Here is a 72,089-nt window from a genome sequence, read left to right on the forward strand (position 1 = left end):
AAGGGTTGTTTAAGGATGTTGAACGAAACACCCAGGTTTCCAAAGTTGAATTATCCAAACCCCAAAGAATTCCTCTCAACACATGGCTATGATGCTCCCCCGCTACTTCTGCTCGTGATCAGAGATGCACATATCGTCAGCCACTAAGGGACATGTTCAACTGACAAAGTCAAACAGCTGGTTAAGGTCAAACAATTGATAAATCTGTGGTATTGAGCAGAATATTTGCTGTAGCACATCTTTTATACCAAGAAAAACGATGTACATGATAACACTTCCAATCAGTTAAGATAAAAGCCATGGGAGCCACTGCCTGGTACTACATCAGGTCATTTATTATCATTATTATTATTATTATTATTATTATTATTATTATTATTATTATTATTATTACCTTAACACAATTTATTGTGGTGTTATTAACAGGTTTGTAAGGGTAGCACAGATGGTAACACGCTGAGCAGTAATTAATTTCGTTGATTAATAACCGAGTCTAAAACCTGCCGGTCACCTTCCACGTTGCGTTCAGTCCCACCGTTGATCTACAGGAAATACTTACTATGCAGCTGCTCCAACACATCATCTGTGTATGTATGTGTATCTTCTTACAAATTATATTTGGCAATAGAAATTGATACAGAGTCAAGGAGTAAACTGAAACCAAAGTAACGGATACGGACTTTTTGCATAGTAATATATAGAACAGTAGTAAAACGAAACATTCACACACTCGTTAAGCAATGTTCGATCTCGTTGCCAAGAAAAATGTGGAAATTAGTGTAACCTGTTTACCATAAGCCCTAAAATTATTGACTAGTGGGCTTATTTTAAATCAACGTCCCGAGGACTATTAAGGACAGTATACGATTGCTGATGACGATTCCAATAAGAATTGAAACTTACAGCTGTTCCCCCTAGGCAAATGACTTAATCGGAATTGTCTTCTTTTTTTTTTTTTTTTTGCAGAGTTTAAAAACCTCCTAGAAAGCATATTTGTTGAGTAATTCCTTAAATAATCCCACTTAATCAATGTGCTTTGATTCAGTATATGTGGGACCCCCAACGAATGTAATTGTGTTTGTTTTGCGTCTTTGTATGTATCAGCAGAAAATTTGTACACATAGGCAAGGGAAACGAAAAAAAAAATCCTTTGCAATATTTTTATAATCTTTCTTCGTTTTCTTTTGTTTTTGTTTTTTTTAAGGTGAACTTGAATGCCCCGCTCACACCCATTCTGATACTCTGTCGCTCATAAATATTATTGACGAGGCTCGACGACAACTTAAAGAAAATCATCAGAAAAAATAAGGAGGGGCAGAAAGCCAATAGAGAGGACTGATTCATAGAAAATCACACATTGTATAACTAACAATAATAATCCGGGTTGTATGTCAACGCCTTATATGCAGTCGTTAATAATTTGTTAAAGAATTACAGTTTTTTCAATGTTTTGTTATACCATGAATATGTATTAGAAATCAAGTGTCTTTATACGTAGATAACAAAAAAAGCATCATTATATCATAAGATAACTACTTTTATGTAGAAACAGTAAGAGGAAGACTAATACCACAAGGGAACCGGTTAAGAAATAAAAGAAAATTTACATATAACTGCCTATGCTTATTTGAAAGAAAGCCAGCAAGAAAATTATGGATTATGATGAAAAACCTGAAAGTAATAGAATAAAAGGAAAATTTTGAAAACTATTGGTGTCTTACCCATCCTTTCATTCATTTTCAACAACCAGCATTTGGCTGGACAACTAACATATGACTAAATATATTTTCATATTTGGCTCTAAGGTTACATATGTGTTTCAAAGTCTGAGAGGTTCGAGCATTGCATTCATCAAACTAACATATGAATCATAAATCCACTCTTTATACCGGACTTGCATAGGCGGAAAATATCAATTGTCGCATACGAGAAGCTTTACGTTCTGAGGTCAACTTTGCCTTTCGTTCTTTTGGTATCGATATAATAAAAGTACCAGTATTGAGGGAAGTATAATCGACTAACCACAGCCTTCTAAAGCTGCTGGACTTGAAAAGAATAATATTTGGAAATCAGACTCCTAAGTAACATATTTGAAGAAGTCCTTTACAAATATTTGAGGTTTCACCATTAAAAATTAGTTGGTTGTGAATGTTTCAAAATTGCAGTGTTTTTGCAAATTTTGTGTACCCAATAATCTTGCGCGAAAGATTAGTCTTGTGTATCTCTTGGGTTATGTGTAATTCGGTTTGAATCGTATACAAAGCGAAATTAATCGAGTTGCTCAGAAAGTCCTCGCTACTTCAATTATCGTATTTACCGACATATAAAACATATTTTATTTTCGGTTTTAATATATCAAAACATTGTCCTGCGTGAATATGGCCATATTGCCGATAGGAGGTCGAATGTTAAGGTCCGGATGAGCGTAGTCCGCAAAGCACAAAATTGTTACTACCAATAAAATATCATAAACGAACCAAGTTATCACACAGTCTGTTACCACAAATTTACTCAAAATTGCTTACGGTAAGTTGGCAGTTAGGTGGGGAGCTTACATCATATCTAACCGTTCTTTCTCGGCATACATAACCCACGTCTAACATGTTTCACATTATTTAATGATGGTAAATACTGCCATGGTCAACTTTGCCCTTCATTCTTTTGGGGTCGATAAATTACGTACCAGTTGATCACTGAGGTCGATATAGTCGACTGACACTATCCCCGCAAAATTTCTGGTCTTCTGCCTGTTGTAGAAAGGATTATTTAATGATTGAGTTACTTCTAAGAAACATTTGTTTATTTTCTAAATGAAAAAATTATCCTAAAAAATATGAAAGGAATGTTAACAAACTTTCATCCTCTTTTCGGTTATTTGCATTAAGTGAATGACAAAACCATAGCAGTGCTGCCGATTACCTTAATTCAAAACATCACAACCAGAAATATTAGTTTACGTGATAACAAGCACTTTTTATTTTCATATATAACATATAAACATGTACATCTTTTAGAACTTTGTCATTTTATAAGGTTTTGCCTGCAATTTTTAAAATTAACATAAACATTTATTTACATGAAAGAAAATTACCGGAGAACTTTCTGTTAAAACTGTAATGAAACCATTTGTGGGGAATTTTTTTATTTTTTTTATCCTGTATGACAATTCTTTTGACGATGATATAAATAACTATTCTGTTGATCTCAAAGAAGTTAACGTTGAGATTTGGGACTCCCATAACATAGTTTGTTAACTGGCCCTATGCCGTCAAAAATGATGGCTAATTGTAGTATTTTATCATTCAACTACGGTAGTAGGTGAATAACATTCTTAACGGTGTAGGGCAGAATTCGTGGCAGACGAACTGTAGAAAGAAACTTCGCTGCGGGCTAGAGGGTTGAACTGTGGTTCGCGCAGGCGGGAGTTCAATTCGATATAAACAAGGTAACGGTCGACCAAACAAAGTACTCGCACGTTGTGGCGGCATTAGACGAAGATACGGCAATAAGGGTGCTGGACATTTTAACCAGCCCCAACCAACGAAAAAATACGCCATATTGAAAGATAGGCTAATGGATACATTCCGATGCAGTGGAACAGAATCGGCAGCCAAGATACTGGAGGAGGAATTAAGCGATTTCAAGCCTTCGGAACTGATGGACAGGATGTTGGCGTTAGACCCCCACCCAGTGAGTCACCTTCCTTTTTGTTTAAGGAAATATTCCTCTGCAAGCTGCTTCCCCAAGTCCAGGCCCTCATAACTCAGACCGAAATCAAGGACCTGCGGCAATTAGCAAAGGCAGCTGACAAACATTTTTTTATTATCTAGGGGCCCCGTGACAGAGTAGGGTTAAGCAAAATGACCTGTGCTTCTACCACGCGAAGTTCGGAAAAAAGGCGACAAAGTGCAAATAACCATGTAACTTCGGGACCCCTTCACCACTGACCCAGGGAAACTCCAGGGCCGGCCGCTATTTGAACTCCTTGGTGGCCGGCAGACATTACCAAATGCTCCTCTATGTCCGCGATCGCAGCTTCGGATGCAGATTCCTGATCCACACAGGGGCAGAAGTCAGCGTGATCCCGGCATCGGCAAGGGACCTCCGTCACAGAAAGCTGAGCCAATCTTTAACAGCCGCCAACGGGTCCACAATCGAGGCATACGGTCGTCGCACCCTTTCTTTCAACATCGGCTCACCAAAATACACATGGGCATTCACCATCACCGATGTCCATCAGCCCATAATCGGTGCAGACTTTCTTCGAGCACATTTGCTACTGGCTGATTGGCAGGGAAGACGACTCCTCGACAACAATACATACACTTCCGTGCCTCTTGCAACATCTGCACATGCCCCCCCCCCGCCCGCATAGCAACCATCTCGCAGACCCAGAACGAATACTTGGATCTTCTTCTAAGTTGCCCCAATCTCACCACTCCGGCATTCTCCAAACGTATAGCCCGCCACGGGGTGACACACCACATCTCCACCACCGCACCCCCCAGTGCACAGCTGCGCACGTCGTCTATCACTAGACCAACTTGCAATCGCAAAGATCGAGTTCAACAATATGGAGACATTGGGTATAGTTCGCCGATCAAGCAGTCCCTGGTCATCACCCCTGCACATGGCCCCCAAATCCAACGGAGGTTATGAACCCTGCGGAGATTACCGCCGTCTCAACGCGGATACGACGCCTGACTGATACCCCATTCCATTCATACAGGATTTTTCAGCCCAGCTAGCTGGGTGCTCGGTTTTCTCCAAGGTTGTCCTCATCCGGGGATACCACCAAATACCAGTACAAGACGACGATGTACCGAAAACCGCTGTGATCACTCCTTTCTGTGTGTACGAATTCCTACGTACACCCTTTGGGCTGAAAATGCAGCACAATCCTTCCAACGCCTGATGGACACTGTGTGCAGAGGCCTCGATTTTGTCTACGTATACTTAGATGATATCCTTATTGCAAGCCCAAACCCAGAGCTACATATGAAGCACCTAGTGACTCTTTTTGATAGGCTGGAACAGCAATCAACCCCACCAAGTGTGTTTTCGGTGCGTTTTCGGTGCACTACACCCTTGCCAGAAAAAGTAAAAGCTATCCTATCCTTTCCACACCCCACCACAAGCAAAGCTCTACATCAATTCGTGGGCATGGTAAACTTTTACCATCGCTTAATCCCTTCTGCAGCAAAAGTGATAAGACCCCTATACAACGCGCTGTCAAAAGAGGGTTCAAAAAGATAGGTGGAGTGGGATAGTACAATGACTTCAGCCTTTGAATCCACAAAACAAGCCTTAGCTCAAGCAACCATGTTGTCCCATCCTCATATGTCAGCTTGGACTGCACTCATCCAACACAGCCATTGGGGGTATTTTGGAACAACACATCAACAGTCAGTGGCGACCGCTCGCATTCTTCAGCCGACAACTACGACCCCCTGAACAGAAATGCAGTGCTTTTGACAGGGAACTACTTTCCGCCACTTTCGCTATTTCCTTGAAGGCCGCACGTTTACAGTATTCACGGATCACAAACCACTCTCCTCGTAATGAGCAAGCTCTCGGAGTTTTGGTCTGCACGCCAGCAACAACAGCTATCGGCAATTTCTGAGTACACCACAGACATCCAACACATAGCCGGCAAGGCCAACCCAGTTGTCGATGCACTCTCTTGTGCTCCTACCCGCTCTCACACCTACCTAGCACCAATAATGGAAGGCTTGGATTACGAAGCTATAGATGCAACCCAACAGACACACGACAAGATCAGGGCCTACCGCACCGCCATCACATCACTTTCTTTGCAGGATGTACACTTTGGCTCTAACGGCACAACCGTCGATCGTCCCATCAGCCTGGCACAAGAAAGTTTTGGACATCATTCACGGACTTTCCCACCCATGTACTAAAACCACACGGCAGCTGCTGTCAAGCAAATTTATCTGGTACGCTATGGCCAAGCAAATCGGAGACTATACCAGGTCCTGCATCCCTTGTCAACAAGCCAAGGTCCATCAACACACCAAAGCACCCCTCGGCAACTATGAACCACCTCAGGCCCGATTCAGCCATGTTAATATCGACCTTGTCGGCCCCCTACCGCCTTCACAGAGTTGTTCATATCTACTGACCTTGATAAACCGCTACACCCGTTGGCCTGAAGCTATCCCTCTCCGTAGCACAGAAACAAAAGAAGTCAGCCGTGCCTTTAACGCGAACTGGGTCACCCGTTTCGGTGTCCCAGATAGCATCTCATCCGATCGAGGGCCACAATTCACCTCAAAGCTGTGGAATGCCATGTGTGACCTTTTCGGAATCACAATGAACCGCACAACAGCCTACCACCTGCAGGCCAACGGATTAGTGGAGAGGTTTCACCGCCGCCTGAAGGAATCCCTGACAACCAGACTTAACGGGCCAAATTGGATTGACCAACTCTCATCCAGGATGCTGGGAATCCGCACCGCCCCAAAAGAAAATCTTAACACTTCCTCTGCGGAAATGGTGTACGGTGCTCCCCTTACAGTGCCAGGAGAGTTCCTTCCAAATACGAAGTCAGACCCGGATGTCAAAAGGTACCTCGCTCAACTGAGAGACAGCATGGGCCAGTTGCGCTCTGTTCCCATGTCGACACACGGAACATCCAGATCATCCGCACCAACTGACCTCCGCACTTTGTGTTCGTTCGACGTGACACACGACGAAAACCCCTCCAGTTACCCTACGATGGTCCATGTCAAGTCATACATCCGGGAGATAAAACATTCCGACTCCTAATTGGTGGACGACAAAAGACAGTCTTCATCGTTAAATTGAAACCGGCCCATCTCGATACTAACACCAAGGAGGAGCCGTCCTAGACAGATCACACCAACCCTTGACAAGGAACAGTCAGTAAAGAATCGAGTAACCACACGCATGAGCAGGACAATCAAAACGCCTTCTCGTTTCCAATGACAGTCAACAGTTCTGTCGGGGAGGGAGCTATGTAGAGCAGAATTCGTGACAAACGAACTGTAGACAGAAACTTCGCTGCGGGCTAGCTAGGAAGTTGACCAGCAGCAAAAAAGGGACTTCCAGGAGGAGAAGCTAAAACAGAAGAATGTCAACTGTGAGTGTGAAACGAATCTGAATGAACTAATCAGAAATAACTGGCGACTTAAGCCCTGATGTACGTAAAGTAATACACCTTTGATAAATGTATTCTCGTCTCCACTAGTCTGTTTGCGTATAGCTTAACAAAGCTATAACGGAGCTTTTTTGTCGCAGTCGGCGTCTTCCAAGCAGTCTCACTAATTCAGTTTTAATCGAAATCAAATTTAGTTTGTTGAATTATGTTTGACTAGTGATAAGCTACATTTAGACATAAATGTGCAGTAGAACAAAGGTTAAGAGAAAAAATGTATACACCAAACTGTTTGACTGACGGGTAGTAACGCCCGACACTTTGAATCCACACCATTCTTTTATTTTGATTAAGAATTATTATATTAATATTAATATGAAAGAAAAATGTTAAAGGAATATATTGGTAAAGGTTTCGTAAAATTTTATCCATTAGAAAAAAAGGTATTTAATTTTAATTCTCAAATTTTAATCAATTTTTTTTTTTTGCGTGATGTTAAAGGGACACTACTCAGGCATAACTACAGATTTCTCCCCCCTCTGAATTTGGATGATCATAAACTTTCAGGAAAAATGAAATTTTCTACGAATATTTATTATATCATGTAGATTCCGAACATACAAAATTTTGGTGGGAACGTGTTTTAGGAGGGGAATTTCGGAAAATTCACCAGAGTCCACTTCAATTCGTCTTAACTTTCAAAAAAATGGATATTTTTTTTTATGATATCCTCCACAAATATACCTCGGAGTTTGTAGATACCGAGGACAGGAATTTTGAGAGAAAACAATTGAGGGTTATTTTTTTTACGATTGTTTCTCACTGAGTGGTGTTTGGGAACAACTCGTCCATATTTGCTTCTTTTTCTCCGTTTTGTGCGTTTATGCATCTGTAGATTTCCACTGAAGCAACAAACGGGCAATGAAGGCAGATGAAGCCCTCACCAGAAAACTCGTTATGCTAAAATAAAAGCTAAAGGTCTGGTACATAGAAATATGTTATTAAGACGATTTATCTGTTGTATACGATATTTAAGTAAGTTCCCAGGTAAACGTTTCTAACAGAAAGGCAGAAGACACCAGAAGCAAAAATAAGGAATATACACGCACACTTAAATATAGAAGGTTAAGTATAATTTGTTACATAATATCTATAATAAACATGATATTGAATGGAATAATTCTCCGTTTGAACTTTTTTCATTACATACGTGTGTGTGTGTGGTAGAAATCTACGGATGCACAAACGACTTGTTCCGAAACACCCCCGAGTGGGGAAATAATTCTCAGAAATAACCCCCAATTGTTTTACCCCAAAATTCCTGTGTCTACGGAATCTATATAGTCCGGGATATATTTGTAGAGAATTTCGATAAAAAAATATCCATTTTCTTGAAAGTTAAAACGAATTGAAGTGGATGCCAGTGAATTTTCCAAAATTCCTCACCCACCCCATCCTAAAACACTTTCCCTCAAAAATTTTGTATATTCGGACGGGTTATACCGATCGATAGAATAAGTTCTAAACCCTCCAAAGACAGTGCCCCAGCATGGCCGCAGTCCAGTGACAGAAAACAAGTGAAGATAAAATATCCTTGTAAAATAGGGATACATCTTGCGCGAGAGTGCCCTAACCCTAATCCTATACGCCGACAGATACGGTAATTAATATACGTAAGACTTGAATTATTTCCCCCTCTTTTTGCTGTAGTTGTCATGATGTGTTTGGAGGCGCAATGGCCCAGTGGTTAGGGCAGCGGACTCGCGGTCATAGGATCGCGGTTTCGATTCCCAGACCGGGTGTTGTGAGTGTTTATTGAGTGAAAACACCTAAAGCTCCACGAGGCTCTGGCAGGGGATGGTGGCAAACCTTGCTGTACTCTTTCACCACAACTTTCTCTCACTCTTACTTCCCGTTTCTGTTGTACCTGTATTACAAAGGGCCAGCCTTGTCACACTGTATCACGCTGAATATCCCCGAGAACTACGTTAAGGGTACACGTGTCTGTGAAGTGCTCAGCCACTTGCACGTTAATTTCACAAGCAGGCTGTTCCGTTGATCGGATCAACTGGGGCCCTCGACGTCGTAAGCGACGGAGTGCCAACAACATGATGTGTTTATTATTAGCTCTTGTGTTTACATTTTAGACTGGAAGTTTACTTAAGACTCAACAAAAAAAATCCGAACGTAACCGAAAATTGTCGCGATAAGAGATAAAGGCACTGTCATGCTATTAGCTGTCAGAAGTGAAAGTGCTCACTGCTAGTGAAGTATCTGTCTGTCTGCCTGCCTGTTGCTGGCCTGTCGATTCTTTGGCTACTGACAGCTAATACCATGACTGGCCGGAGCGAGCTGTATCTCTCTCTATCTATTACTCGAAAGTTATTGGAACAAATTTGACACCTATATCCATGCGTTTGAAAACACACAGAGTATAAGGGTACTACTAAAGCAGAGTGGTCCCGAACGCGCAGTCGCGCGTCCGGGCTAGCTAGTCGTGAGTGGTTGATCCTATTATTTTTAAACTTCAAACTTCATTTGTTTTCTATTTTGATAAATTCTCTCTGTTGAAAATTCGGGACCACTCTGCTTTAGTAGTACCCTTATACTCTGTGTGTTTTCAAACGCATGGATATAGGTGTCAAATTTGTTCCAATAACTTTCGAGTGATAGATAGAAAGAGAGAGAGACAGACAGACATATAGCTCGCTCCGGCCAGTCATGGTATTAGCTGTCAGTAGCCAAAGAATCGACAGGCTAGCCACAGGCATGCAGGCAGACAGACAGATACTTCACTGGCAGTGAGCACTTTCACTTCTGACAGCTAATAGCATGACAGTGCCGAGATAAAATATAAACAAAAATCGGAACAGCAGTTAACGATACAAATTGGAAGAGAAGTAGTTATAGTCAGTTAATTTCAAAATATAATCAGCCTATATAAAAGAACAGTCTGTGCAGCAACTGACATATTTGCAACAGACACAGCAATTTTACTTCGTTAGCTTATTTCAAAGGAGAAACAATGCGTTGGGGAATCTGTTCGGCAGGTTTAATATCAAACGATTTCTGCAATGCTTTGCAATGTTTGAATCCTTCACAACACAAAGTAAGTAATAATTTTTGGCAATCTTTGATTTTTAGGTACATATAACTTCGATCACTGTTGTTTAACCGTAGGTTAGCTCTGAACCAGCAGTGATCGTCCGGCATTTTTTTTTTTCCATTGTGTCTAGAACATAATGCAATATCTACGCTTTTAAGACTCGGTGACAAATTTTTTTTTTTAAATAGTCTAATAGGTGTAAAACAACTTGCTGGGAACGAATATGTGTGTGTGTGAGTGTGATGTGTGACGATGTGAATGTTCCGAGCCCTCCCCCCCCCGTTCGCGAGCGCGCATTTTTCGGTGAGGCATCTCGGAACATTCAGGACGTGAATGTTCCTAGGCCTCTCCCCCCCCGTTCGCGAGCGCGCGTTCTTTTCTTCATATTCGTTCGCAGTAAGTTGTTTTACACCTATTAGAATATTTTATTTTTTTTATTTCCCACCGGGTCAAACCCTTTAGTTTGACCGCTATTTCTAACTGTTTCACTTGTCGACTTGTTAATTGAACATTAAGCGTAAGTTGACAAAAGTTTTATTTACCTTGAATGAAGTACAAAAGAATTCATAGATTGCTGTTTTCATTTAACCATCATTTAGTTAACTTATTAAACTAACATTGATAAACATAAGGCATTTATTTTAAAATGGTATTATTATTTTACTATTACACCCGTTTCATGAGGCGGGTGTAATTGTCAAACATTACAAAAAAATTACTTGTTTTGAAAAGTATAAAGAAGTATCTTTAGAGAAAATTATGAATGAAGTTTCGACAAGATTTAAAATATATATTACATGCGGTAAACTTATTCGTTTCGGCCGTTCAAGACAGCCTGTTTATAATTGTACATTCCTTATTATTTCTTTCGTTTTAATTGACACCGCTTTTCCTCGAAATTTAAATTATATTACATAGCAGGTGCTAAGGCTTTTAGTTGATTAAATCGAATTAATCGCGTGTAACTTGGTTCTTGTTTATTTTATCGAAACTAGGCGGTATAAAAAGCGGTACTACTAAAGCAGCGCGGACCCGAACGCGCAGTCGCGCGTCCGCGCTAGTTAGTCGTGAGTGGTCGATCCTAACCCTAACCCTAAACACGTATTCATTTGCACACGCGGGTTAGGGATAGGGATAGGGTTAGGATCGACCACTCAAGACTAGCTAGCGCGACTGCGCGTTCGGGTCCGCGCTGCTTTAGTAGTACCATAAAAGGCAAGATCGGCGATCTTCTAGGTTCTGTTACATATAAAAACAAAGATTAAAATGAAAACAATGCCCCACGTGGAATTTGAAAGTTAACACAACTAAATACGTTATTTTTCAGCCACTCTACCGATGCTACCAATCCTTCACTCTAATGCCAATAAATATTTTGTATTCCTCATCCATAGCTGTCTGTTTACTTTTAATTACTTATTCTAATGAGTTATATGGGGTGAAATATTCACAACTCTTACGTCGTTTTTTTATTATTCAGGCTTTGAAAAAAAACTTCCTTACTCTCATTACCCCCTACTTCAAGCAAGTCACTGGGTGGAAGAAACGACGGTGAAAAAAAAACAAACTGATACAAAGAAAGTTGTCAATGTAAAAGTTACCATGGGAGAGATGACAAAAATACCTCTCTATATAGAGAATTTCATGCACATTCATTTCGATTGCTGCAGAAATTTAATCGCTTCGTGAAATTTCGTACAATGATTTTTATCCTATTTCGTCTGCCTTTTCAACGTTAACACGTTGAAGAGAGACTGACGATTTGATAAGTGCTGCTGACATAATAGAGGAGAGATAATAGATAGATATATACAAGAAAGAGAGGAGTAGTAGTAAGTTATCTTCTTCGTCTGTGATACTGCTCTGCATTAGAGGAAAGAATGTGGGAAAAGAATACCTTTACACTCTTTCCTTGTCTTCCCCCCCCCCTTTCTCTTCCACCATCTCTTACAGACGCAGGTGTGAAGTTTATAATAACTTTCAAATGTTGGTACAAGACCAATCTATTTTTGGTGGAGATGGGAAGTCGATCAAAGGCAAAGTTGACATCAGTAGGATTTTAACTCAAAGCATAAAAACCCAGAAGTAATGCCACTAAGCATTTTTTCCAACATGCTAACAATTCTGTCACCTTCGCTGGTTTAACACTTCAGCATTTAGATTTTGTGTCAAATTTAATGCTTATATTATTTCCATATTGTTTTGAATTAATCATGCATTATCTTGAAGTTTCAAGATTTTGATGATGATTATTTATTTTTAGAATGACATTGTTGGGTAGGTGCGAGAGGCTGGACTGGCCCATTTGAACATAGCACAGGTAGAATATTTTGGCTGGATTTGGCCAGTTTAAATGCCAAATGGTTAACTCTATAATAATGACTTTAATGCCAGGCTAAGTAAAGTGTTGTAATGATTAGAATATTAAACTGCAAAACTATATTCTTCATATTCCATGAAAGAAAACCAATATCATTCCATAATTTTTTCACAACTAATGGAGTTGCTGTCGTCGACCCCAATCAGTACTTTATCTTATATATTCTGAAAGGATGAAAAGCAAAGTTGACCTCAGCAAGATTTGAATCAGAACTTAGAGCCAAAAGAACTGCTACATGACAAGGCATTTTTACTGATCTTAATGATTCTGCCAGTTTGTCTCCTTAATTTGTTTAATGCTAAAATGAAAATGTAATGGATTCTGTTGTATACTAATCAGTTATTATTTGATTGGTTTCTGGAATTAAACTATGATCACCATTTTCAAAATTTTAATTTAGAACTTCTCAAACTTTTTGGTCTCATTGACCACTTCCAAGTGAAAAAATTTTCCACCGCTCGCTTGCATAGTAAATATTCAAAAGGATACAAAACACAATTGTTAACAAATCAATAAAACTAAGCAGATTTTGTATTACAAAATTCTTTACTAAAAGTAATATGATGGACTCACAAGTCCATCCTTCACATTTCTTTCAAAAGGCCTCATCTTCCCTTGTTCTCTTTGGATATATGTACCATATACTTACCTAAAGAGAGTATAGTACATACATATGCACATATACAAAAATATTTCCTCGTTTCTCTATGTATTTATATTATATGTAATAATAGCATTCTGCTTGATATATTAATAATATAAAATGTTTCTGTGAATGGCAAAATCAGCAGATTTAGTTATTCATTGTTATGTTCTGGTTTAAAATCCTCACTAAGTCAATTTTGCTTGTAACCCTCCTAAATATTAAATTATGTACCTGTAAAGTACTAGGGTCAGTACAATAGACTGTACACACCCACAAAATATCTGACCTTGTAACTATATTAAGAAATCATTTGTATTGAGGAGCAGTGGAAAACTTATTACCTGTACAGGAGAAGCAACTCATACTATAGATAAAAAAATAGTGGGCACTGATGTGGATAAATCAAAAGTGACCAGCATTTGTCAACATACTCTAGAATAACATAACAAATTGATAGGTAGCTCATTAAAAGCATCCAGCACACTCTGTAAAGTGGTTGGCATTAGGAAGGGCATCCAACTACAGAAACCTTGGCACAAGAGACAGTTGGAGTCTAGACTGCTCCCTGGTAGCCACCTCCATATCAAACTGTCCAACCCATGCCAGAATGGAAAGCACACATTAAGCAATGATAATAAATGTCAGGATCGAAATTCTGCCTATACACCCACATAATTTTATTTCAACATATTATTAAATTATTAAATCAATTTATAGGACTGAATATAGTGACAATCTTAATGAGGGGGAAAAAATGAGTAAGATAAAAGTACTCCAATCAGAGAGAATACAAATATCAATCACAGAAAATGATATATAATTTACCCCCACATCTGAAATTTCAATGAACATAAAATATATATACTTTACCCCTCTTCAAAGATAATATAATGACCCAATGGGCATAATATAATTTAATGATATAATTTATGCCTGCCTGTAGCAATAGGATAAATATAAAGACTGACATTAATAATGATTTTATATATATATATATATATATATGAGTGATAAATACTCAATTTCCTTCATCAATACGATATTCCAGTAGTAAATTCGACCATGCTAGCAAACTGTGCATGCATGAACGAGTGAACATTCTACATCGACACAAACCTGAAAGCATAACCGAATCTACCTCGGCCAGCCAGTCCACTATCCTTCCTTCAAGAAATTACCATGTGCGTGACAAGCAATACCGCAGAGAATCTGCGTTTACTAACAGGGAGTGAATAATTATTACAAATTAAAAGGGTAAAGGTTTATCAATTTATTAATTTATTAATAAATCAACAATTAATAATTTTTACCAAGCCCTTCGGTATGTAAGCACCATTATCGGTGGAGAACTTATTTAAAAGTTCATATACATTTATAAACATAATTAAGGGATCAGCAAATATTTGCTTCACCACATACCGAAGTTCAGAAATAGCAGCTAAAAAAGCTGAGACTCCAACAGATAGCATATATATATATATATATATATTGTATATAAAATGTCATAAGACTTTAGAAGCTTCAAGGACATCATGATTGATATGACAGAAGATAAACTGACACTGGTACCCACACTTGCACCTAATTTCACAACTTATCTCCTGATGGTAGTAATATGAAATTCAGTGAAGTTGACAGAAGAAAAGATTTTCATATATATAATGAAAACACGCACTCACACATACATTTAGATTCACACGCATACCACCACAGCCACACATGAACATAACAATAAACATATACTCGAATATGAATATACATACATATACTTAAACTTCCAACCAATATATAATCCCCACCTAAAAAAAACCAAAAAAAACATAGTTGCAGAGAAACCATTGAAAAGGCTACAGATGTGTAATGAAAGATTTACGAATCAATCAATGAAGAACTGAACTACAACTAGTGTATATGTTTTATATTGGCAGAATGATCTATCCAAAATACAGCTATAACAAAGTATTGGAAGAGTTGTTCGAGCTGAGACAAAATGCAATGTGGCATTTCTTTTTGCTCTTTACTGTCTAAGTTCAAATCCCATCAGTTTAGCTTTTCATCCAGTTTAGTGCTGGGGGTTGATGAAATCAGCTAATCCCCATCTCCTCCCCTAAAAACATTGCTAGCCTTGTACCAAAATTATTATTATTATTATTATTATTATTATTATTATTATAAAGGTGGTGAGCTGGCAGAATCATTAGCACACTGGGAAAAATGCTTAGTAGTATTTTGTCTGTTGCTACATTCCAAGTTCAAATTCTGCTAAGGTTGACTTTGCCTTTCATCCTTTCGGGGTTGATAAATTAAGTACCAGTTGAACACTGGGGTCGACGTAATCAACTCATCCCCTACCCCAAAATTGCTGCCCTTGTGGCAAAATTTGAAACAATTATTATTATTATTATTATTATTATTATTATTATTACTGCAGCGAGCTGGCAGAATCATTAGCACGCCAAACAAAATGTTTAGCAACATTTCATCTGTCTTTACATTCTTAGTTCAAATCCCATCAAGGTCAACTTTGCTTTTCATCCTTTTGGGGTCAATAAATTAAGTACCAGTTGAACACTGGGGTCATCTTCTTTCCCAAAACTGCTGCTCTTGTGACAAAATTTGGAACCATTATTATTATTATTTTATTCTTTTACATGTTTCAGCCCTAAGGCATGACCATGCTGTTATTATTATTATTATTATTATTATTATTATTATAATAAAGGCAGTGAGCTGGCAGAGTTGTTAGTATGCCGGTCAAAATGCTTAGTGGTATTTTATCTGTTGTTACGTTCTGAGTTCAAATTCTACTGAGGATGATTTTATCTTTCATCCTTTAGGGATCGATAAATTAAGTTAGGGTTAGGGTTAGGGTTAGACCAGTGAAACATTGAGGTTGATGTAATTGACTAGTCCTTCTCCCCCAAATTTCAGGCTGTGTGCCTATAATAGAAAGGATTATTATTATAAAGTTGGTGGGCCAGCGGAATCATTAGCATGCCAGAGAACATGCTTAATGGCTTTTTTCTGGTTTTACATTCTGAGCTCAAATTCCTCCAAGATTGACTTGGCCTTTCATCCTTTTGGGGTTGATAAAATAAGTTCCAGTTGAGCACTAGGGTCAATAGAATAAGTACTAATTGAACACTGGGGTTGATGTAATCAACTAGCCCCTTGCCTAAAACTTCAGGTATTGTCTATATTATATATATGAGGATTATTACATTAATGCTCATAAATCATTATTCATTATCAACCCTAACCATTCCAATTTTCTAATCCTGCTCCAACAAAAAACTTGATTTCACGTGATAATTATTTTGTTTTTGTTTAGATAACTGCAGTGGTATCCAAATCTTTTGAGAAGGCCAAGAAATTTGCTGACAAATTTAAAATTCCAAATGTGTATGACAGCTATGAAGAATTTGCCAAAGATCCCAACATAGGTATGACATAATTTTAATTATTAAAATCCTACTGAAAATTTTCCAAGTTAAATGCTCAGTCTTGTAATGAAAACACCTAAAAATGAGTTTGTTTATTCAAATGTTTATTGTGCGAGTTGTTATTATTGCAACCAAGCTAAATCAAACTGGAGCTGGTACAGTTCTCCAGCTTGTTGGTCCCAGTCAAACCGTCTAACCCATACCAGAGAATGGAAAATGGACACTAAATGATAAGTTATTTATGCTAAAAATAAGGTCGTGCATGTGTGGTTGTTAATTAATTGCATAATAATAATATTTAAAAAATCCTGAACGATGATGATAAGGAAGATGTTAGTAATAAAACAGATGTAAATAGTAACAGACATCTCAGGCCATGAAAACTGGTGAGCGATGGTGACAGGAAAGGCATCCAGCTGTAGAAAATCTGTCTCAACAAAGCCCATCTGCCTCATGTAGTAGGCATAAATGATGATAATGATATACATATCATCCACAGAGATAGGTGTCTTGTTTTTAGACCCACTACTTATCACACTTGAATGAGATAAATAAATTACTTTCATACTAAAACCAAGTAATTATATTTCATTTTTCTCACAGATTTGGTATACATTTCAACTATCAACAGTTACCATCATCCTCTCAGCATTCTTATGCTTAACAATGGCAAACCTGTGCTGTGTGAGAAAACCTGTGGAATTACCACAAAGGATACAGAAGACATGCTTCAACTTGCAAAGTCACAGAACCTATTTTTCATGGAGGTATGTCTTTTAATATTGAATTGGTGTATGTTTGTATGCTGTCATTGGTGATGTTTCATTAGATCATCATCATAACAGGTCCATGACCAGAATCTTTCCACCCAATATTTTTCAAAGGTGTTGTTTCTACAACTACATTTGATGTCATTCTCTAATTTCTTTTTCCTGATATTTTTATCTCATGTTGTTCTTCACTTTATTTTTTCTAGATTGTAGGATGTAAGTGGGAGTGATTTAGCTCCTATTTCAAGCTAACCCAGTTACTGTATAGAGGCTCTCTAATTGGTATACCATCGTGTTGGATGTTGAAGTAAAGTATAGTCTTTGGAATAGGACTTTTCATCAAAGAAGAAGTTTAGAGATATAATTTTTTTTTACAGAGAATCCACTCTGTAAACTGGTTGACATTAGGAAGGGTGTCTAGCCATAAAAACCATGCCAAAATGGAAAGTGGAGCTTGGTGCAGTCCTCTGGCTTGCCAGCTCTTGTTAAACCATCCTGGCTATACCAGCATGGAGGACAGATGTTAAATAATGATGTGGAGGAGGAGGAGAAGAAAGACTGGACAGTGTGGAAGATAACTACAAGAGAGGATAATATTAGAAGGCTATACTTCATATTTTATAAGTAATGGTGCAGAAATGAGAGCAGTAGAAAACTGATCGTCACAAGAGGCAGAATGGAAGCAAGTGTATGAAAATGAAAACAAAATTTATATAAGGGATCAATTTTCAGCCTTAGTAGAATGGTGATACACTGATTTGGATTTGAAGCAATAAATGAAGGTGGTAATGATATTATTCTTTGTACCATGAGATGAAGTAGAATGATATATTTAATGAGTTAATTTATCTGAAAAATCGATGTGTTGAAAGAAATGCTGTACAGTGGATCTGATAAATATAAAGGTGAAGAAGATAGTTGCAAAATATTGATTATCACAATACAGAATAACATAAAGAAAAGTAACAGAAGTAAAATGGTTTTATAAAATTTTTCATCCTCCATTTATTTCTATATTTATCATATCTTTTTCCCATCATTTACTTATATATTTACTTTCATTCCTTTCTTTTCAGCCTTAATTTTCTCATCCTTAATCTTTGTTTTTTCATTTTTATCTTTCTTGTAAATGTTTTTTTCTTTCAGGCCTTGTGGTCCAACTTCTTCCCAGCCTATGCAGCCATTCGACAAGAAATTGAGTCTGGAGCCATAGGAAAGATACGCTACTTAGATGTAGAATTTTTTGTTGACATATTTTCAAAGTCACGTATTTCTGAGCACTCTTTGGGTAGTGGTGGTCTATTGGATATTGGTGTATATACAATATGGCTTGCAAACTTCATATTCAGACAAAAACCTGAGACAATTACAGCTGTTGGAACAATTGCTGATACAGGTAAGTATCTCATTAATGAAGGTTTCATATAGCTTGCATACCTCTTTTAGGGATTTTGAAACTTTTTCTGACATAGTTCTATTTTCTTTAATTTTGTCTATCTCCTTACTCAATTATGATAATGGTTTTGCATGGGTAGAGGCTTAGAAAAATAAATCTATGTCTATATAACTCACACACATAATTGAGTGAATAAGTATAATTAAAAGAATTATAAGTTACTATTTGCTATCTTCATAAAATCAACAGATAATATAAGCTAGTGTCCAAGGAATCTTTTCCAGTTGAGTTTCCAATGCTGGATTCGCATGATCTTTTGCTCTTAAAGTCCTATACTGCAATGAAGAGGTCTGCACCTGTTACCAGTCATAAACCAAACCTTGTAAGACAGTTGCACAAAGAGGGTTTATATTTTTATTATTTATTTTTTAAAAATTGGGGGGGGGGGGTAAAAACCAATATCACAGCTGTGGCCAGTGCCCCCTGACTGGCTCCAGTGCCAGTGGCGCGTAAAAAGCACCATCCAAATGTGATCGATGCCAGGCCCACCTGACTGGCTCCTGTGCTGGTGGCATGTAAAAAGCACCTACTACACTCTCAGAGTGGTTGGCATTAGGAAGGGCATCCAGCTGTAGAAACATTCCCAGATCAGATTGGAGCCTGGTGCAGCCACTGGCTCTCCAAACCTCAGCCAAGCTATCCAACCCATGCCAGCATGGAAAACGGACGTTAAACAGTGGTGGTGGTGGTGGTGGTGGTAGGGGGGTCAGTCCTCAAATTGGTCTCAGAATCTGACACTTCATTCCTAGAAGCAGAACTACTGAGGTATACAAACGAATCCACTATATCAACTCTGGATTCTTAAACAAGTATGTTTGATTCTGCACACAGCTTACCTAGAGTATGTTTAAACATTGACTTTGATTTTTTCAGGCTTATCATAAATCCAGTTGTAGCATTAGCACTGGAGAATATTTTCATTATTTTTTTTTCAATCCGTTATGCTGGTCTCTCTTGTTCAATTGATAGATAGAACATCTGGCTAAGAGATGAAAAGACACCAAAACAAAACACCTGTTGCTCTGTGGGTAGCTTGGGTTGATTACGGGTAGAAGACTAGTAAAAAGAACTCATAGTGGATATTTCCACCTTTCACCTTGATTCTTTTTTCTTATCACTAAGTGCTGGTAGCTGATACTTGTGACTAGTTTCCAAGTGAAGTAATATTTCCCCATATCCAGATATTCTTTTCACAGAAGACTGGAGTTGAGCAATATCACTTGTATGCTCATTTACAACCATCATGTGATGTCAGAACAAAGGTACACACACACATGCACGACCTCCGAACATTAGGCCTCACCGAGGCAATGACTTCTGACCGAGACCTTTGAAAATATGCTGTGCGTGAGAAGACCCAGCAAGCCAAGTGAGACCAAAATCCAAGGCCTCTGCCAGGGATGTAGCCAGCCCACTTACGCATACTTTTCCTTCATTGGACACTAATCTCCGCTTGCAAAGACCTGTTGAGGCAAGTGAAATCAAAATCGAAATCGAACTAAATTCGACGACTGGCCCCAATGCCAACGTCTCCTTCATTAGACACTAAACTTGGCTTGCAAAGACCTGTTGGGGCAAGCGAAAGTGAAATCGTGATGGCACCTGTCCCAGTGGAGCACTAAGAGCACCGTTCAAGTGTGATCGTTACCAGCGTCGCCTTCCTGGCACATGAAAAGTCATTCGAGCGAGATTGTTGCCAGTGCCGCTGGACTGTGCAGGTGGCACGTAAAATACACCATTTTGAGCGTGGCCGTTGCCAGTACCGCCTGACTGGCCTTCGTGCCGGTGGCACGTAAAAGCACCTACTACACTCTCGGAGTGGTTGGCGTTAGGAAGGGCATCCAGCTGTAGAAACTCTGCCAAATCAGATTGGAGCCTGGTGTAGCCATCTGGTTCACCAGCCCTCATTCAAATCATCCAACCCATACTAACATGGAAAGCGGACGTTAAACGATGATGATATATTAATATATATATTAATATATATATATATATATATATATATATATATATATACACACACACACACAGAGGGTTGTAGTGTTTCTTTATGTTACATTACTTAGCAGTTTAACATTAGATATTAGTAAAACATAATAAACTGAAGTACTGGGGTTTCTTCTTGGTGAAACTTCCCCTCCTATATGTCTCAAATATTAAAATCATACTTTATTTGACAGTACACTAACAGGCACACCGGTTTGTAGATCAAAGCTTGAATGTGTTGAACATTACAAATGGAATATAAAGGACTGGGACATCTAATGGAGGGCTGTCATATTGCTGGTCCATGCAAATGTGGAAAAAATATGATGATGATGTCAATATTCATTATAAACTCTAGGATGTAATGATTTGTATGTCATAGTTGCATTTATGTGTAATAATGAAAAATAAGAAATGATGTTGTTTTATTTGGAAAAGGTGCCGACCAGTCTGCCAATATTATTCTGACTTATAAGGACAGTGCCAGAGCCTCTTTGTCCTATGATACTACTTTGAATGGAAGAACTAACGCATATATCTATGGAACTAAAGGCAAAATTTATGTAAGTAATCATTTCGTTTAAAGATAAATATATTTGAAAATTAAATTCATAATTACTTAATCTGAAATTTAAATTTAATCAATATTTCTATTTAGAATTTATGATATGCCATTTATTGATTAATCTATTGTACCAGCTCCAACAGTTATAACATAAATAGTCAAGAAAATTAAACTATACTACCTTTATGTATTTGCTGCATGTTCCTATTTTAACAGATACATCCACCGTTTTGGAGTACCACCAAAATTGAGGTAAATGGAGAAGAAAGAGAATTTCCACTTCCCAAATCTGAAGCACAGTATAATTACCTCAATAGCAGTGGGTTATCTTATCAGGCCGAATGTGTCCGCCAATGTTTAGAGAAGGGTAAGCCTTTGAAAACTTATATCATCTTTATAATAAGAATGCTTCCATGTAACTGGATTACTGTTATCTTATATTTTGATAGCTGCTGAGGCCACTACCACTACTACCACTGATATTATTACTGTGACTCCCATTCTGGTGCTTCTCATGTTACTGATATTACTACTTTTAATACTTACATGGGATGTATGTAGATGTACATAGTGATGCAAAACTGTTGTTGCTATATTGTTCCTTATTATTAGCTGTCATGAACAGATCCAGTGTGATGTCATCCTTCATTACACAGGTTGGAAGATAGGAGGGAGGGTGGCTTTAGCTGCTATTTCTAGAATCTGCTTTCTTATTGAAATAGAATATTAATCTTCATAGACACCGGCAGTCAATTCACTATAGTACTCTCTCATGGGATATGCTAATAGCATTGGTTATTACTCAATTGCCTGTCATCCATCATCGTGAAGTGAAGATGATCAACGTTTTCCTTGATGAAGGCAGTTGCAGGACATTCAGACCTTGTGTCATCTTCAAGACTCTCCCTTCCTCTCCTAAATTCAGCTGCCCACTTTTGCACTGTTGATAAAGCTGGAGCAACATCTCTTAATGTAGTAACCATATCAGCATGAATGATGTTGGGGGCTAAACCCTTTTTCTGCAGGTAGTTAATAATATCACAATGCCAAATTTTGTCCATTTTCAAGCGAAGTTGCTATCAGTTACTTTTGAACTCTTCTTTGAACAGTCAGATGTTAGTTTGTTTACCTGGAAAGTGTTCAAAATTAATGCATACAAGATTTCACAGCTCTAGCATCATTCCTTCATAGTCAGCCTATGAACTTTTCAGCCCATCCTCATATTTCTATACATGTGTGTCTCCAGTGCCAAAGAGTACTGTTGCCAAAAACAGGATGAATTCTTAGTTAGCCTTGCTGAATAGTCTGTCTGAATAGCTGCACCCTGTTGTCTTAGCCCTGACACAAATATATATATCATCATTGTCGTTTAACGTCCGCTTTCCGTGCTAGCATGTGTTGGACGATTTGACTGAGGACTGGTGAAACCAGATGGCTACACCAGGCTCCAATCTGATTTGGCAGAGTTTCTACAGCTGGATGCCCTTCCTAACGCCAACCACTCAGAGAGTGTAGTGGGTGCTTTTACGTGCCACCGGCACAAAGGCCAGTCAGGCAGTACTGGCAACGGCCAACACGTGTATAAGGGATGGCCACTAGGTGGACATTCCAATATTCAGCAAAAATATGTTTGGTCATGAGGAAATATTTCATGGCAAGAAGTGAGGTTTGGTGACAGGAAGGGTATCTAACTTCAGAAAATTTGTCTCAATAAACTCTTCCCATATACCTAAAGAAATCAGAAATGTAAAAGGGACTTCTGCAGAAACATTAAAAAAAAACATTGGGTAAACTCCTGACAGTGATACCAGCCCAGCCAACCATTCAAGAATACACCCAAGGGAGATGAGCTGCTACAAACTGAACCATAGACCAACTTCTGGCCATAAAGTGGCAATAAAACTGTAAGAAAATAAATTAAGGCAATGCTCCAGCTGGGCCAGGGTCCAACAACTGAAACCACTAAAAGAATAAAAGAAAGGAAAGAATAAAAGAAAGAATAAAAGAAAGGAAAGAATAAAAGAAAGAATAAAAGAAAGGAAAGAATAAAAGAAAGAATAAAAGAAAGGAAAGAATAAAAGAAAGGAAAGAATAAAAGAAAGGAAAGAATAAAAGAAAGGAAAGAATAAAAGAAAGGAAAGAATAAAAGAAAGGAAAGAATGAACGAAAGAATAAAAGAAAGGAAAGAATAAAAGAAAGGAAAGAATAAAAGAAAGGAAAGAATAAAAGAAAGGAAAGAATAAAAGAAAGGAAAGAATAAAAGAAAGGAAAGAATAAAAGAAAGGAAAGAATAAAAGAAAGGAAAGAATAAAAGAAAGGAAAGAATAAAAGAAAGGAAAGAATAAAAGAAAGGAAAGAATAAAAGAAAGGAAAGAATGAACGAAAGGAAAGAATAAAAGAAAGGAAAGAATAAAAGAAAGGAAAGAATGAACGAAAGGAAAGAATGAACGAAAGGAAAGAATGAACGAAAGGAAAGAATGAACGAAAGGAAAGAATAAAAGAAAGGAAAGAATAAAAGAAAGGAAAGAATAAAAGAAAGGAAAGAATAAAAGAAAGGAAAGAATAAAAGAAAGGAAAGAATGAACGAAAGAATAAAAGAAAGGAAAGAATAAAAGAAAGGAAAGAATGAACGAAAGAATAAAAGAAAGGAAAGAATAAAAGAAAGGAAAGAATAAAAGAAAGGAAAGAATAAAAGAAAGGAAAGAATAAAAGAAAGGAAAGAATAAAAGAAAGGAAAGAATAAAAGAAAGGAAAGAATAAAAGAAAGGAAAGAATAAAAGAAAGGAAGGAATAAAAGAAAGGAAAGAATAAAAGAAAGGAAAGAATGAACGAAAGAATAAAAGAAAGGAAAGAATAAAAGAAAGGAAAGAATGAACGAAAGAATAAAAGAAAGGAAAGAATAAAAGAAAGGAAAGAATAAAAGAAAGGAAAGAATGAACGAAAGAATAAAAGAAAGGAAAGAATAAAAGAAAGGAAAGAATAAAAGAAAGGAAAGAATGAACGAAAGAATAAAAGAAAGGAAAGAATAAAAGAAAGGAAAGAATAAAAGAAAGGAAAGAATAAAAGAAAGGAAAGAATAAAAGAAAGGAAAGAATAAAAGAAAGGAAAGAATAAAAGAAAGGAAAGAATAAAAGAAAGGAAAGAATAAAAGAAAGGAAAGAATAAAAGAAAGGAAAGAATAAAAGAAAGGAAAGAATAAAAGAAAGGAAAGAATGAACGAAAGGAAAGAATAAAAGAAAGGAAAGAATAAAAGAAAGGAAAGAATGAACGAAAGGAAAGAATGAACGAAAGGAAAGAATAAAAGAAAGGAAAGAATAAAAGAAAGGAAAGAATAAAAGAAAGGAAAGAATAAAAGAAAGGAAAGAATAAAAGAAAGGAAAGAATGAACGAAAGAATAAAAGAAAGGAAAGAATAAAAGAAAGGAAAGAATGAACGAAAGAATAAAAGAAAGGAAAGAATAAAAGAAAGGAAAGAATAAAAGAAAGGAAAGAATAAAAGAAAGGAAAGAATAAAAGAAAGGAAGGAATAAAAGAAAGGAAAGAATAAAAGAAAGGAAAGAATAAAAGAAAGGAAAGAATGAACGAAAGGAAAGAATAAAAGAAAGGAAAGAATAAAAGAAAGGAAAGAATAAAAGAAAGGAAAGAATAAAAGAAAGGAAAGAATGAACGAAAGGAAAGAATGAACGAAAGGAAAGAATAAAAGAAAGGAAAGAATGAAAGAAAGGAAAGAATAAAAGAAAGGAAAGAATAAAAGAAAGGAAAGAATAAAAGAAAGGAAAGAATAAAAGAAAGGAAAGAATAAAAGAAAGGAAAGAATGAATGAAAGGAAAGAATGAACGAAAGGAAAGAATAAAAGAAAGGAAAGAATAAAAGAAAGGAAAGAATGAAAGAAAGGAAAGAATAAAAGAAAGGAAAGAATAAAAGAAAGGAAAGAATAAAAGAAAGGAAAGAATAAAAGAAAGGAAAGAATAAAAGAAAGGAAAGAATGAATGAAAGGAAAGAATGAACGAAAGGAAAGAATAAAAGAAAGGAAAGAATGAAAGAAAGGAAAGAATAAAAGAAAGGAAAGAATAAAAGAAAGGAAAGAATAAAAGAAAGGAAAGAATAAAAGAAAGGAAAGAATGAACGAAAGAATAAAAGAAAGGAAAGAATGAACGAAAGAATAAAAGAAAGGAAAGAATAAAAGAAAGGAAAGAATGAACGAAAGAATAAAAGAAAGGAAAGAATAAAAGAAAGGAAAGAATAAAAGAAAGGAAAGAATAAAAGAAAGGAAAGAATGAACGAAAGGAAAGAATGAACGAAAGGAAAGAATAAAAGAAAGGAAAGAATAAAAGAAAGGAAAGAATGAAAGAAAGGAAAGAATAAAAGAAAGGAAAGAATAAAAGAAAGGAAAGAATAAAAGAAAGGAAAGAATAAAAGAAAGGAAAGAATAAAAGAAAGGAAAGAATGAATGAAAGGAAAGAATGAACGAAAGGAAAGAATAAAAGAAAGGAAAGAATGAAAGAAAGGAAAGAATGAAAGAAAGGAAAGAATAAAAGAAAGGAAAGAATAAAAGAAAGGAAAGAATAAAAGAAAGGAAAGAATAAAAGAAAGGAAAGAATAAAAGAAAGGAAAGAATAAAAGAAAGGAAAGAATGAACGAAAGAATAAAAGAAAGGAAAGAATAAAAGAAAGGAAAGAATGAACGAAAGAATAAAAGAAAGGAAAGAATAAAAGAAAGGAAAGAATAAAAGAAAGGAAAGAATGAACGAAAGAATAAAAGAAAGGAAAGAATAAAAGAAAGGAAAGAATGAACGAAAGAATAAAAGAAAGGAAAGAATAAAAGAAAGGAAAGAATGAACGAAAGAATAAAAGAAAGGAAAGAATAAAAGAAAGGAAATAATAAAAGAAAGGAAATAATAAAAGAAAGGAAAGAATAAAAGAAAGGAAAGAATAAAAGAAAGGAAAGAATAAAAGAAAGGAAAGAATAAAAGAAAGGAAAGAATAAAAGAAAGGAAAGAATAAAAGAAAGGAAAGAATGAACGAAAGGAAAGAATAAAAGAAAGGAAAGAATAAAAGAAAGGAAAGAATAAAAGAAAGGAAAGAATAAAAGAAAGGAAAGAATAAAAGAAAGGAAAGAATAAAAGAAAGGAAAGAATAAAAGAAAGGAAAGAATGAACGAAAGGAAAGAATGAACGAAAGGAAAGAATAAAAGAAAGGAAAGAATAAAAGAAAGGAAAGAATAAAAGAAAGGAAAGAATAAAAGAAAGGAAAGAATAAAAGAAAGGAAAGAATGAACGAAAGGAAAGAATAAAAGAAAGGAAAGAATAAAAGAAAGGAAAGAATAAAAGAAAGGAAAGAATAAAAGAAAGGAAAGAATAAAAGAAAGGAAAGAATGAACGAAAGAATAAAAGAAAGGAAAGAATAAAAGAAAGGAAAGAATAAAAGAAAGGAAAGAATAAAAGAAAGGAAAGAATAAAAGAAAGGAAAGAATAAAAGAAAGGAAAGAATAAACGAAAGGAAAGAATGAACGAAAGAATAAAAGAAAGGAAAGAATAAAAGAAAGGAAAGAATAAAAGAAAGGAAAGAATAAAAGAAAGGAAAGAATGAACGAAAGAATAAAAGAAAGGAAAGAATGAACGAAAGAATAAAAGAAAGGAAAGAATAAAAGAAAGGAAAGAATAAAAGAAAGGAAAGAATAAAAGAAAGGAAAGAATAAAAGAAAGGAAAGAATAAAAGAAAGGAAAGAATAAAAGAAAGAATAAAAGAAAGGAAAGAATAAAAGAAAGGAAAGAATAAAAGAAAGGAAAGAATAAAAGAAAGGAAAGAATGAACGAAAGAATAAAAGAAAGGAAAGAATAAAAGAAAGGAAAGAATAAAAGAAAGGAAAGAATGAACGAAAGGATAAAAGAAAGGAAAGAATAAAAGAAAGGAAAGAATGAACGAAAGAATAAAAGAAAGGAAAGAATAAAAGAAAGGAAAGAATAAAAGAAAGGAAAGAATAAAAGAAAGGAAAGAATAAAAGAAAGGAAAGAATGAACGAAAGAATAAAAGAAAGGAAAGAATGAACGAAAGAATAAAAGAAAGGAAAGAATGAACGAAAGAATAAAAGAAAGGAAAGAATGAACGAAAGAATAAAAGAAAGGAAAGAATGAACGAAAGAATAAAAGAAAGGAAAGAATGAACGAAAGAATAAAAGAAAGGAAAGAATAAAAGAAAGGAAAGAATGAATGAAAGAATAAAAGAAAGGAAAGAATGAATGAAAGAATAAAAGAAAGGAAAGAATGAATGAAAGAATAAAAGAAAGGAAAGAATGAATGAAAGAATAAAAGAAAGGAAAGAATAAAAGAAAGGAAAGAATAAAAGAAAGGAAAGAATGAATGAAAGAATAAAAGAAAGGAAAGAATAAAAGAAAGGAAAGAATGAATGAAAGAATAAAAGAAAGGAAAGAATGAACGAAAGAATAAAAGAAAGGAAAGAATAAAAGAAAGGAAAGAATAAAAGAAAGGAAAGAATAAAAGAAAGGAAAGAATGAACGAAAGAATAAAAGAAAGGAAAGAATGAACGAAAGAATAAAAGAAAGGAAAGAATGAACGAAAGAATAAAAGAAAGGAAAGAATGAACGAAAGAATAAAAGAAAGGAAAGAATAAAAGAAAGGAAAGAATAAAAGAAAGGAAAGAATGAACGAAAGAATAAAAGAAAGGAAAGAATAAAAGAAAGGAAAGAATAAAAGAAAGGAAAGAATGAACGAAAGAATAAAAGAAAGGAAAGAATAAAAGAAAGGAAAGAATAAAAGAAAGGAAAGAATAAAAGAAAGGAAAGAATAAAAGAAAGGAAAGAATAAAAGAAAGGAAAGAATAAAAGAAAGGAAAGAATAAAAGAAAGGAAAGAATGAACGAAAGAATAAAAGAAAGGAAAGAATGAACGAAAGAATAAAAGAAAGGAAAGAATGAACGAAAGAATAAAAGAAAGGAAAGAATGAACGAAAGAATAAAAGAAAGGAAAGAATGAACGAAAGAATAAAAGAAAGGAAAGAATGAACGAAAGAATAAAAGAAAGGAAAGAATAAAAGAAAGGAAAGAATGAATGAAAGAATAAAAGAAAGGAAAGAATGAATGAAAGAATAAAAGAAAGGAAAGAATGAATGAAAGAATAAAAGAAAGGAAAGAATGAATGAAAGAATAAATGAAAGGAAAGAATGAATGAAAGAATAAAAGAAAGGAAAGAATAAAAGAAAGGAAAGAATGAATGAAAGAATAAAAGAAAGGAAAGAATGAACGAAAGAATAAAAGAAAGGAAAGAATAAAAGAAAGGAAAGAATAAAAGAAAGGAAAGAATAAAAGAAAGGAAAGAATAAAAGAAAGGAAAGAATAAAAGAAAGGAAAGAATAAAAGAAAGGAAAGAATGAACGAAAGAATAAAAGAAAGGAAAGAATGAACGAAAGAATAAAAGAAAGGAAAGAATGAACGAAAGAATAAAAGAAAGGAAAGAATGAACGAAAGAATAAAAGAAAGGAAAGAATGAACGAAAGAATAAAAGAAAGGAAAGAATGAACGAAAGAATAAAAGAAAGGAAAGAATAAAAGAAAGGAAAGAATGAATGAAAGAATAAAAGAAAGGAAAGAATGAATGAAAGAATAAAAGAAAGGAAAGAATGAATGAAAGAATAAAAGAAAGGAAAGAATGAATGAAAGAATAAAAGAAAGGAAAGAATAAAAGAAAGGAAAGAATGAATGAAAGAATAAAAGAAAGGAAAGAATGAACGAAAGAATAAAAGAAAGGAAAGAATAAAAGAAAGGAAAGAATGAATGAAAGAATAAAAGAAAGGAAAGAATAAAAGAAAGGAAAGAATAAAAGAAAGGAAAGAATAAAAGAAAGGAAAGAATGAACGAAAGAATAAAAGAAAGGAAAGAATGAACGAAAGAATAAAAGAAAGGAAAGAATGAACGAAAGAATAAAAGAAAGGAAAGAATGAACGAAAGAATAAAAGAAAGGAAAGAATAAAAGAAAGGAAAGAATGAATGAAAGAATAAAAGAAAGGAAAGAATGAATGAAAGAATAAAAGAAAGGAAAGAATGAATGAAAGAATAAAAGAAAGGAAAGAATGAATGAAAGAATAAAAGAAAGGAAAGAATAAAAGAAAGGAAAGAATGAATGAAAGAATAAAAGAAAGGAAAGAATGAACGAAAGAATAAAAGAAAGGAAAGAATAAAAGAAAGGAAAGAATGAATGAAAGAATAAAAGAAAGGAAAGAATAAAAGAAAGGAAAGAATAAAAGAAAGGAAAGAATAAAAGAAAGGAAAGAATGAACGAAAGAATAAAAGAAAGGAAAGAATGAACGAAAGAATAAAAGAAAGGAAAGAATAAAAGAAAGGAAAGAATAAAAGAAAGGAAAGAATAAAAGAAAGGAAAGAATAAAAGAAAGGAAAGAATGAACGAAAGGAAAGAATGAACGAAAGGAAAGAATAAAAGAAAGGAAAGAATAAAAGAAAGGAAAGAATGAAAGAAAGGAAAGAATAAAAGAAAGGAAAGAATAAAAGAAAGGAAAGAATAAAAGAAAGGAAAGAATAAAAGAAAGGAAAGAATGAATGAAAGGAAAGAATGAACGAAAGGAAAGAATAAAAGAAAGGAAAGAATAAAAGAAAGGAAAGAATGAAAGAAAGGAAAGAATAAAAGAAAGGAAAGAATAAAAGAAAGGAAAGAATAAAAGAAAGGAAAGAATAAAAGAAAGGAAAGAATAAAAGAAAGGAAAGAATAAAAGAAAGGAAAGAATAAAAGAAAGGAAAGAATAAAAGAAAGGAAAGAATGAACGAAAGAATAAAAGAAAGGAAAGAATAAAAGAAAGGAAAGAATAAAAGAAAGGAAAGAATGAACGAAAGAATAAAAGAAAGGAAAGAATGAACGAAAGAATAAAAGAAAGGAAAGAATAAAAGAAAGGAAAGAATAAAAGAAAGGAAAGAATAAAAGAAAGGAAATAATAAAAGAAAGGAAAGAATAAAAGAAAGGAAATAATAAAAGAAAGGAAAGAATAAAAGAAAGGAAAGAATAAAAGAAAGGAAAGAATAAAAGAAAGGAAAGAATAAAAGAAAGGAAAGAATGAACGAAAGGAAAGAATAAAAGAAAGGAAAGAATAAAAGAAAGGAAAGAATAAAAGAAAGGAAAGAATAAAAGAAAGGAAAGAATAAAAGAAAGGAAAGAATAAAAGAAAGGAAAGAATGAACGAAAGGAAAGAATGAACGAAAGGAAAGAATGAACGAAAGGAAAGAATAAAAGAAAGGAAAGAATAAAAGAAAGGAAAGAATAAAAGAAAGGAAAGAATAAAAGAAAGGAAAGAATAAAAGAAAGGAAAGAATAAAAGAAAGGAAAGAATAAAAGAAAGGAAAGAATAAAAGAAAGGAAAGAATGAACGAAAGGAAAGAATGAACGAAAGGAAAGAATAAAAGAAAGGAAAGAATAAAAGAAAGGAAAGAATAAAAGAAAGGAAAGAATGAACGAAAGGAAAGAATAAAAGAAAGGAAAGAATAAAAGAAAGGAAAGAATAAAAGAAAGGAAAGAATAAAAGAAAGGAAAGAATAAAAGAAAGGAAAGAATGAACGAAAGGAAAGAATGAACGAAAGGAAAGAATAAAAGAAAGGAAAGAATAAAAGAAAGGAAAGAATAAAAGAAAGGAAAGAATAAAAGAAAGGAAAGAATAAAAGAAAGGAAAGAATAAAAGAAAGGAAAGAATGAACGAAAGAATAAAAGAAAGGAAAGAATAAAAGAAAGGAAAGAATAAAAGAAAGGAAAGAATAAAAGAAAGGAAAGAATAAAAGAAAGGAAAGAATAAAAGAAAGGAAAGAATAAAAGAAAGGAAAGAATAAACGAAAGGAAAGAATGAACGAAAGAATAAAAGAAAGGAAAGAATAAAAGAAAGGAAAGAATAAAAGAAAGGAAAGAATAAAAGAAAGGAAAGAATAAAAGAAAGGAAAGAATGAACGAAAGAATAAAAGAAAGGAAAGAATAAAAGAAAGGAAAGAATGAACGAAAGAATAAAAGAAAGGAAAGAATAAAAGAAAGGAAAGAATAAAAGAAAGGAAAGAATAAAAGAAAGGAAAGAATGAACGAAAGAATAAAAGAAAGGAAAGAATAAAAGAAAGGAAAGAATAAAAGAAAGGAAAGAATGAACGAAAGAATAAAAGAAAGGAAAGAATAAAAGAAAGGAAAGAATAAAAGAAAGGAAAGAATAAAAGAAAGAATAAAAGAAAGGAAAGAATAAAAGAAAGGAAAGAATAAAAGAAAGGAAAGAATAAAAGAAAGGAAAGAATAAAAGAAAGGAAAGAATAAAAGAAAGGAAAGAATGAACGAAAGAATAAAAGAAAGGAAAGAATAAAAGAAAGGAAAGAATAAAAGAAAGGAAAGAATGAACGAAAGAATAAAAGAAAGGAAAGAATAAAAGAAAGGAAAGAATAAAAGAAAGGAAAGAATGAACGAAAGAATAAAAGAAAGGAAAGAATAAAAGAAAGGAAAGAATAAAAGAAAGGAAAGAATGAACGAAAGAATAAAAGAAAGGAAAGAATAAAAGAAAGGAAAGAATAAAAGAAAGGAAAGAATAAAAGAAAGGAAAGAATGAACGAAAGAATAAAAGAAAGGAAAGAATGAACGAAAGAATAAAAGAAAGGAAAGAATGAACGAAAGAATAAAAGAAAGGAAAGAATGAACGAAAGAATAAAAGAAAGGAAAGAATGAACGAAAGAATAAAAGAAAGGAAAGAATGAACGAAAGAATAAAAGAAAGGAAAGAATAAAAGAAAGGAAAGAATGAATGAAAGAATAAAAGAAAGGAAAGAATAAAAGAAAGGAAAGAATGAATGAAAGAATAAAAGAAAGGAAAGAATGAATGAAAGAATAAAAGAAAGGAAAGAATGAATGAAAGAATAAAAGAAAGGAAAGAATAAAAGAAAGGAAAGAATGAATGAAAGAATAAAAGAAAGGAAAGAATAAAAGAAAGGAAAGAATGAATGAAAGAATAAAAGAAAGGAAAGAATGAACGAAAGAATAAAAGAAAGGAAAGAATAAAAGAAAGGAAAGAATAAAAGAAAGGAAAGAATGAACGAAAGAATAAAAGAAAGGAAAGAATGAACGAAAGAATAAAAGAAAGGAAAGAATAAAAGAAAGGAAAGAATAAAAGAAAGGAAAGAATGAACGAAAGAATAAAAGAAAGGAAAGAATAAAAGAAAGGAAAGAATAAAAGAAAGGAAAGAATGAACGAAAGAATAAAAGAAAGGAAAGAATAAAAGAAAGGAAAGAATAAAAGAAAGGAAAGAATAAAAGAAAGGAAAGAATGAACGAAAGAATAAAAGAAAGGAAAGAATGAACGAAAGAATAAAAGAAAGGAAAGAATGAACGAAAGAATAAAAGAAAGGAAAGAATGAACGAAAGAATAAAAGAAAGGAAAGAATGAACGAAAGAATAAAAGAAAGGAAAGAATGAACGAAAGAATAAAAGAAAGGAAAGAATAAAAGAAAGGAAAGAATGAATGAAAGAATAAAAGAAAGGAAAGAATGAATGAAAGAATAAAAGAAAGGAAAGAATGAATGAAAGAATAAAAGAAAGGAAAGAATGAATGAAAGAATAAATGAAAGGAAAGAATGAATGAAAGAATAAAAGAAAGGAAAGAATAAAAGAAAGGAAAGAATGAATGAAAGAATAAAAGAAAGGAAAGAATAAAAGAAAGGAAAGAATGAATGAAAGAATAAAAGAAAGGAAAGAATGAACGAAAGAATAAAAGAAAGGAAAGAATAAAAGAAAGGAAAGAATGAATGAAAGAATAAAAGAAAGGAAAGAATAAAAGAAAGGAAAGAATAAAAGAAAGGAAAGAATAAAAGAAAGGAAAGAATAAAAGAAAGGAAAGAATGAACGAAAGAATAAAAGAAAGGAAAGAATGAACGAAAGAATAAAAGAAAGGAAAGAATGAACGAAAGAATAAAAGAAAGGAAAGAATAAAAGAAAGGAAAGAATGAACGAAAGAATAAAAGAAAGGAAAGAATGAACGAAAGAATAAAAGAAAGGAAAGAATGAACGAAAGAATAAAAGAAAGGAAAGAATGAACGAAAGAATAAAAGAAAGGAAAGAATGAACGAAAGAATAAAAGAAAGGAAAGAATAAAAGAAAGGAAAGAATGAATGAAAGAATAAAAGAAAGGAAAGAATAAAAGAAAGGAAAGAATGAATGAAAGAATAAAAGAAAGGAAAGAATGAATGAAAGAATAAAAGAAAGGAAAGAATGAATGAAAGAATAAAAGAAAGGAAAGAATAAAAGAAAGGAAAGAATGAATGAAAGAATAAAAGAAAGGAAAGAATGAACGAAAGAATAAAAGAAAGGAAAGAATAAAAGAAAGGAAAGAATGAATGAAAGAATAAAAGAAAGGAAAGAATAAAAGAAAGGAAAGAATGAATGAAAGAATAATAGAAAGGAAAGAATGAATGAAAGAATAAAAGAAAGGAAAGAATAAAAGAAAGGAAAGAATGAATGAAAGAATAAAAGAAAGGAAAGAATAAAAGAAAGGAAAGAATGAATGAAAGAATAAAAGAAAGGAAAGAATGAATGAAAGAATAAAAGAAAGGAAAGAATGAATGAAAGAATAAAAGAAAGGAAAGAATAAAAGAAAGGAAAGAATGAATGAAAGAATAAAAGAAAGGAAAGAATGAACGAAAGAATAGAAAAGTGAGCAATCCAATGATGATAAATAATTCTATATTTTAATATCTTGATTTTTTAAAAATTTCTAAATGTTTCTGTTTTAATATTTTTTTCCTTTATAATTTCTCTTTTCATTTTCTAAAAGGTCAACTTGAATGTCCTGCTCACACTCATGCTGATACTTTGTCAATTATAAACATAATTGATGAGGTCCGACGACAAATTGTAGAGAAACATCAGAAGAACTAAACTTTTTGCAAAGAGGCAAAAATGGAGGATAATATCATTGAAGATTTGCCAAAGCATTTTAAACAGTTTGAAAAGCTTTGGCAACACTTTCAAGTAAGAGCCTTACTTGAAAAGCTTTAAAATTTCATTGTCATCTTTGAAAGAAATAAACATTGAATGAGTGATTTTTTGCATTGTGTTATTTAGTCACTTACTGTATTTTTTTCTTTAATTTGGTTGTGTGGTTTGGGAGCTCAGTTTGCAACTATGTGGTTTCAGATTCAATCCCACTGCACAGTCTGATGCCAACCTGGGCTGGCTCTAGGGTTGCCGGCACCCCAGTCAAGCTGAACTTCAGTGTGTACAAGCTGACAGTTGTGGAAATTTCCTTGTCTTTGTCATGCCCTCCTTGGCACTCCCTAGCACATGGCGCCCTGAGCAACCGCCTGAGTTGCCAGTACCTTGAACTGGTCCTGATGCCACAGAATGATTTGTAAGTGAATTTGGTAGATGTAAACTGTGTGAAAGGCAGTTTTGTGCATGTATGTATGTATATACCTGGGTGAAGTCAGGTGGACAAGATTTGGCAAAACAACAAATTAAGGCCAGAAATTGTGGTACAGTGAAGATGATGCCAGGTACAAACATGGAATGGACTTCAACATTAAACAAACTCAGAGTGAGATCAGTCATCAGCCTTTTCTCCAGTACCCAACCACAGAATATTACCATCACACAAGTCTATGTGCCAAGACTTGAATATTATGATGATACTGTTGACAAGTTCTATGAGCAGCTGGAGAAAATCATCAGGGCAGCTCTCAAAAAAAAAAAAGATATTCCCCATCATCCTAGGAGACTGGAATGCCAAGGCAGGCCTGGATGCATATGACCAATGGGCTGGGATAGTGGGACTGTGACTCCTAGAATTTGCTAGCACTCACAAGCTGATTGTAGCCAACGCACTGTTCCCATACAAGACCTCATGCAGAACATGATACCTTGTGACAGGACTCACAACCAAAGTGACTTCATCCTTGCAACTCAAAAGTTCAAGTCCAGCATCAATAAGGCTAGGACTAGAACTTTCCCTGTAGATGTCAAGGGTGATCATGATTTGGTCCTAATGATAATGAGGCTCAAACTGAAAAGGACTCATACATAAGAAAAGAACCATGCATATTAGGTTTGACGTAGACAAATTGAAAGAACCCTGGGTCACAGAGGAATTTGAGGTAAAAGTGGGTGACAGGGTTGCAGTCCTTAACCTTCTAGAAGACAGTATCAACACCCTGACTGATGACATCAGGAAAGCACTAAACGAACTGGCTCTAAAAGAGCTGGGGAGAAGGAGGAAAAAGAAACTATGGGTCACTATGACATCTTGAACCTGTGTGACTTGAGAGGTGACCTGAGGAAGACCAACCTAATGGATCAGCAATACAACAATGTGAATTGGAAGGTTAGGAAGAAAATGAGCGAAACCAAAGAGAAATGGATAGCAGGCCAGTGCAAAAATCATTGAAACTGAGATAAAGAAGGGCAATAGCAAGGTTGCTTATGAAACCTTCAAAATTCTAACAAAAACGAAGAAACACACCACCACTATCATTGAGGACAGTACAGGCCTGCTTCTCACAGATGAGCTTAATGTCATCTAAAGACAGTCCTAGTATCGTAAAGAACTTTACAATCACAAATTCAGGCATGAAAATCACCGTTCACAACAACAGAGAACTTGGAGATAATCCAGTTCTCTTGGAGGAAGATAAAGAGGTAGTGAACATGCTTAAAGTTGGAAAATTCCCACAAGTGGATAACATTGCATCAGAGCAGCTAAAACATGGAGGGCCAAAGTTTATCGAGGCACAAACAGAAGATATGGGGGAAGAAGCAGTGGCCAAAGGAGTGGGTCCAATCACTGGTGATATCCATTCCCAAGAAAGGCAACTTAAGACTCTGCCAGAGTTATAGAACAATCAGCCTAATTAGCTACCCTAGCAAAGTATTTCTAAGAGTTCTGCTAAATAGACTTAGTGAGAAGATAGAAGAAATTCTTGTAGGCCCAAAAGGAGTACTGTGGAGCAGATATTTAACATCATACTGCTCACTGAGAAAGGTCTGTAACACCAATATGACCTCTGTCACAACTTCATTGACTTCAAAAAGACCTTTGACCAAGTTTGGCCTGATCGGTTGTGGTAGGTGATGAAAGATTACAACTTCATCGAAAATAACATCAGAGAGTTCTTCATCACAAGAGTGGATGTTTGACAAAGATGTATCCTCTCTCCAGTGGTTTACATCTTCCTAGAGAATACCATGCAGGAGATACTCCAAGACTTCCACCCCTCTGTCTCCAGTGGAGGATGGCCCATCATCTTCAATGACAATATCAAATCCTACCAAGGTCAATGGTGAAATAAAGTGGTGTCAGTAAAGTACTAGGATCAGTGGAAACGATTAATCCCCTCCTAATAAAGTTTCTGGTTGTGTACCTAAATCAAAAACCGCAGTTTTTTATTGTTTGAAGTAGGGAAATAAACCATCTTTACAGCAGGAGAAATCGTCCAGTCTATCAATAACGGAGATATTTTAAATTTAAAAAAAAATCGAGAGGATATAATCATTTCACTACCAAATCAAAATAGAGAGCGATGCAAAAACTGCTGATTTAGTGCCGAATGTACAACTGGCCTTTCTTTCATATCATTTTCTGTATAAAATATAACAATAACCTGGTGAATATTTTAATTGATACTGTTAAGATTATTTAGAAAATAGAAATCAAATAAAATCAAACAAAATTGAATTACTTAGGCAATACGTATACTAAAATCATACAAACAATACAATTTGCTTCCCGCTGCACACGGTTATTCAAAATAGTAGATTCACAAAAGATAATACAAAACCCGAAACTATAAAAAGGTAAGAATCTTTCGTTTCGCTACAATTTTTATTTGATATACAAATAAAACAATATCATATTCTTTGGGAAATATTGTTAAAAACGATATTTATTATATTTATATTTGTTAAGTTACTGTTAAAAATATATAGCTTTAACCTTGCAGCACTTTTTTAGCATCTATTTTTGACAAATACAGTCGACTATCTTGGTTTTAGAAGCTAAAAATAGAACACCAATGATATTGAATTCTGTCCCTTTCAAATATTTGATCTGGCAAAACTTGGTAAAACAATGCGCTGGGGAATCTGTTCAGCAGGTTTAATTGCAAATGATTTTTGCAATGCTTTGCAATGCTTGGATCCTTCGGATCACAAAGTAAGTTATAATGTTTTTCGTCCTTCTCATTTATTTATTCAGTTTCATTTCAGGAATTAATACCCTTCACTCATAGGATTTTTCATTACACAAACTACGAAATCCTATAAGTCGTTTCACTTTTGCTCAGCTCTAAGTGAGCAAAGTTATGGGCAGCTGGGCAAACTTTCGGAATAAATTAGAATTATTTCGTTTTTCTTTTTTTTTTTTTTTTGCCCCTGGGTGTCTTTCAAATTTTTTTTTAGAGTGTCCTAAATTTTTTAAACACTGGGTGAGCAAATTTTAAATAAAAGCAAAAATGTCTTTCAAACTTTTCGCCCCCCCCCCCTGCCCTCACTGTTGTTGACAGATATATTTCTTCATACAAACTTATGCAAACAGACGGACTCACTCGTGTATATACGCTCCGAAACATCTATAAATATGCATGGATTTAATCTTTTTCATTCGCAAAATTTTGCTCAGATACCTTTCATCAGTGTGTATGTGTGTAACTGTATATTTTGATCTATTCGTAAGTATCTATGCATTTTTGTATACATGTACGCATACGGATCTAGTTTTTTTCATTCGCAAAATATGCATTTTTTTTTAAAGACAGTAAAAAATCTGAAAATCGGCTATAATAATACAGTTTTCCAGTCTAATTGGTATGATGTTGTGAAGGAAAAAAAAAAAATTGGGGAAAAAGTTACAGAGGTATAAAAATCGAAAAAACTGTATTTATAACCAATAGCGAGACAGAAATTTTCTGCGTTTCGTTGTGTTGGACAGCTCCTGGCTCAGCAGTAGCTCAGTCTTCACAGCATCATTCTGCGTGAAGCAGACGTAGGCAGGTAGTAGTTGACAGCAGTTGGTTACGGCCGTCGAGTTGAATGGCAAACCCATACTTTGAGGCTCTCACTCCCTCGATCGGCAATGTCGACCGACATCTCCTCGATACGGCGCTATACAGTGTTGCTAGAGACGGAAACACCCTCCAACTTCGCCGCCGCCTCATCTCCAATCACGTGCCTGACCAAGATCTTTGCCGCTGGCATGACAAGAGACTCTGCAATGGTATGCGCCTTCATGTGTTTGGCCACCAGGAGAACAACTTCATAGGATGCTTTCGCAGTTCCTGCCCTCTTCTGGTAGATCTGGCCAGTCTTGTCTATGCGCTGCCGCTTTACGTTCTCGGCAAGTGCTTATCATAAGTTGGCAAGTTTTATTTGCCAGAAATGTCTGGCAAATAAAACTTGCCAAATTACGATAAGCAGTAATGTTCAATTTGAATGAGGATAAAGACTGGTGACCCACCACTATTGGACTAAGTAGCCTCCCTTGTTTATTGTACTATTATGAATCGGTCTTGCTTTGAGACCCATTTCTGGTTAGTAATAGCACTATATACTTCATTACATAGTGAATAAAACCCAAGAAAAATAAACTAGTACTTTTTTATCAAGGATTGGCAGAATCGGTAGAATGGCTTGATGCATTTAATCACATCTGTTTACTTTCAAATTCCACTGGAGTTGACTTTGCTTTTCATACCTCAAATGCAAAACGATCAATTCGATCTAATCGATTGTGTACTATTGTGCTCTTAGCACTTATGTAAAAAAAAAAATCATTGTTAGCACTATTAAATTACCGAAGACTTCGTTTCGGAATTCGTTATGTCCCCATAACTTAGCGGTTTGGCAAAAGACACAATTGAATAAGTACCAAGCTTAAAAAAACTAAATGCTGGGGTCGATTCATTCGATTAACATTATTCTCCAAGGTGGTGCCCCAACATGGCCGTAGTCTAATGACTGAAAAAGATTAAACAAAAGACAGATCATTGAACATGATCTTTTAAGTGCAGTGGAATGTGTTTAGTGCAACTGGAGTGACAGGAGGAGAAACAGTCTGGTTGTTGGGAAGGGCTCATCATCTCCACTCACCACTCCCTGATGTTTGATTCAGAAGAGTCTAAAGTATTAATAGATGTAGAAGCATTGAGTTCAGGACTGTTCTGAGTTTTCTTTTCTTTGAGAGGTTTGGATACTGGTGGCTTAAGTGAAGAGACATCACCATAAGTAACAAGGTGTCTTATAACAACACTTGATATCTTTGAAGTGAGGATTCACTTCCAGGTGTTCCACCTCCTCTACCAAAGTATATTTACCTTGGTGATTGTGACAATTCAAAAACATTTTGTTATTTAGAGAAGAGAGCCATGAAGGGATGGACACTTAAAGATTTACACCAATAGTTAAGACGTTTGTGTGGAGTGCAACTTGTTGAAGTTGAGAACAGAGAAAGGAATGAATGAAGTGCAGCAAGAAAAATTAGTTCCCATTCTATGAGTTTCAAATGTTACGATCTCAGGATGAGAAATATCGTCCTCCAAATAATTGCATTATAAAGTTCTGTTTGTACATTCCTTTGTAGATTATAAGGAATGGTTCTGGTAGTAGCTATATCTTGCTAGTGCAAGAATTGTTAAAAATTCTTTGACATGAAAGATGTACCACAGTCAGGATGAATATATGATGGCATTCCAAAATTAAGATTTTGATGAAAACCTTATTATACATTTCTATATTTCTAGAAAAGGACATCAGTTTGACTAATGTAAATAGTGTACATAACTTTATTATAGTTTTTGTTGTCATATTGGCAGATGGGAAAGCAAAACAGCACCTGCAGAATTCATCCACAATGGACAGCAAATATCACTTTTTTTTTATAGTCGAGAGAAAACTCCCTTAAAATCAAAACCTAGTCTCTCAAAGGCCTGGGTAGCTTTTATCATATAAGTAGGTATTGCATAATAAAACAACTTTATTTCAGTGCATGTTGAACATGTAGACAGAATACTTTTGATTTCTTCTACAAAATATGAAAGATTTCAAACATGCACAAAACAAACCAACATGCCTGTAATGCCAAGATAACACAAACTCTTATTGGTTCCATGAAGTATGTCTGTATCCAACATTACTGCATAAATCCTGGACAATTTGTCAACAGCAACATTGTCTTGCCTAGCTTATAAATAATGTTATACTGAAAACAAGAGAGTTCTGTATGACAATGGTTTAATTTCTCATTTTTCATTTCACTGCTTCATCTATTATGAAACATGAAAGGAACTGAATTCTGATTTATTACGAAATGGAAGCAGCAGCCGAGTAGTTTCTGCAGTTCTTTAAAGATTCTACAGTTGTATGGGCTTCTCTTTCCACAGATGTATCCTCTCACAAGCTGAAAGTGTTCTTGATAAGAAATGTTGGTAACAAATTAATAAATATTCCCCGTACAGTACCGATTCTTTTTTTTCTTTTTCAAATTCAAGGGACGTAAGTCTAATGAACTAAAGTTTTTTTCTCTCTGAGTTTTGACTTAGAATGATTTTGTTTCAGTACCATCAGCTGACTGCACGTGACATTTTCAGATCTCTAAAGGCAAAGAACCCACGCCATACTACTCCTTTCAGCGTTTTCTGGTGATTGCAATGGTTATCTCAACTCCCGATATGAAACCAACTGGTAAAGTGGTTGATATGAGAATGACATTGCATTTTAAAACATATTTAGAGCATGTTTGTTTAGATTACAACATAAACTTTATCACTTTGTAACATTTCATTCAGACTAACCGTTACAACAGAGATAAAACAATGTGGCTAACACGAAAAGGAAGGAGAGGTGTGATAGAGTGAGAGACACAAAGGGAGGGAGCAGAAGTGGTGTAGTATCTGCTTACTGTGTACTACTGCTCTGCATGGGAGGAGGATAAGGCAGAGAATGGATTCCACTACACTCGTTCCTCCTCTTTTGTTCTTTCTTGTCGTTTCTCTCCTCCCCCTCTTTATCTCGTAGCCCACTATAACTGTCACCTCTATCTGATAAATCACCTCTTTCTGATAAATCACTTCTATCATTTGGTTTACAGACAGGTGTATGTGCTCACACATGCATGTATAAATAATCACTTTCTGTGCACTTGATTCAACTTGATTAAACATAGGTGTGCTATGTTTTAAATAAAATAAGAAACTCAATATTTGTATCATGTATTCAGTAATAAGTTTTTTCAAAAATGTTCACAAATTCAATGAAGATTATGCAGTGCACAGACACTTATGCACGCACAAAATGCGTTTCTGCACTATTTTTGTCTACTAAATAACACAAGGTATTTGTCAGTCAAAAGTACTACACAGTGGAAATGAATTTGGAATTACATGGTTGTGGCACATGTCCGTTGTCCGTGCTGGCATGGGTTGGACAGTTTGACCAGGGCTGGCAAGCAGCACTGGACTCTGGTCTGATTTGGCATGGTTTCTACAGAGAAGTCATTAAAAAGGTTACAGATGTGTAATGAAAGACTTTCACTGATCAATCACTAAAGAAATGAAATATGAGTAGTGTATATATTTTTATTGGCAGAATGACCTTCCAAAAATACAGGAATAATAATAATGGTATCAAATTTTGGCACAACGCCAGCAATCTTCAGAGGGATGTTAGCATGCCAAACAAAATGCTTAGCAGCATTTTTACCAACTCATTAAATTTTGAGTTCAAATTCCACTGCTTTTCATCATTTACCAAAATTAGAAAGAATATTATTATTATATCAATATATTTATAAGTCCTTATTTATTTATGTACATTATCAACTATCAACATTCCAATGTATAACCCAGTTATGCATGAAATTATTTTGTTTTTTATTCAGATAACTGCTGTGGTATCCAAGTCTTTAGAGAAGGCTAAGAAATATGCTGAAGAATTTAAGATATCAAATGTATATGACAGCTATGAAGAATTTGCCAAAGATCCCAACATAGGTATGAAATAATTTTAGTCTAAACCTGGCTGCAAATCTTTTATATTATTTTATGAACTTCTTAAATATTCTATTTTATTTTAATTAGTTTTGTTCTTATACAAAATTCAGTTTTCATAAATTTTACTGTAATACTTAGCACAATATAACTGATTTAACAGACCATACCAGTAGTCCATACATATGTGTGTATGTATGAATGAATGAATGAATGAATAAACACACTGTAAATTAGTTGGTGTTAGGAAACAGAAACAAATTCAAATTGGAACATACAAACAAGAAGTGGTCCTCCAGCCCATCTAGGAGGAAAATAATTGCAAATAAGAACTGACTCAGACACTTAGCCATCCAACTCATGCCAGCATGGAAAGCATATGTATAATATGTGTGTATTTACATGTGTTTGTATCTGTGTGTGTGTGTGTGTGTATGCGCATGCATACATCTGGCAACCAACAAGTGTGTGTGTGTGTGCATGTATGTATATAGACCATGTCTAAAAATCATTTATTACTGTTTATCATAAAATGAATGAAATAAATAAATTCCTTTGAATCCAAAAATAGTAATTTTATTCTATGTCTCTCACAGATTTGGTATACCTTTCAACCATCAACTGTTACCATCATCCTCTTTCCATTCTCATGCTTAACAATGGCAAACCAGTTCTGTGTGAGAAAACCTGTGGTAATAATCTGAAAGAGACAGTGGAAATGCTTGAACTTGCAAAATCACAGAAATTATTTTTTATGGAGGTATGACATTTAACCTTTTAGCATTTAAGCCAGCCTTATCCAGACCCAAAATGTTCTACCTATTTTATGTTCAAACTGGCTAGATCTGAGCCCTCATACCTATCCTCCAATGTCATTCTAAAATGATATAATCACATCATCAAACTCTCAAAGCTATGAGATAATGCATGGTTAATTCAAAACAATGTGATAAAGAAGCATTACATTTAACAGAGTAGACTGAACGCTAAAGGGTTACTACTGAAATGGTGAATGTTGACATACTGTTTTTTAACCCTACATCAGCCATCATCATCATCATCATCATCGTTTAACGTCCGCTTTCCATGCTAGCATGGGTTGGACGATTTGACTGAGGACTGGTGAAACCGGATGGCTACACCAGGCTCCAGTCTGATTTGGCAGAGTTTCTACAGCTGGATGCCCTTCCTAACGCCAACCACTCAGAGAGTGTAGTGGGTGCTTTTACGTGTCACCCGCACGAAAACGGCCACGCTCGAAATGGTGTCTTTTATGTGCCACCCGCACAAGCCAGTCCAGGGGCACTGGCAACGATCTCACTCGAAAATCCTACGGAAGCCAGTCAGGCGGTACTGGCAACAGCCACGCTCAAAATGGTGCATCTTATGTGCCACCCGCACAAGAGCCAGTCCAGGGGCACTGGCAACGATCTTACTTGGCTTGCCGGGTCTTCTCACGCACAGCACATTTCCAAAGGTCTCGGTCAGTAGTCATCGCCTCGGTGAGGCCCAATGTACGAAGGTCTTGCCTCACCACCTCAGCCCAGGTCTTCCTGGGCCTACCTCTTCCACGGGTTCCCTCAACTGTTAGGGTGTGGCACTTTTTCACGCAGCTATCCTCATCCATTCTCACCACATGTCCATACCAGCGCATAATCAAGAAAATTCATGATCAAAATCTTTCCCACTGTGACCTTCCCCTCTTTTTTCAGAGGTAGTATTATTTGAAGCTTCATTGTCTGTGTTCTTTTTTAAGATGTTAGGTTGTGATTTGGGGCAGTTTAGTTTCTCTTTCTAGCTGGCTAAGTAATGACATAAAGCAATGTATCTCAACCAATTTTCCCCATGTTCCCTTTTCACCATATATCAGAAGGCCTTTTGAAGATTACCCGAGTCAAAAATTCCATTTCAAGCAATACTAAAATTTTTTTTTTTCTCTCTGTCAGTACATATTCATTTGCTTGGATTGCTTTATAAAGGATTGTTCTTATTTACTTTGTAGTCAATTGCAACGAGGTTGAATATCTTGCCTCTCAAAGTCATGTTGACTCAAATAGAAGCAATAGACACTGTGTTTGTTCCGCAACTTTTAGGTAGGGATTATACATCAAGGACCAAAACGTTATGATTAATTCTCATTAAAAATACTTCTTCCTTCTGGATAACCATCAGGAACTTTTGCAGCTTACAGTTTAGTAAAAGAAAAATTTAAACTTACATGTCTTTCTCCCCTTCACTTTATTTATATGCATTTCTCTTTTATTCTTCTTGCACTCTCTCTCTCTCTCTCTCTTGTTTATTTATTTTTACCTTCCACATAAATGTTTTACTTTCAGGGTTTGTGGTCTAACTTCTTCCCAGCTTACGCAGCTATTAGAGAAGAAATTGAGTCTGGAACCATAGGAAAGATACGCTACTTAGATGTGGCATTTTTTGTTGACATATTTTCAAAGCCACGTATTTCTCAGCGCTCTTTGGGTGGTGGGGGTATCTTGGAAATTGGTGTTTATACAATATGGCTTGCAAACTTCATATTCAGAGAGAAACCTGAGACAATTACTGCTGTTGGAACAATTGCTGATACAGGTAAGTATATCATTAATAAAGGTTTTATGCTGCTTAAGGATATTGATAACTTTTTGAGAGGTAGAAGTTAGAATGGATAATTGAAGAAAGGAAAGAGAGAAAGAATGAATGATATGCAGTTATATGATGGTTATTGGTAAAGAGGAAGATATAAACTGATTTCTTACTTAATCCTATAAGTCTGAGTGATCGAGAGTTAATACATCACCCAGAATGTGACATTCTATTTTACATAAATAGTCATATTTATGTGCAGGCATGGATATGTGGTTAAGAAGTTGGTTTTACAATCACATTGTTCTGAATTCGATCCCACTGTACAAAACCCTGGGTAAGTGTCTTCAGTTATAGTTTTGGGTTGACCATTAATGAATTTGGTTGGCTGAAGTCTGTCATATATATATTTATATGTATATGTATATATATATATGACAAGAAAGTGGAGAGTTGAGGATGTATAGTTAATTTTTTTGTATCATAGTTTGAAGTTAAAATTTAAATACAAATAAATTTTTAAAAAGTACAAAAGAAACTCAAAAAACCTGCATGTATTTCAATTCTGGCCCCTTAGTAATGCATAATTTGAAGCATTTGGGTCAAATCCAATGTTAAGAATTGGTTATCATTTTAAACTGTATGGGGGCAGAACCTCTTCAGAGTTTTTTTTTTTTTGTAAAACGAAGGTTACATTTTTCTTGAAGGGATTCAAATCAAAAACTAAGGAAGTTTAAAAATTTATAACTTGCATATTGTGTGTTTGTATTCGCGAAAGTTATAATTCAAGTAAGTAAAAAAAAAAAATAAAGATAAAATAAAAATAAATTTTAAAATATAAATAATAAAATAATGATAGATCTGTAAGGGAAAATAATTATGTAATAAAAATAAATTTTTAAAAAATAGATACAAAATAAAGAATATTAAATAAACCATTGTAACTGTATAATTTCTATTGGCTTACTAATAGATACAAGTAAATACTCTCTGAGTGGTTGGTGTTAGGAAGGGCATCCAGCTGTAGAAACTCTGCCAAGTTAGACTGGAGCCTGGTGTTGCCATCCGGTTTCACCAGTCCTCAGTCAAATCGTCCAACCCATGCTAGCATGGAAAGCGGACGTTAAACGATGATGATGATGATGATTGAATCATATCAAATCAAATTTAATCATTTATGTACAATATATGTTAGTATAGACTCAATTTTGAATTATCTAGCTGTTAAGAAATGTATCTATCAAGTTAATATATATTTTCTTCTAATGTGATGGAGATTAAACCAGTGAAATTTTGGATTTATTAATCCCTAATGTGGACATGACATCCTCAAAATGACTGAATATCATATTATATATATGTCCCAGCTTCCATCACCACCCACCATTTCATCTTATGTTTTGTCATGCTTGCATAGGTGGTCAAGCCTTTTACAGTACTGTATATTAGCAATCAGTGTCTAGCAATGCAAAATAAGAAATAACATTGTTTCATTTGGAAAAGGTGTTGACCAGTCTGCCAATATTATTCTGACTTATAAGGACGGTGCCAGAGCCTCTTTGTCCTACAATACTGCTATGACAGGAAGAACAGATGCATATATTTATGGAACTAAAGGCAAAATTTATGTAAGTAATCCTTTGATTGAATGATAAATATTTTTGGACTTAAAATTTACTGTTAGTTAATCTAGAATTTAAATTTAAATGATATTATGATTATTGTATGAAATACAACATTTATTAATCATATTTATTGATTAAACTATTGCATGAAATCTTTTGTAATATTAACAGTCACGAAAATTAGCTAAGCTATCGTAATGAATATATCATACATTCCTATTTTGACAGGTATGTCCACCATTTTGGAGTGCCAACAAAATTGAGGTGAATGGAGAAGAAAGAGAATTTCCGCTCCCCAAATCCAATGCTAAATATAATTACCCCAATAGCTGCGGGTTATCTTACCAAGCTGATTGTGTTCGCCGATGTTTTGAGAAAGGTAAGTGTTTTATAATTTCTATCTTTTTGTAATTAGAAGTCTTCCAATTAACTGGATTACACCAAGTAAACTATCTTTGTATGTCAACATGGGCTTATGATGTAAATAACATACAACTTACTGGTAAGAATGAAGTGCCTAAAATGGAGACAGAGATTCAAAGGATTGCTTTGGTACAAAGATAGAATGTCTGTCATGTTCACAGAACCATCACACAATCATCAGTATTTTTTATCCAAAGGGTTTTTTAACCCTTTGGCATTTAAAATGACCATTTCTGACCAAAATGTCCTACCTGTTTTATGCTCAAACTGATCAGATCTGGCTTCTCACATCAACCCCACAATATAATTCTAAATATCAACTGTAACCACATCAGAATATGAAAGCTTCAAAATAATGCATGATTAATTCAAAACAATAAGTAAGCATTACTTTTAACAGAATAATGTAAATGCTTCAGGCTTAACCTAATATTTACATGCTATAAGCTTTTTTTGCGTTTTTAAAAAAATTTCTCTTTCCTCTTTTCTAAAGGTCAGCTTGAATGTCCTGCTCACACCCATTCCGATACTTTGTCCATTATAAAAATTATTGAAGAGGCTCGGCGACAACTTCATGAGAATCATAAGGAAACCTAAACTCTCTACAAGGAGGAAAAGAGAGAAGAAGCAGATTAATAATATTGATTAATGTATATTTTATAAAAACAGGCATCATTTGACCATAACATATTTCATGTGTGTATATATATATATATATATATATATATATCTCAGACTGTAACATATATACATGTATGTATGTGTATATATGTATTTCAAAGTAACAATGGTTTGTAAGTTTTTGCCGTTCAAACAAGCAGAAATGCTTTACATGACAGAAGTCATTGTCATTTTTCTAAAATATAAATGTTTAAATCCCTTTCATTTTATTGACATATATTCAGATATCGGGGGTTTTTTTTGTATTTTTGCGTTTTATAAATAAAAAGTGGTTGAGCAATTGCAAAATGTGCCTTGCAAAACACTCGCTCTACCCCAACACTGAATTTCATAACGTTTGTCTTGATGTACTCCTTAACAACAAGTGCTATGACATGGATCTCATTCTGAAAACTGCATGTTCTGAATCTCAACCATCATAATTATTCATAGGATTCTTCTTCCCTACATAGAGACATATATAGGACTCTTACTCCATGCATGCACATATTAAGCCACTAAGACGCCGTATTAATTGAAGCTTAATCACATATTCCTAGATACATACCATACACATATGTTTATGCTTGTATGTGTATCTTAGAAGTATATGCATAAATATATTTATATCTTTCTGCTAATATATCTCCAAGAAACTTAGACCCCCACCACTTCTATCACTAACGAGGACTGGTATGATGTTCAGAAATTTTTGTCATCCTACTAATAATACATATGTATTTAATTAAGTTTATCCCTTGCCACTGAACAACAATCGTCAGTGTCATTGTTGTAATTAATAATAATTATGGTAGCAATTTATTAGTGTGGGAATGACTAAAGAGCAATCATTGGTGAAAATATATATGAGAAGCAGTTGCACAAACTTTTTTCTTTCAAGATGTAGAAACCATACAAATCTACTCATCCACTGGACTCTCTCACTTTTTTCCTGTATATATATATATATATATCATCATCATCATCATCATCGTTTAACGTCCGCCTTCCATGCTAGCATGGTTTGGACGATTTGACTGAGGACTGGCGAACCAGATGGCTGCACCAGGCTCCAATCTGATCTGGCAGAGTTTCTACAGCTGAATGCCCTTCCTAACGCCAATCCTTAAAGGCCCAAAACTTTAAGGCTGCCAGTGCAAGTGAATGTATATCGTATTCAAGAGGTAAGATAGATGGTGAACTACAGTCAGACTTCTCACAGGCAAGAACCAAAGGACTAAGTTCTGCTAGGAAAAAATGATAGAGAGTATGGAATTGGTGTTTTTTGGCAGAGAAATTTATAGATAAGGGAGTTGAGGTAGTCAGAGTATGTGACAAAATAGTGTAGGTCACTTAGTTAAGCCATGTTCACCACTCTCACTCACCTTTTAATAAATTTATTTGAATGACATCATCTTCATTCCTCTTCATCTTTACCTTCCTTTCCAAGTGAAGTCACACTGTAGGCCAGTCATAGACAAAACAACTGTGACAGGGTCCTCTGCAACAGATACAACAGTCACCTATTTTAACGATACAGTTTTAAAATGTAAGTTTGTTAGAGACCAACTCCGTATCAAATGAATTGGGTGGCCTTTCCTTGATGTGTTCGGTGGTGGGGGTGGGAGAGCAATAGCAATAGTAATAGTAGCTGCAGCAATGGTGGTGGTAGTAGTAGTAGTAGTGGTGGTGGTGGTGGTGGTGATGGTGGTAACAGCAACAACATTTGTGCAATTGAAAGACACCTTATCTGCAGACTTATAACTGCAAGTGCTATGTTATGACAAGAGAGCTTTCATCCGTAGTTGGAGGGTCACAAGCGTCTCGCCTCTTAGCCTGTATGCTTCGTCTGAGTTTCACCTGCGGTCTCTTGTCAACCACAACCATCTTGAGTTGGTTGAAACAAAGAAATAATTAAAGAAAGAATGATAGCAGTCGCAGTCGTGGGTCCCTTTTGATTCCTTTTATCGTCAGTAGCAGTTGATGTTGTTTAGCCCCAGGTCAGCCTGATCGCGCTGATCGTTCCAGTCGCAATCATTTTGTTTTGTTTTTATGTACAAGGAAAACAGTGGAGGCGCAATAGCCCAGTGGTTAGGGCAGCAGACTCGCGGTCATAGGATCACGGTTTCGATTCCCAGACCGGGCGTTGTGAGTGTTTATTGAGCGAAAACACCTAAAGCTCCACGACGCTCCGGCAGACAATGGCGGCAAACCCTGCTGTACTCTTTCACCACAACTTTCTCTCACTCTTACTTCCTGTTTATATTGTGCCTGTAATTCAAAGCGTCAGCCTTGTCACACTGTGTCACGCTGAATATCCCCGAGAACTACGTTAAGGGTACACGTGCCTGTGGAGTGCTCAGCTACTTGCACGTTAATTTCACGAGCAGGCTGTTCCGTTGATCGGATCAACTGGAACCCTCGACGTCGTAAGCGACGGTGTGCCAAAAACAACAATAAGGAAAACAGAATCATATTACTCGGTTTGCTCTTTTCCTAGACGGTAAGGCTGAGGCTTAAGGGAAACACCATTGATCTCTCTAGCACGTGGATCGAAAGATTTCCTCTTTGGGGCGTCTTTTCAAAGTTAAAAAAAATTCTGTGTTTATGATGGAAGGGAGATAACTAAAATTTCTCACTGATAATAGATGTTAAGGGAGATAACTCTAATTCTTAGACGATAGCCGTTTCACTTTTTTTATAAATTTGATTTATGAACAATAGTATCATTGGTTCAGTTTCCAAGGACTTAATCATTGTTTGGCTATTTTTCTGACACTGAGAGTGACAAGGGAACGTTTTAACCTGGTGCAAAGAACTTTGTTCGAAGTGAATCGGTTTTTTTGCTGATGTTTTCACCTTCGTCGGCAGACACCGCCAAAAGATGTTCACACATACGCACACATAGAGTTTCGTTTATTAATTTAATTTCCTATCACAATAATGTATAGATTAATCAGTCCGAGGGTTTGGTAGAAGATACTTGCACTAGGTGTCATGTAGTGGGATAGAATCATAACTAAATGGTTGTAAAGCGAATTTTGCCCAAAATGAGTGAGTCGCGTTATCAAATAGATAATTAAATTTGACATGTAAGCGAAGTTAAGCAACCATGTAAGATGATGATGACGATGACGTCGATAACGACTATGATAATGACGACAACGATGATGATGATGATGATGATGATGATGATGATAATAATAATAATAATAATAATAATAATAATCATAATAATAATAACTAGCTGGACCTGTGCAAAATTCACAGAAAATATAAAAACGTAAACATATGTGAATTGTGTGCTGGTGCCATGTGAAATGTTTCTATATTGTGACAGTTAAAGGCGGTGAGGTGGCAGAATCGTTAGCACGCTGGGCGAAATGCTTAGCAGTATTTCGTCTTTCTTTACATTCTGAGTTCAAATTCTGCTGAGGTCGACTTTGCCTTTCGGGGTCGATGAATTAAGTACCAGTTGCATACTGGGGTTGGTTTAATTGACTGCCCCCCCCCCAATAAAAATTTCAGGATTTGTGCCTATAGTAGAGAAGTATATTTATTTCTTTATTGCCCATAGGGGGGGATAAATATAAAGGGGACAAACAAGGACAGACAAAGGGATTAAGTCGATTACATCGACCCCAGTGCGTAACTGGTACTTATGTAATCAACCCCGAAAGTGCAAAGTTGACCTCGGCAGAATTTGAACACAGAACATAACAGCAGACGAAGTACTGCTAAGCATTTGGCCCGGCGTGCTAACGATTCTGCCAGCTAACTGCCCCAGTAGAAAAGTATATTGCAACAGTTACAGAATATAGAAAGACGGGTAAAACCAATAACTATATAATCCACCCAAAATATCTTAGTTATGCAAATGTAAACAGAATTACTTTTAACCTTAAAATACATCATACATATTCAGAGAACCCTCTTGGTTTAATGGTACGGAATAATGTTTTTCTCATATTCTTTTATTCTTTTACTTGTTTCAGTTATTTGATGGTAGCCATGCTGGAGCACCACCCTTTAGTTGAAGAAATTGACCCCCGGACTTATTCCCTATAAGCCTGGTGCTTATTCTATCAATCTCTTCTACTGAACAGCTAACTTACAGGGATGCAAACACACCAACATCGGTTGTCAAGCAATGGAGGGGGGGGGGCACACATACACATAAATATATATATTCATATATACATACATACATATATATGATGGGCTTGTTCAGAATGTTTCAATTGGAAAACATATACGAATGTATTTGACAGAAAGTGAAAAAATTTCTGAAATACTCACCTAATATGCAAGGACATAGTTCTGGATTCAGTCCCACTAGGTGGTACCTTTGACAATTGCCTTCTACTATACCCTCAGGCCAACCAAAGCTTTGTTAGTGAATTTGGTAGACAGAATCTGAAAGAAGCCCATCATATGTGTTTGTCCCTCACCACTGCTTGCCAACTGGTGTTGGTGTGTTTATGTCCCTGTGACTTGGTGCTTCAGCAAAAGAGACCAATAAAATAAGTAGTGGGCTTAATATAAAAAAAAAAGCAAGTACTGGAGTTGATTCATTCGACAAAAAGTTCTTTAAGGTGGTGCCCCAGCATGACCACAGTATAATGACTGAAACAAGTAATAGATAAAATATAAAGATGTGTGCATGCACATGCATGCATGTGTCCGTGTGTGTGTGTGTGCATGCATGTGTGCATGTGCATGTGTGTATGTGTGTGCATGCATGTGTGTGTGTATGTGTACGTGTGTGTGTGTGTGTGTACGTGCATGAGCACGTGTGTGTGTATGTGTGCGAGAGAGAGAGAGAGTGTGTGTGTGTGTTCGCTACCAGTGTCAAAAAGCACTGTCACCGAAACAGGCTAAATGCCTACTCAACCATGCCAAATCATCCGCACCCAAGGAGCCATGCACAACGACCTCATTCCAAGAACTGTTCTGCATATGCAACAACAGTTCTTTTATGCAATTCCACAAGTCAGTAGTGCTCTGACACATAGAAAAGCTATGAATTATCATAAACGTCAGAGATATTAAAGTTCCCAATTATCATTATCATTTTTTATGTCTTCTTTTGATTGTCAAACAATAGTAACTCAACAAAAGAATACAAAAACGTATCTTTACAGGCTTGTGATAGATTGCATGTAATTATAAACTATGGCTGCTTTCAAAAGGCTTAAATAGTGATACCAGTCACAAGATTGACTATCACCTTTTTATTGTTGTATAACAAATTGATGGAACTATATAATTCATAGAGCATCATCATCATCAATATCATCATCATCATCATCATCATCACATGTATATTGCATATGTATGTACATATATATGTGTGCATATTTATTATTAATACTGTCTAGCTTAATGTGTGTAAGAAAATTGTGTGTGTGTGTGTGTGTGTGTGTGTGTGTGTGTGTGTTTATCAAGTAATTTTGAAATAGAGTTGGAATTAGTTTTCAGAACTGCCATATATAGTTGGAAAATGGAAGGTTTTTATACATACATGCATGCATACATACATACATACATACATGTGCATGTATGTATGTATGTATGTATGCTTGCATGTAAGTATATACACACTTGTATTGAACAGTGAAAATAAGTGTTCAACACTGCATTGGTGGATAAATATTTTTTATCTGTGGATTAACAAGGCAACCAATGGTTTCATGCGGAAAGATCTTCGCATCTTTCAAGTGATCCTCTTGAAAATGCATCTCATTAATCATCTTCATTTTGGAGGAGAATACCGCTAAGCATTTTGCCCAGCGTGCTAACATTTCTGCCAGCATGCTGCCTTTATTTCAGCTTCTGTCTATCAACTCCACTCACAATGCATTGGTTGGCCTGGGCTCATAACAGAAGACACTTGTCAAAGGTACCATGCAGTGGGACTGAACTCAAGACCAAATGATTGGGAAGTAAGCTACATAACTACAGAGCCAGACCTGAGCTTAAATATCGAGGATGCTTCACATTATTCAACATAGTTTAAGTGAAGGTAGACAGTCTCGTGAAAACTTTTCTACATGAAAACCCAAGCATGCTAACAATTCAGCCAGCTCAACACCTTAGTTAGGAGAAATATTAGCTTCAAATTTTGGCACAAGACCAGCGATTTCAAGGAAGTGGTAACCCAATTATATTGACCCAAATGGATAGCTGGTATTTTATTTTATTGACTCTGAAAGGATGAAAGCAAAGTTGACCTCTGCGAAATTTAAACTCAGAATATAAAAACAGATGAAATGTTGCTAATTGTTTTGTCTGGCATGCTAATGATTCTGTCAGTTGCCTTAGTTACAAGAAATATTGAGTACAAGCGATTTAAGAAAGCAAGCCTGGTACCAACCAAAACCTCGTGAGTAAATTTGGTAGAAGGAGACTGAAAGAATCCTGTTGCATTTATGTATATGTACGTATGTGTACATACATATATATATAGTTGGTGTTAGGAAGGGCATCCAGCCATAAAAGTCATAGCAACCCAAATACTGAAGCCAGGTGCAGTTTTCTGCCTTGCTAGCTTCTGCCTTGCTAGCTCCTGCCTTGCTAGCTCCTGCCAAACTGTCCAACCCATGTCAGCATGGAAAGTGGATGTTAAATGATGATGACGATGATAATGATATGTGTGTGTGTATATATATATATATATATATATATATTGTTAAGTGACAACACATGAAACTCTTGGACCTTGAGTTACTCTGTTGCTTCTGCTAAATATTGATTATTTTTCTATTTTTCCTGTTTTCATCATCATATCTATACATACATAAAGATGTGTGTGTGTGTGTGTTGTGCACGTGTTTTGAGAAGCCAGTATCAATGTAGTATGTATATCGATTTGTGTGCATGTCAGTATGCCAGAACATGTCTACCCCTGTGTGTGTGCGTGTCTGTGTGTGTGTGTGTGCATGTGGGTGTGTGTGTGTGTATGTGTGGGTGTGTGTCTGTGTGTGTGAGTGTGTGTGTGCATGTGTGTGTGTGTGTGTGCATGTGTGTGTGTGCGTGTTTGTGTGTGTCTGTGTGTGTGTGTGTGTGTGTGTGTGAGTGTGTGCGTGTCTGTGTGTGTGTGTGTGTGTGTGTGTGTGTGAGTGTGGGTGTGTGTGTGTGGGTGTGTGCATGTGTGTGTGTGTGTGTGTGTGTGTGTGTGCGCGCGTGTGTGTGTCAGTGTTTAATGACTGAAAGACAGTTACAGTCAGTCTCTCTCTCTTATGAATTCTAACAAAATAAATTCTCAATTTAAACTTGAGAATTTTTTCTCTTGAATTACAGAATGATGTAAAAGACATTTGTCCTATTTTTCTAACTTGCCAAATTTATTCTGAATTACCAAGTTATTCAAATTATTCAACTGTTCTTACCATTTCCTTTCCCTTTTTTCTTTATATTTTTTTTCATCAGCTTTTCACTTTTTTTATATTTGTTCTACTTGGTTTTGTTTATCTAGTTTACTGGCTTTTTATATTTTTCTTATATTAGTGTTCTTTCTTTTTCTTATTTTTTTTCCTCCTCCACACTTTTGTTCTTTTTAGTTTTGATTTTGTTTTTCTGTTTCCCATCTCTTCTTCGTCTCATTTCTTCTTTTACTTCTGTCTTCCCTCCCTCCATTCTTTTGTGTTTGTTTCTTTGTTTCTTTCTTACAATTCTTTATTATTTCATTTCCTTCTATATTTCTCATCCTTCCTTCCTTCCTTCCTTCCTTCTTTCTTTCTTTTATGCTGTCTTTCTTTCTTTCTTTCTTTTATGCTTTCTTTCTTTCTTTCTTTTATGCTTTCTTTCTTTCTTTCTTTTATGCTGTCTTTCTTTCTTTCTTTCTTTTATGCTGTCTTTCTTTCATTCTTTCTTTCTTTCTTTCTTTCCTTCTTTCTTTCTTTTATGCTTTCTTTCTTTCTTTCTTTTCACCATTTCTTTTTTTCTTTCTTTCTTTCTTTCTTTTATGCTTTCTTTCTTTCTTTCTTTCTTTCTTTCTTTCTTTCTTTCTTTCTTTCTTTCTTTCTTTTCACCATTTCTTTTTTTCTTTCTTTCTTTCTTTCTTTCTCTCTCTCTCTCTTTCTTTCTTTCTTTCTTTCTTTCTTTCTTTCTTTTCACCATTTCATTTTCCTTTCTTTCTTTGCATTATTCCCTCCTTTTTTCTTTCTTTCTCTTTCTTTCCCAGTTTTCTATATTTCTTCTTTTCCTCTGTTTTTTCTTCTTTTCTTGCCTTGCTCATGTTGCTTTAATCCCTTCTCCATCCTCATCCCTCATCTACAACAACAACAACAACATCAACAACTAAAAGTTTCAGCAGTTATAGAATTTTTCAATAATACTTCAATTCTGAAAATAATTTCTTCATTTTATTTTCTCAACAAATCTTCACTTCTAGCCAATACCAACCTTTCATTTTCTTAACTTCTGACACATTTCTACCAAATTACAAATATTTGCCAATGTCTGACTAAATGTACATATATGTATGAGTGTGTGTATACAAATGTTTGTTTTTATGTTGAGCTATAATAAAAGCAATTTAGAATTACTCAATACTTTTTGTTGAGTATGTATTTATTTATTCTTTTAAATGAAGAGGGGCAATAGTACTTCAAAAATTTCAGCTTGCTAGTATTTAATAAAGATTAGAGGACAAAACTTCAAAGTTACTGTCATCCTTCTTGTAAAAGTATAATGTGTGTGTGTGTGTGTGTGTGTGTGTGTGTAGGCACAAGTGTGGCTGTGTGGTAAGAACCCTGCTTCCAACCACATGGTTCCAGGTTCAGTTTCACTGCGTGGCACCGTGGGCAAGTGTCTTCTATTATAGCCTCAGGCCAACCAAAGCCTTGTGAGTGTATTTGGTAAAGGGAAACTGAAAGAATCCCATCGTGTGTGTGTGTGTGTGTGTGTCTGAGTTTGTCCCCCACCACCACTTGACCTTCAGTGTTGGTGTGTTTACGTCCCTGTAACTTGGCAGTTTGACAAAGAGACCGATAAGAACAGGACAGTGAGAGCAAGACAGTAAAAACAAGACAGAACAGTGAAAACAAACGGTAAGGGCTGTTAGGCCAACATACTTACATATAATACAATAGAATAATGTTACAAACAAACAAACAAACTGGAATCAGGTGAGATTAAGACATTTATCTATTTACATATTGACAAAACTTGAGGATAGACGTGAATGCTATTGGAGTTTAGATTACAAGTGATCAATAAAAGATCAGTTGAAGAATGTTCATAATAGTTGCGATATATGATAGCATTCTCCCAGATCATTAACAAGCTAAGTCCATATTATTAATATTGGATAGTAAACAAAGCAGACTATTGTAGGTAGAATCCCAAGCTGGCTGAGAAGAATGAAGACAATATGCAGGCAATACCTTACAGCTGTTTCAAGAATAGATGTGCAAATGGTGCAATTCCATGCAAGCAGTCCACCTGCAGCATTTAAATGGTAATCTACTCCATCAGTAGAAGAAAGTGAGTTGTTTGCCTGTTTGTACCTTTATTTTATTATATGTATGTATATATATATTTATATATATATGTGCGTGTGTGTGTGTGTGTGCATAAATGTATATGTGTGTGTGTGTGTGTGTGCGCACAAATATACGTATGTATGCATGTATGTATACACATAAACGCATACATATATTTATAACTTGCTCTTGCTACTCTCTCTGTCTCTCTGTCTCTCCTTCTCCATATATATATATATATATATATATATATATATATATACATACATGCATATATATACACACACACATATACATACAGGGTGCGGTGAATAAATTGTTGTCAAAATTACGCAAAAATGACAATAACACTGACACATCATTTTAACAGAAATATTTACCAAACTTACATTAAAATATCTTGAAATACTAAAAAGTAAATTTATTCAATAAAATTGCCATTGGCTTCAACCATGGCCTCAAGACAACTTTGGGATCTCCTGCAGCTCTTGTGGACAGTTTCTTTGTTTAAGTTGGTGAATGTTTCCATTATTTTGTCCAACCCCTGTATATATACACACACACACACACACATGCACACACATGCACACACACACACACACACACACACACATACATACATACATACATACATACACATGCATACACACATACATACAAACATACATTCTACCTCCTCCTCCTCCTCCTCCTCCTCCTCCTCATCATCATCATCATCATCATCATCATCATCATCATCACCTTTTTCTTCTGGAAAACAATCATATCCTTCCAATTTAAAAAGAGATTTCCAGAAAGCATTTAGAGTTAATTTCCTATCATTTTTGACACTCCTGCCAAAAGCCAAAAAAAAAAAACCCCAAAAAACAAAAACAAAACAAAAAAAACTAGGAAAAGAAAAAGAAAACGAACAAAAGAATAATAAATCCAATTCATCTGAAAGGAATTTCAGTGAAAGATTTATTTCTTTGTTGCTAACAATTATAAAGTCTGGAACACATTTTAGCTTCAACTTCTATAAAGAGGCAGAATGACTGAATTGATGAGGTAGGCACCTTAGGTCTGGCAGCCTGTTGGTCAATTCCATAGCAAGGCTGGCATTATGTTTCTGGATAGAGTTTAGTATTTTGCTTATTATTGTTTACTTGTTTCAGTCATTGGACTGCAGCCCATGCTGGAGCATCGCCTTAAAGGGTTTTAGTTGAACAAATTTACCCCAGTACTTATTTCTAAAGCCTGGTACTTATTCTGTTACCTCTTTTGCTGGACTGCTAAGTGATGGGGATGTACACAGACTAACACTGATTGTCGAGCAGTGGTAGTGGACAAACACAAACACAAACGCATATATTTGATGAATAAATGTTTTTCATATGTAATTTTGTTTGAACTATTAATCAAAGCTTGAAATACAAAAAAAAAAAAAAAAAAAATATTTGCCTGAACCTGGTACACTAAATCTAAAACTGTGAACTGTGTCCCAACATTTCAATACAGTCAATGCAGGCTTATGCAACAAGCCCAAAAGTACCACTGAACTACCCCCACCCCCCACCCCACCCCCATAAAAGTATTGCCTGAGGTAGAACTCCTTCCAAGTCTTTGACCCCCACCCCACCCCACCCCACTTCTAGCTACACTTATTAATTGCCTTTTGCCATTTTAAAATGCTTGTCCTAATTGTCATTGCAACAAAGCCTATAAATAAACGAATAAATAAGTAAATAAATATAAATAAACTTAAATCAAATTAAAAAAAGATCTTAATGCCAATTTTTTACTGAAGACATTTGATGTCCTGCAAGAGAATATCACTCAATTATGTTTGTCAGTTTGTCTAATGTTTAGAAGCGAAATTTAATAAATGTTTAATGTTACAGCTTACAGTACCAAATGCCATTTGTCAGAACTGCTAGGATTTTTGTGTTTTGTATTTTTCCCCCAAGAGATGGCAATATCAGAATCTTTGCACAACTAAACAGAATACTATTTTATTTTTCTCTTTCCCTTTCTAATTAATCACTATTGTCATCATTATCATTATAGTTGTTGTCATCATCATCATCATAATCATCATTGTCATTGTCATTATTGTTATTGTTGTCGTTGTCATCATCATCATCATCACCACCATTATCATCACCATCATCACCATCATCACCATCATCACCATCATCACCATCCTCCTCCTACTTACCACCACCACCATTATCATTATCACCGTCATTTTCATGTCATCATTTTCATCATCATCATCATCATCACCATCATTGTCATTAACATCATCATCATCATCATCATTGTCGTCATCACCATTGTTGTCATCATCATCATTATTGTCATCGTTTTTATGTCTACCTTTCACTGGTACTTAATTTATCAACCGTGAAAGGATGGAAGGCAAAGTCAACCTTGGTAGAGCTTGATCTCAGAACATAGCAATGGGAAAAAGACCACTGAGCATTTTTCCCCGGCATGCTAACGATTCTGCCAGCTTGCTGCCTTACTACTACTACTACTACTACTACAACTACTACTACTACTACTACTACTACTACTACTACTACTACTACTACTAATAATAATAATAATAATAATAATAATAATAATAATAATAATAATAATTTCTTGCATTGGTACACATCTCAAATTACTTGGCATAGTAATAATTCAATTGAATCAACCCTCGGTACTTGTCTAACAGATATATTATCAACCCCACCACCAAAGTTTAATGGTAAAGTTAATGCTTGTTGGATTCGAACTCAGAACATTAGTAAAAGTAACAAAATAATGAAAGATTATTTATTCTTATATCCAACCATTTCTGCCACTAAAATTATAATTACTAATCTAAAACTTTTCTCTTCTGTGTCTATATTTATATTTATTAAATGTCTATATTTATTTCTTCTCTTTAATTTTTACTATTTTCACGACCAAATACACCTTTAATTCATTTGTGTCTCATCATAAATTTATTAATTGCTATCTATAATTAGTGAATGACATGGTGTTAGTTTTTATACAGCTTAGCTTTATGTAGTTTATTTTCAGAAACAGTGACACAATGTCAATTTGGTCCTCTCATACTAATTACTATTTTTATTTAAAACTCTCTTCTTTTTACTGTGTTATTTTCTTTTTCTCTTCCTTTTCCTTTTCTTGGTTGTATTTTTAATGAGCCAAGTCAGTTAATAGAGGTTGAGAAAATATTTCAAAAATAAGACTTGACAGCAACAATATCTATTGTCTGACACAAAGCACTATTAGTTTTTTTGTTTAGAAAACTAGCTTCTGTCTTTTACTTGTTTCAGTCATTAGACATTGGCCATGCTGGGGCATCACTTTGGAGAATTTTAGTCAAATGAATCAATCCCAGTAATTATATCTTTTAAAACCTAGCACTTATCCTATCGGTTTCTTTTGCTGAACCACTAAACTATGGGGATGTAAATACACCAATATCAGTAGTCAAGCAATAGTAGGGGACAAACACAAATACACACAAACACGCCGAAGTAAGATGACCAGTAATCACATGAAACTTCAGGTTTTACATCAGTGTCCCTCTCCTAGAAGGATGCTGTGACAATAGCTAGTGGTCCCTCGCTCCCAGTGATTTTAATATGCACCCTGACACTAACCAAACCATCTAGGTATCATACTTAATGTATACACTGTTGATAGGCCAGTTACTGTGGTATTTGCCCTGAGATAACATCTCTTATGGACATGCTGTGTTAAAAACATAATAAATACCCAAAGAAGATAAAAATTCATCCCAACCAAGGTCAGCAAGAACATCAGATGCATTTCAGCCTTTCTGGACCTTTTTTGGGAGATACTTTTTCTGTGGCACATACTCACAGCTGGTCACATACTCAGGTAAAAATTCATTGGCTCTGATACTAAAAAAAGGTGAATAAATATTAACTGATGTTGTAAATACCTGCCTGACTGAATAAAAATGCAGAAAAATTACAAGGAAGGATTTAAAATTCCTGTGGTGGAAATTCTAGTTCACTGCATGACCACAGATGGTGTTGTGTGCACCATGTACTTAAATAAGATATTTACCCCGCTTTGTTAGTGGCAATACCAAAATGCTGAGTTATCCTCTGCTTGTTTAGCTTAAAGTCATCCTTAGCTATGGCTAATATAGATAAGAGAACTGAGAGTGTCACTAGTAGTGTCAAGTGTAAACGTCAATTCATATTGATCTAAGACAAAGTAAAACTGTAGGAGTGTTGAAGATAATGAACCATGGTATTTCAGTACATAACCTGTGTGGTATCTATGGTATTGGTTTATCTACTGCTATTAATAAGCAGTGTGTGTGTGTGTGTGTGTGTGTGTGTGTACACACACATGCTTGCATTATATATAAATGAATGATGAATTTGCCAGTGTAGGATGCACTTTAAAATGTATCAAAAAATTGCCCTGCATGTAATGCAACAGCTTTACAGATGAGAGACCAAGCGTCATAGATCTGACAGTTGGATGAGTACAGTAATTGTTACTAATTATATATCAATAATATTGAAAAGTAGGGAAAATTTCAATGTCTGTTAGCAACAACTTACAAAATATTGTGTGCGGTATGTCAGCACATCGTACCTCCTTCCTCAGCTTGCATAAACCCCACACTTGATCTATATCTTACATTTGTTTTATTATCTAAGAAATAGCAACATTATAAATAGCAACATTATCTAAGAAATAGCAACCTTATCCAAATGACTGGAATGCACATAAAATACTTAGACATAGCAACTGGTGTGAATTCTGAAGAATTAACTCTGAAGTTATGTCCAATATCATAAAGAGCTGTCCAAATTTATGATACCAAGACCTTGGCATTATGTTATGCTTGAGAAGAAGACCCATCAAGCCAAGTAAAATTGCAGTCATGGCAGATACTGGTGTCACACAAATCATGGCACCCATGCTGGTGGAATGTAAAACCATCCATTACACTCTTGGAATGATTTGTGTTAGGAAGGGCATCCAGGCATAGAAACCATGTCAAATCAGACTGGAGTCTGGTGCAGCTTTCCAGCTTGTCAGCCCTGGTCAAACCACCCAACTCATGCCAGCACGGACAATGGACGTTAAATGATGATGATGATGATGATGATGATGATTTGCATGTGAGACATGATGTCATGACCAGAACTTTAGAAGCAGTGAAACCTGCAGAAGGCATAGCTCTGAAAATTAAAATATAACAGTTATACAGATGGTATACACATATGTAATATGAAAATATACTGGTGAAATGTTCTTGTCAAACCATCTGTAAAATATTAGCACAACAGACCATAATGAACAGGGGAAAAATGCACACAGTAGTGGAAATCAGTTATCTAACAGATATCCACATAATGTGAAAGATAAAAGTAAGAGTTTATTCCAAGTTTGTTAGAAATCTACAGATATTATATTTGCAACATAACTTTAGGTTCATGCATGTGATTATTGACGCATGTGATTACGTAACTAACCACCTCATCACCAGTTGTGAAAGGCTAAGCTACAGTAAAATCAGAAAAGACAGAACTAATTAATATATTACAATTACAAGTCACTAATGGAACTGTGGAAATATGGAAGTGTTTTAGAAATTTAGTTTGTATTATGTACATATATTCACATGTATAGACATATGGAAAACATAAGTGTTCACACATTATTCAAAATATACAAACCCACACAAATGATATGTATATATATGCACACACATACATATGCAGATGCAGATGCAGACATACATTTCTACCCTGTTTGTGCTGTTTACGTCAATAAAAGAGCCTTGTTTCTGGGTTAGCAACTAGCTCTTACTCTACTGGCAAAACATTTATGAAAATAAAACAGAACACACACACACACATGCATACATATTAACATATATGAATTACATACATATACGAAAATATATTACATACATATATGCACCTAGACATTTCATAGATACATTACATTCATAAATCTATTGTATTTTCATGCTTACACAAGCACATCAATTCTTAAATATATTCCACCTGTAACAGTACTGACTCATTCATGCAAATAACCAAATTTACATAATGGATATGTCATGTCAGATATGTAAATGCATACACACCACATCACACACACACACACACACACACACACACACACACACACACACACACACACACACACACACACATACACACACACACACACACACACAAATACATTTCTATCTATCTGTCTGTCTCTCTATCTGTCTATCCATCTATCTATCTATCTATCTATCTGTATCTATCTATCTATCTATCTATCTATCTATCTATCTATCTATTTATCCAGTCCCTGTCAGTATATATGTATACAATTATGTGCTTTGACTACAGCATTAGAGCATTTTAGCTCATATTTCTAGCAATGTAGCTGTTTATAACACCTTAGTCACATTTAGTGGCAATTATAGTTTTCTTTTTTGGTGAAACATTGCAAACTGCTGTCTATATTAATTTTATATATATATACACACATACATACATACATACATACATACATATATATATATATATATATATATATATATATATATATATATATATACACATACATACATATATATATATATATATATATACACACATACATACATACATATATATATATACATCATCATCATCATCATCGTTTAACGTCCGCTTTCCATGCTAGCATGGGTTGGACGATTTGACTGAGGACTGGTGAAGCAGATGGCTACACCAGGCTCCAATCTGATTTGGCAGAGTTTCTACAGCTGGATGCCCTTCCTAACGCCAACCACTCCGAGAGTGTAGTGGGTGCTTTTACGTGCCACTGGCACAAAGGCCAGTCAGGAGGTACTGGCAACGGCCACGCACATGTACATCTATGTATATATATATGTATATGTGTAATGTACAAAGGTAAGGTGTTATTTGTGATGATGTATAGTGATGATAATGATGATGATGATATTTAATGTGTTGTTACTCTTTAAAAATATTGGGTGACATAGATGCAGGTTGCATGTGGCCCATGAGCTGCAGGATGCCCATGGATGCTGTAGAGGCTCACCTCAGTGGTTTATTCTATCTCTTATAATTCAAACATGTAGTCAAGTATGTCACACAGGTGTGGTCCTGATAGGAGGGCAGCAGATCTAGGATATTAAAGGGGGTTTTATGCTGGTCTGAATAATCCATCAGGGCTGACTAGAACAGGTTCCATCACCATTCAGCTCTTCTGTATGTGGTCATGATTTGAGAGTGTTTTGGCTACTATTTCTAGCAAGATGAAAGACCATGTAGAGCTTCATTATTAGTTTAGATTTCATGCTTGATGTTCGCTTGCTGTCATAGTTGAAGTTATTTGAAGTTATTTTGTCTGTTAAAGCTAACAGAAAACTGGACTATGTCTTAATAATAATCACATCACTGAATACATCAGGTTATGAAGGACTGGATCATGTCATATGATAGACACATACAACAAGGCACTCAATCTCAATGCATGTTATGAAGAAGAACTGGACCATGTCTTGACAATAGTCACAGCACTAAGCACAGCATGTTATGAAGGAGGACTAGGTCATGTTTAACCATAGACCCACACAACATGGCACTAATTACAGGTTACAACATTTTAAAACATGATGCATGTCACAGTTAAATTCAGCTATAAGTAACTGTCTCTCACATTTATAACATTTGAGCTGACAAAGAGCCTGTTTGTGATCACCTGAAATAACAGTTAAATTGCCCTCAAATGACACAGTACTTCTATTTTAAAACTAGGAAGACAGGATGCATTGGACAATGTAGTCCTACATACATTGTCTGAGAAAAACTAGGATAATCATGGTAAGCTACTTACCACACAGCCACTCCTGTGCCTATAGGGACAAGAACAATCTGATTAGTAATATATTAGAACTAAGGGTATCATGCACCCGTACATTTAAGTATTTTCAAAATTTGTGACTATAGGTGCCATACTCGAACTTTGATGGTGGAAATTAATTTTGGTATGATATCCGTTGTAACCTTACCCTCTAGTATTAAATATAATAAAATCATGAGATATTGAATTATATGGTGAATTAAATTATAAGCTATATGTTATGGTATGTAGTGTGCTATATGTAATTACTATCCCATGAAAACTCCTGCCGAGTTAGTCTGACTTCATATTTTTGGTGATTAAACTATTTTTTCCTTTCTATGATGCTCTATCCTACTGCTTATATTATGTATATTTGTAATGGCTTTTACGTAAGTCTCCTAATTATATACCCCCTAGAAACTATATAATCATATATGTAATAGCACCTGTAACATTGCAACTTACTACGCCCTCACTACGCCCATACCTACTACCTCCTCTTTTCAGGTTACCTTTATCTCTTCCCTACCTCAAATTTTAATACCCTGTCTCTTTAAATGTAGGTTATATGTATTTCTTATTATTTTCTATAAATTATTATTATTTTGTTTTCTTACTTTGATCTCCTTACCTATTAACCTCTTATCCCTTATAGGTTGTTACTGTTCTTAAATAGAGATTTTTCAGCTACTTAGGTCTATGCAAGATGGTTATACTATATCCATATAAATGTATAAATATTTGTATGTGTGTATATATGCATATATGTGCATAACCTATTAATCTCTTATTCCTTATAAATTGTTATCTTTCTTGTTTGTAAATAGATATTTTTTAGTTGCTTAAGTCTATGCGAGATGGTTATACTATATCCATATAAACGTATAAGTATGTGTGCATGAGTGCACATAAATAAATATGTGTGTGTATCTGTACACATCTTTATTTTTTCTGATTCTTGGCTTATCTATAATATAAATTGGACATGGGCGATTGTTGTATTCTTTCTTGTCTTGAGGTTCACAGCCAAACAGCTGGGTAGATTCACGTGAAAAATGGCACACATGTGGAGACGAGTGCATAGATTGGAATGCAGCTTGTATTTTTTTCCTAGCCCCCATAGTTACCGAGAAAATCGATTAAAATGTTTTCTAATGGAATTCCCCCAGACTACATACAAATTCGTTCTTCACAACTCCGGAAGCTGTTTTCTGACAGGGGTAGGGGGAGTCAGGAAATTTTCATACAGCTGGAGGCTCCAATCGAAACAGGGGACTCAAAATGATAAAGTTGAGAAACGCTGTTATAGATTATGCCTAACCGAAAACGATTACAGCCACATCATCCAATCAGACCAGGTGAAACCGGGCTTAGCTGCTAGTAATTAATATATAGATAGCATGTTTATCTTCCCAGTATTCCATAAGTAAATACCCTGAGCAGTCTTTATAGAAACTACCTAAGTAAATAATTAAGTACATGAATGAATATTAAACTGATTCTATGTAATCTTTCCTTTTTAATGTTGAAAATTAATGTATACACACATTTTACTTATTTTGGTGGCTGCGTTTTTTAGGAGTAAGAAAATATAATCTCAATGCCCTTGGTGTAAAAACACCCAAAAGAAAGGGATCTGATGTGAGTTGTCTCACTTGGCTATGACCTGCTTTCGGGTGGTTTTACACCAAGGGCATTGAGATTATATTCTCTTATGCCTAAAAAACACAGTGGCCCAACAAACTAGCAACACACACACCTCGTGTATGTGTGTTTGACTTTGTTTAAATACCTCAAGCTGCTTCTAATTCATATTTGTATTTTTTCTGTAGCATGATTTGTTGGGACATGCCAGCAGATGGTTCTTAAACCATTTAGCATACAGTCACAGCCAGTTGGACAGCTCACAGCAGACCCCTTGCTTGGTATGTGGCATTGAGAAGTTACAGCAATAATGAAACATCGATGTCTGTAGCTCTGAAAAAAAGGTATCTGATGTGAGTTGTCTCACTTGGCTATGACCTGTTTTTGGGTGTTTAGTACACCAAGGGCATTGAGATTATATTCTCTTACACCTCAAAAAACACAGCCATCTGACAAACTAACAATACACACCTTGTGTATATGTGTTTGACTTTGTGATATATATGTGCTTCATTATAAAAGATGCAAAAAACATCACAAAAATATCACAAAAAACTGTTACTCAGAGTTTCACATTCTCATTCATTGGGCAGTTGTAATCAAGAATTGAATAAAAATTGAGGCTTTATTCAGGAGGCGCAGGAGTGGCTGTGTGGTAAGAAGCTTTCTTCCCAATCACATGGTTCTGGGTACAGTCCCACTGTGTGGCACCTTGGGCAAGTGTCTTCTACTATAGCCTTTTAGGCCAACCAAAGCCTTGTGAGTGGATTTAGTAGACGGAAACTGAAAGAAACCCATTGTATATGTGTGTGTGTATATGTGTGTGTGTGTGTGTGTGTCTGTGTTTGTCCTCCCACCATCACTTGACAACTGATGTTGGTGTGTTAATGTATCCATAACTTAGCAGTTCAGCAAAAGAGACCAATAGAATCAGTATTAGGCTTACAAAGATCCTTGAGCTGATTTGTTCGACTGAAGCAAGTAAAAGAATAAAAGAATAATGTATATTTTGATATGATTCACATTGACAGATACACATTTGAATTTGATTGGTTGTTTCTGCTAATAGTTTTTCAGAAGTATGCAAGCTGAGACAGTAAATATTCAAACAGAAAATAAAAATAAAATAGAAATAAAATGAAAATAAAAAATAAAAAATGAAATTACATAAATATCGTGTTTCTTAAAGAAAACCTTGAATTGGAAAAAAATTTGAGTAAAAAAGAAATTTTGAGTTAAAAACAAATCATGCGTGTCCAGAGTAAATTAATTAATGGTAAATAAATGAATAATTAATTAATATAAACGCAAGTTTGTTTTAAAACATTTTAACCCATGGGTTGAGAAAGCTCATAGATATTAATAACAACCTGTCAAATTCAAATGTGTATCTGTCAATGTGAATCATCAAAATATACATTATACGTACAACCTCAATTTCTATTCCATTCTTGATCGTGACTGATGAACGAGAACGTGAAACCCTTGAGTAGCAGTTTTGTGATATTTGTGTGATGTTTTCACAGCTTTAATAATAAAGTAAACACATACACACACACACACACACATATGCATGTATGTATACATAGATAATAATGAAATCAAACCAAGTAATATTTTGAATTGCAATTAATACATGCACTTGAGATAATTATAATTGCACAAGAGATAAAAAAAGTATTTTGATATGTCTTCATAGTGGAAGATTTTGTGTGAGAAATGAAATTACTTTTTTAGTTTATTGTGCAATTATCTGAAACGTACATATTAAATGCATTCAAAATATCCTTATTTACTTGGTTTAACTTCATTTTTATACATTACACAACTCTATGCCAGCACAAGTTAGCCAGTTCTATCGCCATTCACACAGATACTCTAAGATTTGGAGTGGTTTGTTCTATTCGACATGTGTCAGAAAACCTGGTAACATGCATTGCTTCTGAGCTTAACAGAAAACACACATATATACACATACAATACAGAAGTTATCAACAGATGAAAGCATAGAATAAAGACACAGAACTCAGTGTATCTTTACCATGAATAGATGTATTGCTGCAGCACAGCACAAAGGTTCTAAATATTTAAGTAACTGTCAGTTTTATCCATCAGTTACATCAGAAATGGTAATATATATCTAGTATTTTGTAACTGAAGTCACATTACACTCATGATAATGTGCATAAAAGATGCACATCTTTCATCTTGGAATTGTGCTGGTTTCAGTTTCACCATGTACAAAGCACAATTTTTAAAAGAACGGGGAATAATTTATAGGTTCATACATAACCACAAACACACACACACACACACACACACACATTCTCTCTGTCTGTCTGTCTCTCTCAATATATATATATATATATATATATATACTTTATTTAAAAGCAGCAGAAATATAACAAAAGACTGTTACTCTGAGTTTCACATTTCCGTTCATCGGACAGTTTTGTTAGAAATCCACCTTGTTTTTTCCACCTTGTTGCACATTTTATGTGCTTACTCCGATATATATATATATATATATATATATATATATATATATATATATATATACATTCTTGATGGGCTGTTCTATGTATCTGTTTTTTTATTCGCATATATATTTTTTATCTCCTGTGTTTTTTATATATGTATACTTTATATGTTTAAGAGCCATGGCAATATTTATATATGATCAAATGTTTGGAGGAATGTTGTTATATATAAAGTTGTTGACTTGAATTTGATGTTTGTTCTTTGATCAATGTTTTTTTTTATTTCTCTCAATTACATTTGAGCACTTCTTTTTTGCAGTCTTATTAACTCTTTTGTCTCCATAAAAAGAGACAAAAATTATTTCTTGTCATATATGTATATATATATATATATATATATATATATATATATGGATAGAGAGAGAGAGAGAGAGAGAGAGAGAAATGTATGTATGTATATATGTATGTATGTATATAAATATAAATTCAATTTTTGGGGATTAATCGATATGCAGGTATTCTATTTCAGATAATACAAAAATAACCTAATGAGTATATCTGACAGTAAACTCATGATATCAGTTTGCACATCATGAATATTTAAAGGATATAACCAGCGGATATATATATACTTCGATAATTATGTCCTACTTTAGTTAATACTTATATTTATTAAATATGAAGGAACTACACATGTTTCAGTATTGGAAGATTACAATATATATACATATACACAACTGTATACCTACATGTATACATATATAAATACATATATGCAATTGTCAGATTTACAATTATTCCAACACATCTTCAGGTTCTATTTCAAAATATTATACATCTAATTTTACATCCCTTTAAAAATAAGCAATACAATTAAGCATTAAAGAGTAAAAATTAAGAATTAATTCTTAATTTTTAATTTCTAATTCTTAATTTTTACTCTTTAATGCTTAATTGTATTGCTTATTTTTAAAGGGATGTAAAATTAGATATATAATATTTTGAAATAGAACCTGAAGATGTGTTGGAATAGATATTGAGTTGATGTATGCAAGAATGTATATATACACATACATATAGGCGCAGGAGTGGCTGTATAGTAAGTAGCTCGCTTACCAACCACATGGTTCTGGGTTCAGTCCCACTGCGTGGCACCTTGGGCAAGTGTCTTCTACTATAGCCTCAGGCCGACCAAAGCCTTGTGAGTGGATTTGGTAGACGGAAACTGAAAGAAGCCCGTCGCATATATGTATATATATATATATATATATGTTTGTGTGTCTGTGTTTGTCCCTCCACCATCGTTTGATAACCGATGCTGGTGTGTTTACGTCCCCGTAACTTAGCGGTTCGGCAAAAAAAGACCGATAGAATAAGTACTAGGCTTACAAAGAATAAGTCTTGGGGTTGATTTGATTCGACTAAAGGCGGTGCTCCAGCATGGCCGCAGTCAAATGACTGAAACAAGTAAAAGAGTAAAAGAGTATATATACATGCATACATATCATCATATCAACATCCACTTTCTGAACCAGCATGGCTAGATAAGTTGTCCTGAGTTAGTTTTTATTTGGAATTTGCTACCACCCTAAACAGATTGCATGGCCACATCTTATGAATATTTCATTTTTGGCATAGTTTCTATAATTGGATGCCCTTCATAACAACGAACACTTAGCAGATTGTACTGGGTGAATTTTTTTCATGGTAGCAACAATAGGGAGGTTGTCATATTCTTGGATAGACTGAATAGTTCCCTCAATTCTACTTTTTCTCATCATCTCTTTTATCATCTTCCATCCTCACACAGGCTGGGCAGTCTGAAAGTAAGTGGCAAACCAGAAAACTGCATCAAGCTCTACTGTTAACTTTGGCACAGTTTTTTATGATTGAATGCTCTTCCTAATGCTAACTACTTTGCAGAGTGTACAGGTTGCTTTTTACATGGCACCAGCACCGGAGAGGTCACCAAATAACTGAGGGGGATGTAGCATCAAAGGAGGTAACTTTGTGTCAGGTGAAGAGATGTTAAACTATGATAGAGGGACAGAAACAGGTATCTTGCAGTAGATAAGAGATACATGGCAACCCCAGGTGGAAAAAGAGAGAAGAGAAGAGAGAGATAGGCAAGGGAGAGAGAGAGAGAGAGAGAAAGAGAGGATAGTGAAGAAGCTGTATGGTCAAGTTACAGATATATATATATATATATATATAAATGATATGATACAGATGATAGGATAAGATGGCTTACCTGCCCACCCACCTTACCCAATCCACTGTACCACTTCACTTATATACTCCTCCTTGTAACTTAAGGTACAACCCCAACACATCTTCACCATCTCTCCTTCTTTCTCCTTTCTCTCTCTTCTCTCTCTCCCTCTCTCCTCTCTTCTTCTAGCTAGGGTAAAGAAAAGAGAAGAGAGAGAGAGAGGAGTCATATAATTTTACTTATTCTTTGTCTGTAATCACAACCTACAATTATTACCACGAGGTATTACAATCTTCTGAAGTTACTGACAGACTTTTTCTCATCCATGTACAATACAATAATTCAAACTCAATTTTTTCCCTCTTTTGCCATTGGTGGGTTCCTGGGAAGGATTTGAATTTCCCCAGTTAATTGTGATTCTTCTTAAAACATAGATTTCTTTCTATTCTATTTTCTGAAGTCTAACCATAAATAACTGTATAGTTTCTATAGAAAACATGTAAGTGTAACAATAGATAAACACTAATGATTGCTCACATTGCAACAGTTAATTAGCAGTGACGAGCAGTTATATCATAATACACTATTCAGATTATTT

General features: G+C 34.9%; 3 protein-coding genes across 5 annotated transcripts in view; all 3 read left to right on the top strand.

The window, feature by feature from the left end:
- Positions 1-1,709, top strand: part of LOC106873778 (trans-1,2-dihydrobenzene-1,2-diol dehydrogenase) — an 18,127-nt gene extending 16,418 nt beyond the window's left edge. The window contains exon 7 of the mRNA XM_089361682.1: positions 1,205-1,709. Coding sequence (XP_089217808.1) covers positions 1,205-1,308 — 104 coding nt within the window. The 3' untranslated portion in view covers positions 1,309-1,709. The remainder of the gene's footprint in view (positions 1-1,204) is intronic.
- Positions 1,710-9,278: 7,569 nt separating this feature from the next.
- On the top strand, positions 9,279-34,562 carry LOC106873780 (trans-1,2-dihydrobenzene-1,2-diol dehydrogenase). 2 transcript variants are annotated; one of them, XM_089361683.1, is made up of 7 exons: positions 9,279-10,247; positions 16,602-16,713; positions 17,317-17,480; positions 18,630-18,879; positions 21,364-21,488; positions 21,707-21,857; positions 34,290-34,562. In XM_089361683.1, the coding sequence occupies exons 1-7, from the start codon at positions 10,164-10,166 to the stop codon at positions 34,391-34,393; spliced, it is 990 nt and encodes a 329-aa protein (XP_089217809.1). In that variant the 5' UTR covers positions 9,279-10,163; the 3' UTR covers positions 34,394-34,562. The 2 variants fall into 2 exon arrangements, with proteins under 2 accessions (XP_089217809.1, XP_089217810.1); XM_089361684.1 differs by lacking the exon at positions 9,279-10,247 and adding an exon at positions 10,548-10,640.
- A 2,871-nt stretch (positions 34,563-37,433) lies between these two features.
- LOC106873779 (trans-1,2-dihydrobenzene-1,2-diol dehydrogenase) lies at positions 37,434-48,129 on the top strand. Of its 2 annotated transcripts, none has more exons than XM_089361681.1 (7): positions 37,434-37,661; positions 42,378-42,489; positions 43,083-43,246; positions 44,823-45,072; positions 46,570-46,694; positions 46,920-47,070; positions 47,608-48,129. In XM_089361681.1, exons 1-7 carry the CDS (start codon positions 37,578-37,580, stop codon positions 47,709-47,711), a joined length of 990 nt encoding a protein of 329 aa, XP_089217807.1. In that variant the 5' UTR covers positions 37,434-37,577; the 3' UTR covers positions 47,712-48,129. The 2 variants fall into 2 exon arrangements, with proteins under 2 accessions (XP_089217807.1, XP_014776773.2); XM_014921287.3 differs by lacking the exon at positions 37,434-37,661 and adding an exon at positions 38,001-38,175 and having other exon boundaries at positions 47,608-47,850.
- The last annotated feature ends 23,960 nt before the right edge of the window (positions 48,130-72,089 follow it).

Source organism: Octopus bimaculoides, chromosome 13, assembly GCF_046866305.1.
Source record: "Octopus bimaculoides isolate indiv1 chromosome 13, ASM4686630v1, whole genome shotgun sequence".
NCBI lineage: Eukaryota > Metazoa > Mollusca > Cephalopoda > Octopoda > Octopodidae > Octopus > Octopus bimaculoides.

Excerpts from the sequence above, each read along its gene's own strand:
- LOC106873779 (XM_014921287.3), top strand. The coding sequence starts at position 38,089 with ATGGATTTAATCTTTTTCATTCGCAAAATTTTGCTCAGATACCTTTCA. Across the intron at positions 38,176-42,377 it reads CTGTATATTTTGATCTATTC|ATAACTGCTGTGGTATCCAA; the intron begins GTAAGTATCTAT and ends TTTTTTATTCAG. Across the intron at positions 42,490-43,082 it reads TGCCAAAGATCCCAACATAG|ATTTGGTATACCTTTCAACC; the intron begins GTATGAAATAAT and ends TGTCTCTCACAG.
- LOC106873780 (XM_089361683.1), top strand. The coding sequence starts at position 10,164 with ATGCGTTGGGGAATCTGTTCGGCAGGTTTAATATCAAACGATTTCTGC. Across the intron at positions 10,248-16,601 it reads TGAATCCTTCACAACACAAA|ATAACTGCAGTGGTATCCAA; the intron begins GTAAGTAATAAT and ends GTTTTTGTTTAG. Across the intron at positions 18,880-21,363 it reads TGGAACAATTGCTGATACAG|GTGCCGACCAGTCTGCCAAT; the intron begins GTAAGTATCTCA and ends TATTTGGAAAAG.